The sequence below is a fragment of the Crinia signifera genome, chromosome 3, assembly GCF_055691185.1.
Source record: "Crinia signifera chromosome 3, ASM5569118v1, whole genome shotgun sequence".
Classification (NCBI taxonomy): Eukaryota; Metazoa; Chordata; class Amphibia; order Anura; family Myobatrachidae; genus Crinia; species Crinia signifera.
This window is the reverse complement of record NC_139219.1, coordinates 272,345,945-272,418,033: the sequence shown is the minus strand read 5'-3', so window position 1 is coordinate 272,418,033 and position 72,089 is coordinate 272,345,945. Positions and strand designations below refer to the sequence as shown.

At 43.7% G+C, this 72,089-nt stretch overlaps 1 protein-coding gene across 2 annotated transcripts; it reads right to left on the bottom strand.

Annotated features, from left to right (window-relative positions):
* Positions 1 to 26,501: 26,501 nt before the first annotated feature.
* On the bottom strand, positions 26,502 to 66,123 carry LOC146064510 (putative serine protease K12H4.7). 2 transcript variants are annotated; one of them, XM_083178061.1, is made up of 9 exons: positions 65,909 to 66,123; positions 59,068 to 59,249; positions 56,874 to 57,106; positions 55,164 to 55,299; positions 51,944 to 52,058; positions 37,090 to 37,291; positions 31,955 to 32,045; positions 28,004 to 28,212; positions 26,502 to 26,866 (listed from the first exon to the last, which is right to left on the bottom strand). In XM_083178061.1, exons 1-9 carry the CDS (start codon positions 66,092 to 66,094, stop codon positions 26,757 to 26,759), a joined length of 1,464 nt encoding a protein of 487 aa, XP_083034187.1. In that variant the 5' UTR covers positions 66,095 to 66,123; the 3' UTR covers positions 26,502 to 26,756. The 2 variants fall into 2 exon arrangements, with proteins under 2 accessions (XP_083034187.1, XP_083034189.1); XM_083178063.1 differs by lacking the exon at positions 65,909 to 66,123 and adding an exon at positions 65,723 to 65,869.
* Between the last annotated feature and the right edge of the window lie 5,966 nt (positions 66,124 to 72,089).

Genomic DNA, 72,089 nt, shown 5'->3' with positions numbered 1-72,089 from the left:
AAAGTAATGAGCCATAGTAATGGCTCATGACAGGTTAGACGATGGAAGGTACAATTCCACCATATAAACCTGTTAAAACCTTGGAAGGAAACTGACAATCAGCCTCTTTGGTCTAAAAAAGATTCCAGAATGGCAGGAAACCATTGAAGTCAAACTTAGTCCTGTACAGAAACAGGAAGCGGTGAATTTGGTGGCGCGGTCCCAAGATGTGTTTTCTATTTCTGGCAAGACACAGATCATCCAGCATGATGTTATGACTTCACCTGGGGTTGTCATTAAACAAAGACTTTATCACATCTCCAAGGCAAAGTGGGCCGCGTAAAAGCAAGAGATGGACGAGATACTCCTCTATGACTAGAGGGTCATAGAAGAGTCAACCAGCGATTGGAATAATCCCATTGTCTTAGTACCATTGCCTTAGTACTTTGGGTGCTTTAAGAATCTGCAATGACTTCCATAAATTAAATCAAGTTTCCCACTTTGATTCATAACTTATACCCTGTTGATTAGTTACAAAATTGTGACAATAGTTACACAAAAGCGCTAGTAACAGATGCACTACAATGTATTAATAGTCAGAACAATGTATCACAATGTATAACTCTAAGTAATAGTATGCAGCACAGTCATTAACGATCGGGCACTGCTGCAGCCCCTAATTAGAGGATGTGTGCCTCTGGGAGACAAATTGGAGGATTTTGCAGTCTATATGGCTGATAGCCACATAAACTACTCAGAGGCGCAGCTGTGCTCAATCATGCAAATACCAAATGGGGTATATGAATATATGAAAATTTATTAAAACATAATAATAGACAAAAAATTAATATTCTCAAAGTGCACTTTGTATTAACACACAGACAAACAAGACTCACAACATGTAACAATTAAAAGTCACTGGCTTCAATGGCTATGGCTATGAGGCTAAGAATGGCTCATATTTCTACACCTTATAGTTACCAGTCCCACTCTAGATGGATACTCCTTGGCACTATTTATAATCCTTAGATGGAAAAGGTATTTGCCAGGTTTGCAGTTTCCCTGCCTTTACCAGAGTTGCGCTCCGGATAGTTGTAATATTGGAGGTACTCCTGCACCAATCAGAGTCCAGCAAGCCATTGTAATAGCGGTATTCTGGGCACAAATACAGTTCAAAACGCGTTTCTTCGCCTATGTAGAACACATCAGCAGCTTCCTCAGTTGAACTGTATAATAGTGTGTTAGCGGGTTTTATAGCCGCAGCTTTCCCGCAGCTCGTCAATGCCGCACTTCCGGGTATGCGCTCCAAGCCTCATTCTGAGTTACCCATATTTATAGCCTTTCGTGGCCATCTTGAATATGCGTTCCACGCCTCGTTTTGAGATCGGAAGCATTTCCTTATATGTTTATACTCCGGCCGGCGGACATTTTTAACCAGCATTCCATGCCTTTCATATAGGAGTTACTTATGCCTTTCAAGCCTCATTTTGAATAGCGTCCATTGCCCAATCAACATTAGTCCTAGGAGCCATGCCTTTCATATGAGGATTACTTATGCCTTTCAAGCCTCATTTTAAATATCGTATCACTCTTGATTTGACAAAAGGGTATTGACAGAAGTTGCTAAGGCAAAAACAGCCTTCTCTACCACAGAGGGCTTATAAAGTCGCTATAGATTGTAAGCTTGCGAGCAGGGCCCTCCTACCTCCATGTCAGTTTGTATCTACCAAGTTTATTTAATCACTATTGTTTCTAATTGTAAAGTTCAACAGAATATGCTGCACTATGTAAGAAACTGTAAATAAATAAGTGTTGCCATTTGGTTTACATGGTGCCCCAGCCACCTTCCAGAGAGCTATGAATAAGTTGCTGTGGCCCCACAGGGAATATTTTGACGACATTGTTATTTTCAACTCTGATTGGGAGTCACACCTACCCCAGGTAGAGGCTGTATTAAAGTCTGTACATGCATATGGGTTTCCCGCCAAACCTGAATAATGTGCCATTGGTATGGTGGAAGCCAAGTATTTGGGGTACATTGTCGGTAGAGGACAGGATAAACCTCAGCCTAGTAAGATAGAAGCAGTCCTCACTTGGTGCAAACCCAAATGTAAGACACGACTTAGGACATTTCTCCGGTTGGTGGGGTATTATCTTAGCTTCATTTGAGATTTTGCCACTAGAGCGGCTCCACTATCCAAATGTCTTAAAAAACAGCCCCCAGATAGTGTGGTCTAGTCCAGTTCAAACTTCTTGGCAAGATTTATGAGAAGCACAGAGCCTGTCTTGCAAGCTCCTGTTTGTGTTACAGACAGTTACATATCATGTCCTCAGTAGTGCCAGTTACATATCATGTCCTCAGTAGTGCCAGTTACATATCATGTCCTCAGTAGTGCTGTTACAGATGTCCCCAGTAATGCCAGTTACAGATGTCCTCAGTAATGCCAGTTACAGATGTCCCCAGTAGTGCCAGTTACATACAGGGCCGTTTCTAGAGGCGGACAAGCCGTACAGCCGCCCGGGGCGCCGCACGGCTTGTCCGCCTCTGTTGAACAGCCGGGGCGCCCGCCAGCTGCCCCCACGCCGCCGCCCCAGCAACACATGATCTCCGTTTTGACTTGGAGAGGGGAGAGGAGCGCATACGTCTCTAGTCTCCTTCCCCTCGCTGTGTCACTGGCCTGTTAGCCAATCAGAGCTCGCGGGCCGGCAGCCAATAAGGAGCCAGCCCGCGAGATATGATTGGCTGACAGCCCAGTCACAGTGAAGGGGAAGGAGAGACGTGCTATGCGCTCCCCTCCCCTGGGAAACAGCAGCAGGCTAGCAGCGGCGGCAGCGAGGGACTCGGAGACCCAGACTCTGCTCTCCCCAGCAGCAGCAACGGTGAGTTGTGATGCTGCTGGGATATTATCCTCTGGCACTGTGGGGGCATGTAGTTCTGGCACTGAGGGGGGCATATGTGTGGCACTGTGGGGGCATATATGTGGCACTGTGGGGGCATATGCGTGGCACTGTGGGGGCATATGTGTGGCACTGTGGGGGCATATGTGTGGCACTGTGGGGGCATATGTGGCACTGTGGGGCATATATATGGCACTGTGGGGGCATATGTGTGGCACTGTGGGGGCATATGTGTGGCACTGTGGGGGCATGTGTGGCACTGTGGGGGGCATATATGTGGCACCGTGGGGGCATATTTGGCACTGTGGGGGCATATGTGTGTCACTGTAGGGGCATATGTGTGGCACTGTAGAGGCATATCTGTCACTGTGGGGGCATATCTGTGGCACTGTGGGGGCATATATGTGTGGCACTGTGGGGGCATAGCTGTCACTGTGGGGGCATATATGTGTGGCACTGTGGGGGCATATGTGTGGCACTGTGGGGGCATATGTGTGGCACTGTGGGGGCATATATGTATGGCACTTTGGTGGAATATCTGGCACTGTGGAGGCATATTAGTAAACGGCATCAGTTGTGCGGCAGCGGCGCGTTGGGCATAATGTGTAATAGGCATTACGTTGTGGGGAGTATTGTGTACTTGCCATCATGGTGTGCGGCGTAATATGTAATTGTCATCACAGTGTGCGAAATAATGTGTAATTGTCATCATGGTGTGCGGCGTAATATGTAATTGTCATCACAGTGTGCGGCGTAATGTGTAATTGGCATCACAGGTAAAAAGTGTATAATGATTTAAGTAGCCTGTCATTGTTTGGCCTTGATCTGTGAGGCATACTAGGTAACTGTGTGGGCCTTTATATTTTTATGTCACTGTGTGGCCTTCAGCCCGCCAACTTAAGTGTGGGAGGACAATGACAATTCCTGCGGTAACCAATGTCTGGTCATGCAGGTTGCAAAAGTGTGATGTAATGCAATTGTTTTGCTGCTAGACCACACCCTTATTTTAAGCCACCCCCCTTTTAAAATAAACCACACCCCCAATTTCTTATATTTCATGTTATGTATTGGGGGGGGGGGGGGGGGGGGGGGGGCATTTTTATTTCTTTGCCCTGGGAGCTAAATTGTCTAGAAACGGCCCTGGTAACATATCATGTCCGCATTAGTGCTGTTACAGATGTCCCCAGTAGTGCTTTTAACAAAAAAAAAATTCACTCTGGAATGTATGGTTTTTGGATAAATTTGGATAACGGATATTTGGATAAGGGATACTCAACCTGTACACACATAGGGGGTTATTCTGATTCACTCGCAAAGCCACAATCACTCTCTAATGGACAAAACCATACGCACTGCAGGTGGGGCTGATGCAACATGTGCAGAGAAAGTTAGATTTGGGTGGGGTTTGTATTTCAAACTAATATCTATATTGCAGTGTAAAGCTAAAGCAGACAGTATTTACCCTGCACAGAAACAATAAAACACCCAAATCTAACTATCTCTGCATGTTACATCTTCCCCAACCCCCCCCCCCCCCCTCGCAGTGTTCCATTAGAGAGTGATTGTGCCTTTGTGAGTGAACTAGAATAAACCCCCATATGCTGTTATTCTGGTTCACTCGCAAAGGCAAATTCCTTCTCAAATGGACAAAACCATGTGTACTGCAGGGGGGCAGATGTAACATGTGCAGAGAGAGTTAGACTTGGGTGGGGTTTTACTTCAAAGTGAGATCTATATTGCAGTGTAAAAATAAAGCAGTCAGTATTTTCCCTGCACAGAAGCAAAATAACTCACCCAAATCTAAATCTCTCTGCACAAGTTACATCTGCACCCTCGTGCAGTGCACATGGTTTTGTCCATTTGAGAAGGAATTTGCCTTTGAGAGTGAACCAGAATAAGGGCCATATTCCACAGCGCTTTACATACAATATTTGAACATTCACATCTTATGCCTACAACACATGTATCTGCATGCAGAATGTCACTCGTATTTCTGATATGATCACAGCAAAATATCCTAAGCAAACAACAATGAAGGCTATAAACAAGGAACAATGGGATCATTGTGGACTTAGCATTGTGACGCAGCAGTGTCTGGAAAGAAAGGAGAGACAGAGAGCAGTCAGTAAGTCAAACCCATAGGGAACGATTCTTACCTAGTGCTGCCTGGGCGTGACTCAGCACTGTCCAATGTTCTGTCTGCCTTTCCTCCCCTCCAGCTGTTTAATGTCACATTTTTTATACCAAATAAATGTTGCTACATAGTTTGGAATTCAATCATTTGATTTATTTGTTAAAAGCGAAACATCACAGAGCAATCTTACGTAGTGAGTGACCACCTGCTGCTCCAATGACTGTAGCCAGGCTTCATCTTGCAGGGATTTTATACCCTGCTGGGGCTATTTATGTGTAATGGACAAATGATAAGCAGAATTAGCTTGCACTGCAATTACAATGGTGTATTATTAGAAGAAAAACAGTATGTACATAGAAAACAAAAGGGCAGTGTTGAGTCTATTTCTTACACACTGCCGACATTTGGAAAGACATCAGAACAGATAAAAACACATCTGTTCTCTTGGGAACCAAGGTTAAGCTGCTCCACGACCCTTGTCTATGTTACTTTTCCGTTTGTTTGTACTCATATTCTTTTACCCTTATTAGAGAGAGAGAACAATAGATTGTAAATTAGATACAATACAGGTTAGCTCTTTTCATGTAATTAACAACTATATAGCATTCGTGCCTACTCTTCTGGAACTGCCATGAGGCTACGGATACTTGGTGGCATTCCTGGCCTCCTGGAAGTGTCTCCCGAAGCCTTCCCAGAACTGCCCACTTCCTGTGTAAAGTTGGCAGTCTAGGCAGCAGATTACGTTATTTGTGATAAATAGCCACACCCACACTTTACAATCTTGGGAGTGGCCACAATGATACCATCTCTCCATTGCACCACCCACCTTCACCATAGGACTAAAGGTGTGTTACAGACCTCAAGTAACATGGTACAAAAGATTTAGTATTACAGCAAGTAGAATGGCACAAAATAGAGGAACACCTAGAGAATAGGTATAATACTGGGTTGGAGCAATCACTTTGGTGATAAATTCCATGTTATATATTCCACCCATGAAATGTACCAGGCCATGCAGTTATCTTGGGCAGTCTACGTAGGATTACCCTGAATGGAAAAGGTCACACCTAGAAGATAACGCTATGTAGGGTGATTACCGCGGCCTATTGCTAGGATATTTATTATTTATTTATTTACAGTTTCTTATATAGCGCAGCAGATTCCGTTGCGCTTTACAATAGTAGACAGTGATAAAACAAACTGGGTAACAACAGACAGACTTGTAGGTAGGAGGGCCCTGCTGGAAGCTTACAATCTATAGGGATATAGGAGGGAAACACAAGGACAGGCACCAGTAATAGCATAGCAGCCCCACCAAGTTACAAGTCCAGAAGGGAAGCTATATAATACATAAGTGCCTCAGAGGGTTATGTGTGTAGAACTTAAATATGATAGGCTTGTCTGAAGAGGTGAGTTTTCAGGGAACGCTTGAAAGTTTGGAGGCTAGTGGAGAGTCTTATTGTGCGTGGAAGGACATTCCATAGTGTGGGAGCAGCCTGATGAAAGTCCTGTAATAGTGAATGGGAGCTAGTGATCCGTTCAGAAGAGAGACGCAAATCTTGTGCAGAGCGGAGTGGCCGAGATGGGAGATATTTTGTGATAAGTGGAGAGATATATGCTGGTGCAGTATGGTTAGTAGCTTTATAAGCAAGTAGAAGTGTTTTATATTGAATACGGTAAGATACAGGTAACCAATGGAGGGACTGGCAGAGCGGATCAGCAGACGATGAGCGTCTTGCAAGGAAGATCAGCCTAGCAGCAGCAGTTAAAATGGATTGTAGGATATCCATGTATTCTTCATTCCATCCATGAGAGTACCAGGTCAGGTAGCCATTTTAGGTGCACTACAAATGTTACAATTTGTGAGAGTCATACAAGAACTCAGTGCATACATGGAAGCCACTGACATGTGTGGCATATGATATACCATGTATGAATATTACAGATCCATGTCTAGTACGTCCAGCCCATGGAGGATCTGTCCGCAGCAGCCATCTGGGGATCCACTGCGCAGGTTGCTGCTGGCAATATAACTGAAGCCACAGACTGGTTGGTAAAGCAAGCTAGAGTCAGAGGAAGTTGCAAAAAAATGACTAATACAGTGTTCTTTTATCATAAAGAGGTTCCTTGTATTACAGCTGGGACAGAGGAGTCTGGTTATACAAGTTCCAGTCAAGAGCCTTAAAATATACAAGTGAGAAAAGTCCCAGATTAATGACAGAGCAGCAATAGGTGGTCACCTAGGGGCTCACACATGAGGGGGCCTCCAATCATAGCTATATCACAAGCATAGAACCACAGTGGCAGGATATCAATTAGGGTTTTTGTTAAACACATTTGTGCCAATACATATATATATCACAATGACTATTTTATTATTAAGGATCCCCACAACTTAGTTACCCTAGGACCCCAATAAACCTAAAGCTGGCCATACACTTATACGATATGGGACTTTTCACCTGATTCCAACGGATCGGGATGAGAAATCGGGTGAAAAGTACCCAAATCGTATGTTACTAACCTCAGATTCTGATCCGATGCACGGTCCTGTGCACATTGGATCCGGAGACCGCAAGTGCTGTACATAACATTTGTCAGATCCTGGCCCCTGAGCTGAGCACATTTGCCGACAAATTAATTTTCTATAGGAACATGTGCAAGCTGTTAACCCTAGAGGTGGAGGGAATTGGGCCACCCCCATTTATTTTCCCTCAGGGCATCTGGCATGAATTTATGCTCCTTATAAAAATCCATCCTGGAACACTGAATTTACCACTGAAAGTGAACCAGGTTGGTGTGCTAAATCGCATTGCAGATCGCATCGTATGCAAATTGTATACAGGTTGAACACCGATTATCCGGCATCATCGGTTCCAGCACTGTGCCGGATTACCGAAATTGCCGGATTATCAGTGATAATATTTTAAAGCACCATAACCCCGCAGCGCGATCCCCGCAGCCTGGCTCTCACCTCCGCCACACCACCCGAAGCTTGTCTCCGGCTCACATGGCATTCCACCTCCCGCAGCGCTTATTGGAGCCCGCAGCATGACCCCCCACACGCAACTTGATCCCCCCCTGAACCCCAATAACCTCCCACTCCCTCTCTAAACCTTCCCACTGCCCTCGCAACTACTTCTAAGCCCTCCCACAGTACCCACTATGTCTAAAAAGCAAACAATACTTACTTCCGGCAGGCACCCGATGTGTCCGGATTAAAGAAGTTTCCGGATCAACGGTTGCCGGAAAATCGGGGTTGTACCTGTATTTGCATACGATTCGATCTGCGATCATGGGCGCCGTGATAATACACAAGTACCCAATTTAATTGGTCTTGGGAGCATCACAATTTCATTAGTAGGGACCACAGAGACCACAGCCAATCAGCTCCTACCTCTTATTTTTCAAACACAGCCTGTGACATGGCATGTAGGAGCTGATTGGCTGGTGGTTTATCTCTCTCTATTTTATCACTTTTCAAGGTTAGTACGTCTGTGCATCTGAACCCTAATCCTTCCCATAGCACTCTACAGGAAATGTACTTACAAAGCCCAGTCCCAGCAACTGTTCTCACACAGTATAGAATAAATAATTAGAGATGTCAACAAACAACAGCAACTACAAGACGTCTCATCCAAACATGTGGCTTGAATAGAAATGTAAACATGATTTTATTTCCCAATCTCTCTTCCACAAGTAACATTTTGTGGATATTCAAATATGTCTGAGTGTGCCTGCAGCACTATTCACAACCCACCACAACGTACAAATGACGCATTACCTCAGAACTAATGACCTTCCTAATGTGGAAAAGTGTTTTTAGAAGTAAATTAGAAGCAGCACATGCAGCCCACCCTATACCACTGCTGTACACATACGTGTAACAGTACAGTCTTGTACAAGTGCTTCCATTCAGTGTCCAAAGTTCTGTTCTATTAAGGGAGTAATACTAATATAAATGATTGCACTTAACTCTGGGCCAGATTCGTCCTTCGGGATTTGTACTGTGACACACCACTGTAGGCGTCTCAGATCCTCCACATGCGGTGCTATTTTTCTGCAGGAACTCATGGCCTTATTCTAGTTCACTCTTTCTGGCAAAATCCTTCTTAGATGGACAAAACCATGCGCACTGCAGGGGGGCAGATGTAACTTGTGCAGAGAGAATTAGATTTGGGTGAGTTATTTTGTTTCTGTGCAGGGTAAATTCTGGCTGCTTTATATTTATATGTACACTGCAGTATAGATCTCACTTTGAAGAAAAACCCCACCCAAATCTAATTTTCTCTGCCCATGTTACATCTGCCCCACCTGCAGTGCACATGTTTTGTCCATCTAAGAAGGATTTTGTGAACTAGAACGAAAATAAGGCCCTCAGTTCCTGAACCTCTTATTAAGTACAGGTTGAATATGCCTTGTCCAAAATGCTTGGGACCAGAAGAATTTTGCATAACAGATTATTCCGTATTTTGGAATATTTTTATATTTCAATGAGGTATTTTGAGGTATCTTAACTTATGTTGTTTAAACACATCAAACACATACAAATATATTTTATTTGTGCATGAAACTATGGGCCAAATGTAATAGGGTGAGAGTTTCAGAAAGTGAGAGATTTTGGGAGAGTTTTCCCGTTTTTTAAAGCAGCAATCAATTACACTGCAAAACCAGGTTGATTTTGCCATGTAATTGATTGCTGCTTTAAAAAACAGGGGAAAACTCTCCCAAAAACTCTCACTTTCTGAAACTCTCAGACTATTACATTTGACCCAAGGTTTCATAACATGAAACAGTTTGAGTCCTATCTTAGGCACTGAATTTGAATGCCAATTAATCATTTTCTGACACATAGTTAGTGCCAGTTCCATATCATGTCTCCAGTAGTGCCAGTTACAGATGTTCCAGTAGTGTTTTTATCCAAAAAAAAAGAGAAACATTTAATTCTGGAAACTATGGATAAGTGATATATTGGATAAGAGATACCTGTATCACATTATAACCAGAACCAAAATGTCGTTTCAGAAGAATTTCATTCTAAAGTGCCTTTTTTCCTAAATAAGATATAGGGCCTTATTCAGATCTGCGTGCATTCGCACGCAGTTCCGATGTTGCCCATCTGCGCATGCGCAGACGGGTATCTGCGCATGTGCAGGCATATGGTACGTGCACCCACAGCGACCTTTCGGGTCGCCGGGTGCACGCACCCATGCCGGCGTGGGGGGGAGCGGAGATGGGCGGGGGGCGCCGGGCTGCCCCATTACCATATGGGAACGCCCAGCGTTCCATGGGCGTTCCCATGAGAACGCTGGGCGTTCTCATGGAAATGAGGCAGTGACGCGGGTGTGGGGGGCGGGTGGCTGACATCACCGGATGTCAGCTGCCCGGCCGTATCCACGCCAGTGTGCACGCATATATACGCAACTGAAAAGTCACTTATATATGCGTGCACGCTAAACATCATTCGATGGTCGGTGAAGCCGCACTTTGAGGGGGCGGCAGGGGGGCGCCCAAAATGTAGCTACGCCACTGGTAGTAGTAGTTGTAGTAATAATCTATTATTAACCTATAGCGTATTAACCTATTCACTGACAAGAGTTTTCTCAACCCTGTGCTGCGGCCATTCCAACATCAAGATCACTGTATTTTTTAAGCAGTCGCCACATAATACCCCTTTCACACCAGAAAATGCAGGGACCCAGCTGGGAATACGGCGCAGGGATCATGCCGGGTTGGCCCCTTTCACACCAGAAAAGTCCCTGCATTTTCTGGTGTGGGAAGGAGGCAGGCAGGAGGCGGGATGGCGGCGGAGGCGGGCAGGAGATGGGTTGCTCACCCCGGGTTGCCGGTCCTCAGTGCAGGCCGGGGATCCACACAGGTGGCGGGTGCAGAAGACCGGTCATCCGCTGCCTGTATGGATCCCCGGCCTGACTGCACGCGCAAAGGACCGGCAACGCGGGTGAGTAATCATATCACACTGACCAGGACCCCGGGTTGAACCCAGGAACAACCATGCACAATAGCAGGGTTGAAATTGGCCCAGGAACCTTACAAACCAGCGCTTTGGCCTGGGAATTTTGGCTGGTGGGAAAGGGGTATAAATGATCCCTTTAAATCCTTGTGGAGGAGAGGCATGATAAAATTGGTCCCAGATAAAGCTTATGCTATGGTGCCATCAATTCAATTGAAAATAACAAACATGTATTTTTCATAGTACAGCCTAAAATTAACTAGTGATTATAGGTAATTGACAGGCAATAGCCAGTAAGGGTGTCCCCATGGTTTTTAGGTGTCACTAAGGGGCTTATCAGACAAAAGTTCTATGGAACTGCCACAAGTATGAAAGGATCCCCCCTTTATCATTTGTTATTATTAATGGATTCCAGGAGATATCTTTCCACATCCCTGGACATTTTTCTACAATGTAGGGCTTATTACCTGCTGAACAAACGGATACCCAACTAGAGGAGATGTACTAAGCCTTGGAGAGAGATAAAACGCAAAGAGAGGTAAAGGGGCAGATTTACTAAGCCTGTGGAGTGATAATAAAGATGACGATCTGCCCAGTATGATAGTGGATTCTAATATATTTATTGGACACAGTGCCTGGATATAGTATCACTAAAGAGTTAATAAAGGGGGTGGGTAATTCGAAAGCATGGATGAGTCACTGAGGCTGTGGGGGTGGTGGTGGTGATGGGGCTTAGGTCCAAATAAAAAGCACCATGTATGGGCACCTTTAGGAGCTGATTAACTGGTACTCATCTCGCTCCACATCACCACTCTCCAAGGCTTAGTACATCAGCCTCTCTATCATCTGTAGTGGACACTTAGGGAAATATTTAACAAAGCTTGGTGGGAGATAAAGTGGAGCGACTAATTGTCATAATTCAAGCACAGCCTGTGAAGTGATAAAGGCAGATTGTTTGGTACTTCATCTCTCTCCAAACTTTGATGAATCTCCCCTCTAGTATAAAAGAGAGGACTACGCTGAGTTCCTGCACTCCCCATTGGTTGTCAGCACCGCTGGTGAGGAGGAAAAACGCTTATATTTTCTTCTGGCTGTGTAGAATAAGTGGGGCTTGTAACAGTAAGGGCCAGTGCCAGGCACCAGAGCGCCCCAGGCAGCGGGGGGTCCCTGCAGTCAATAAGAAATAACGAGCTCTATCCGCCGGGCTATGCGGAAGCGCTTCTGTTTTGGAAACACTGGCCGCACTGCGCACGCTGATTGGCTGAATCTCAGCGCCAGGAAATAGAAGACCTATTGCCTGTTTTTGGCAAAAGATACAAATTGTTTGATTCAAACACATGAATGGTCAATTTGCTTCTTTGTCATTTACAAACTCGTTGCTCAAGCCCTGCTTCCTGAAAATACCAATATCTTCACATTATGAGTTTTGATCATTCTCAGCTCCCTACCAGTAAGTTTAGAATTCTCTCTCAATTTGAATGCCTTTGTACATACTCTGTCGGTCAAAAAGGTGACATTTCTGTTAAATACCACTCTATACTGGCCCCAACTCCTCCTAGCAAGGAACCCCATGATCTAGCATGGAAAGCAGACCTTTCAACCCATACTTATGATGGGGGATGGTACACCATTAGGTCAACAATTGCTACATTAGCGTGGCCTTTAGAGAGACATCCTAAAAAAGGTCTATACAAGATGGTACTTGGTACCGGCTAAACTTCACTCAATTTTTCCAGCTTCCTCGTGCTTCTGTTGGAGAAACTGTGATGAAGTGGGTACATTTCTCCACACTTGGTGGTCTTGCCCACTTATAAAAAAAATCTGTAACCAAGTGTGGGCACTGTTGTCAAAGATATTAGGCCTTCTTCTGCCGGGTGAAATCTCGGTTGCACTCCTGAATGCTCCCGTTCAATCTGTTATCAAGCACCAAGATAAATTTATAGTCCATGTATATAATGCCAACAAATCACTGATCGCCAAAAATTGGAAATGCTTAGAAGCATCTCCATTGAATGCCCTCCATGCCCGTGTCTGTTTTGTCGCTTCATTGGAATACATTACAAGTCTGCAAAATAATACTGTGAGTACGTCACAAGGTATGGTCCTCGTGGTACTGCTTTCAAGTTTTTTTTTTCTTTTTGTTTTTCTTTTTTGACTGAGATAGTCCAGTCGGCCCTTTGCTGCCTGTGTTGTTATGGAACTTTTGGCTGGGCCATGTGTTTGTAATTTCTGTCTTTACATTTTTCATATGGTACTTTGGGCCTTATTCTGGTTGGTTTGGATGGCTCCGAATGCGTACGGACGGCCGATGGTTGGTGTTTGCGCATGTGCAAAGGCGTATCTGCACATGTGTGAACGCCACGCATGTCCGAAAATATGGCGTGAATTCTGTACAATCCGAACAGGGGGTGTAGAGGGGCGTGAAGGGCTGTTTGGGCTCATTACCATATGCGTACGCCCTGTGTTTTATGGGCGTTTTCATGAAACCGCTGGGCGTACTTATGGTAATGCGGCCGTGACGCACGTGTGGGGGTCGGACATATGACATATCCGGATGCCAGCTGCCCGCCCATATCCCTGCTTTTGCACGGAGAAATGCCCGAGTGGTCTGGAGCACTCGGTGCTGCCTGATCACTCGGTCCAGCATTTTGAGGTTCTCACAGATGGAGTAGATGTTCACATGGAAAATCCACCTGCGGTCCGTTCGGTCGGCGTCTTACCGCATTCGAACGGTGTGAGCGATCCTTTTGGAAGGCAGTGCTAAGAACACTTGGTTCCAGTCCGCAAATACGCATCCGTCCAAACCAACCAGAATAAGGCCCTTTGTTTGCACCATATATGCCCCTTTTCCAAATTATTCATAATAAAATAAATATTTTTTTTTTTTAATAAATGGAAGTAAAGTATTGCTATTTCCATAAAAAAAAAATAAACGCTATACATAGCAAATGATGTTGAGCTTATATAACAAATAATGATCTAGTTGAATTAATTAAACAGTTGGACTTCTCATGTTTCTGTTACAGCATTAGAATCAACTGCATGTTCAGTTCCAGACCTGCCAATTGTGCTGTGAAAACCTATAATTAAGAGTGACAGCCTAATTCATCTGCATTGCAAGGTTCTAGTCTGTGACAGTTATCTCCTTCAGTGCTAGCCATTTTCTGTCTTTAACATGAATCTAATTTGGTAAATGAACTGTCAGCTTTTCCAATTAAATAACAATTGCTGTTCCCACACGCTGAGAAAGGTGGGCTGTAAGTGCTGAATGACAAACTGGCTATCACATACTGTAAATAAGTATTTCACTTTAAAGCTAGGCACACACTATAAAATCTTGTATGCAATACAGTACATCTTTCCGTGGCAAATTGGCACGAACTCCCACTTTGAAGTATTTACCGGCCATTTATTGCATTTTTTCTCATCCTAACCCTCTGTTCTCATATCACCATATGCCCCATATGTGTTACCCCGGTCTGTGTGCCCCTCCCCTTTACAAAATAAAGAGCCCTCTTTCATCATGTGCCTTTCATTTTCTAACTTAAACCATCTTCTACTCCATGGGTCTTCAATCTGTGGCCCTCCAGATGTTGTGAAACTACATGTTCCAACATGCATTGCCACATTTTTTCCTGGAGGGCCACAGGTTAAAGACATGTGTTCTACTCCATACTCCCTTCCACGGCACCAATTCCCTCAGTTTTCTGCCACTCTGATACTAACTTCAGTGGGGTCTGCTGATGCAGCTATGTTATATATCCTGTAGTTGTCCTCCATTGTGTTCAACTGTAAGTCGCTATTTCCTGTTTTGATTATTTTGTTTATGTACTCTGTACTCGGTTGTTGTTGATCCTTTGTTATGCCATATAAACAGTGACGCAAGTAGATTTTTTTTCTTAGTGGTACTGATAGCGCGCACCAAAAATGGGCAAGGTTGTGTCATGAGTAGGCGTGGCCACACAAATCTTGGGGAGTGGCTACATGACAATATGTGCGTGGCCACATTATGTCATACACTGTAATACCACTTACACATTATGCCACACACACAGCGATGCCTATTACATACAGTATTATGTCAAGGACACAATTTTATGTCCCATACACAAAAATTATGCACCACAGTAAAGGTCTATACACAATGGGCGATTTTCAGTGCAAAAGTGGTAAAAATGGTAGTTTTGAGCAATTTTGCTCTGAAAATCGCCTAGTGTGAATGCCTCAAGAATGGACTACTAGCGATGATGCGCGCTCCTGCATCATTATTAGTGAGGTAGGCCCTCTGCTGGTTTTACCAGCACATCTAGCGATGATGGCTGGTTTTTCAGCCATCTTCGCTAGGTGTGTACGCCTGCTGGGCTGAAAGATGACAGACAATTAGCCTGGCTGACCGCCCACTCCCTCCTCCTGCTCCCGACCCTGCTCCACAGGAAGCATACTCACCATCATGCTGACTGCACCACCCCACCGGGCCACACAACATGCAAGAACGCCCTGCTCCCTCCTTTTGCACGGAGCCCACTGCGCAGCAATACTACACTGCCCACCAATGATTATATATTAACCAGTAATATACTGTATACATTGCTGGCACAGGCATTTTTTTTAGAGTAGGAGACAGCAATGTAAACAATACTAGCACCACCGCCCACCAATGATTATATTTTTATTAAGCAGTAATATATATACACAATACATTGATTATGTAATACAAAAATTGTAAAAAGGACTGTTGAAAGATGTCCTTAAATCCATCAATATTTATACAGTCAGTCAATCTAGAATATACAAGTACTACCAGTCAACAGGCAAGTTAATATTGCATTAGTTCTACTAATAAATGTCAGTTCATGTCCCCAATATATCCATTTGATATTCTTCTTTCCTGATCACCTAGGGCAGTTTCCCCCAAACAAATTCCTTTAACTACCAGTCAAATCAGAAAAGATTTTCTAGACTTAACAATCTTTATAGAAAACTTAAAAAGTCAAGTATATCTGCAGTACCCAAATCTATTCATTCCTCATCAGTTACATCCTGTTACATTACTCTTGTAAAGCAAATCACAATCAGAATGTAGCTCTTAGCAGTTCTCAGCCCATTAATAGATAACAAGATAAAATAAAAAAAAAGTTGTCTTTTTCGGTACTTGTGTATTTGCAGGGCGCCCGCTAAGCTATTTGCTTAGTGGGCTATTCTGAGCAGTGAAATCGCATCACATGGCACGTTTTCATGCCATGCGATCTCAATCGTTTATTTATTCACTGCACCCTGACCGCATCGGATTTTGCGTGCAATGCGATTTAGCACAACACCCCCAGTGTACATGTCTATGTGATGCAATGGGATTTAGCACACCCCCACTATCCACGTCACCCCGAAGCGTGGCGACCGCACGCATTACGCGTCCTCCCGACCGTTTCATACTCCCAATATCGACGTCGGCGTGGAGTTAATTCAATAAAGTGTGGAGAGCGCAGCGAGCCGCCGAGTCCCACGAGGGGACACGGACATGTAAAGTAATCTGCGTCCTCTCTCTGCGCTCGCCACACTTTATAAAATCAACTTCGTGCCGACGTGGATAGTGGGGGTATGAAAAGGTTTGGAGGAAGCGTAACGTGCATAAATAATACCCTCAAAAGCATTTTCAGCATCCACAGTCTTTCGCCAGATAAATTCCTGTAAGTAGGAGTTGAGATTATGGCGCGCGGTGCCTCTTTGACGCTGGTTGCGCCGTTTACAGGATCCCCCAAGGCGCTCAATGTTTTGTGCGTGAACACCAGTCTCTGGATTGACTAAATTAAACCTGTAGTTCACCCGAGCATGGTGGTAACCTGCCTGCTCCAGCTGCTCGGTGTTATAGGCACGCCAGCAATCAGAGTAGATAGTCGTTCCCGGTTCATTGAATTGATTGATGGCGGCCATCAGGGTACTGGCATCACGTCTTTGTACAGGTGTAACAAAGCACTCACCGGTGTCTCTTGAAATGCCTCCAAATAATATGTTGGAGGCAGCATCCGTCCCACATGACTTTTCCTCTGTACAAGAGGCTCTCGTCGACTTCCACGATTTTCCCTGGACCGCCAATACGGCGTTGGGGCTGTGCCATTAGGTCCATGGTGCAGGCCTCCCGCATCAGGTTGTTGTATAGCACCATTGTTTTATTTGACAACTTAAATTCTCGCTCACAGAAACTGATACCTGTGACCTCCTCCGCCCATGAATAAATGAACCGTATCAGTGTCAGGAAAGGTAAACGGAACCAATGTGCTGTACGGAGGCTCACCTTCTTTTGACATGTTTTAATATGGCAGCGCCACTTGCACTCCTTCATACTTAAGCGCATTGGGTGTCCATTAACACAAGTTTGTGTCCCTGGCAGTAAATGGTACTGCTGGAAGAAAACCACTGCCTCCTCCTCTGTCTGTGGCAAGGTGAACATTGTGACACGTTCTGCAGCCATTAAGCAGCCCATACACGCTGCTATGAGGGCGTGCTTTCCGTGCTGTACTAGCACGGATCACATTGTATTGCATTGCCTGTGCATGCAATGCAATGCAATGTGATGAAACCTAAGTACAAAAAGTATGTGCAAGCACATACTTTTTGTACTTAGGTTTCATCACATTGCATTGCATTGCATGCACAACGCATGCACAGGAAATGCAATACAATGTGATCCGTGCTAGTACAGCACGGAAAGCACGCCCTCATAGCAGTGTGTATGGGCTGCTTAACAGTCACTTCTCCTTCACCTCTGACTGAATCTGACAGGGAGCGGGAACACTAAGCTACTTCTGACTGACTACGCTATCAACACAGCACTACGCTGATTCTGACAGTGCCGCTACACTAACTGCGTAACGTGCGCCATGCTAATATACAAGTACCATATTAACTAGTGAGATTGCATTGCATGGCACGAAAACGTGCCATGCGATGCAATTTCACTACGCCTGCGTATGTATATTAATTGGGCGCCCTGCAAATAGACAAGTACCGATTTTTCTTTGCAACTAGTAACCGGCCATTCAAAATGATGGAACTTTAATTGATCTGTTGGGTGCCACCTAGTGGCTACCAGCACACAAACACCCTCATATAGATGAGGAGCAGCGTTGGCCTCTTATTTTATACAGTAGATGACAAAGCAATACCCACAAATCAGATAATTAAATTCATTCTTAACTTAAATTTTTCCTTCTTTAAATAAAACTATGAAATTCTTAAATTATAATTAAAAAGGGGCAGATGCAGTATTGAATGTATTACTGTTTATAGAAGGTATTTTGTAGGACACTGCACATGCTAAGATAGTGGGCAAACACCAGAAAAGGGCTGTATAACTTCCACTTGAGGGGCTAGAAAGTGGGTATAGGTTGCAACGTGGAGTTGGGGGTAGTAGATTGAAGTTTTGCATAGATCAGGCATGGCCAAACTATGGCCTTCCAGCTGTTGTGAAACTACGAGTCCCAACATGCTTTGCCGGAGTTTTGTTATTAGGGAATGCTAAATCTATGGTAAAGCATGCTGGGATGTGTAGTTTCACAACAGATGGAGGGCCACAGTTTGGCCATGGCTGGCATAGATGCAGGTGTGGTATATGGTCCCGACAGTCAGGATCCCGACAGTCATTAGCCCGACGTCAGGATCCCGATTGGCCGGACTCAGACAGCGGGGCAAGTGCAACAAAGCGGATCCCGATGGTCGGGAAAGTGTCCGGCGGCCATAGATGCTAGTGCACACTGGTAACTAATAGCCTAACACAGGCATGTCCAAACTATGGCCCTCCAGCTGTTGTGAAACTACACATCCCAGTATGCCTGTACATAGTTTTATCATTCCTGAATAGCAAAACTATGGCAAGGCATGATGGGACTTGTAGTTTCACAACAGCTGGAGGGCCATAGTTTGGACATGCCTGGCCTAACATATGGTTGTGCTACATACAGTACGTAGGTACAGGGGCATCTCAAGAGGTGCACAGCTCTGCATATAATTTGAATACATTATATGCATTTTTCCATGCATGCTTCCGTTTTTCAATCTATGTCTATCAAAAAAGCCTTAATATTGTGACAAAAAATTACTTATATTCATGTGCTGAATATTGTTGTATGTATTATACATAATTCATAGAAAACATCTAGATCATCTGAAAGCATCAGGAACATTAAATCCAAACAGTGTATGCTGCCCGTGTGTACAGCCGAAAGACTATGCATAATTAACCTATATGCCTTATGCACTCCGTTATCATCATCATCATTATCAATGTGTACTTGCACTTGTCCTGTAGCAGGTACACAAGATATGCCTGCTAATAGGAATGCTGGTTTTTGAAGGATCTTACACAACCTCTTTCCTCCAGCGTTCTGCCTCTAGTAGAAAGCAGACACAAGAGGCATGTATGTTCAAGTCTTCATTGCCACATACTGTATATGCATGTTGTCTTTCTGTGTATGAGTAGTGCAATTTATTTAAGCTGGATTGGTGTAAATTCAGCTCAATAGGGAAGATGTATTAAGCCTTTAAAAATATATAAACGCCAGGGTGATAGAGATGGTCGCAGATGAAAATGACACACTGCCGGGAGAAGAGGCAGGGGAAGTCTCTGGGGAGTGATAAGCATCCAGCCAGTTAGCCCCTTATCACCTTCCCATTTATCTCGTTTTAAGGCTGAATACATCTGCCCCAGTATGTCTTAAGGGGTGATTACACTGGGTGTAGCTGGGTGATATTAGCTAAGCAATTATGCTTAGTGAAAATCACCCAGTCGCTGCCAGAGATAAGCTGGCAGCCATCCCCAGCAGCACCCTGCATGTACAGCCGAATAGACACAGCAGGTTTAGTCAAAATATTCTTGCCTGCAGTGTCTATCTGGCCAGGCGAGTGATGCTGTGGGGCCACGCATCGTCGCTGTGTACACACGGGACAATTCAGGGAAACATTCATAGAGATTTTGACAATGTAGTCAAAATTGCTTAGAACAAAATCGCCCCGTGTGTCCACAGCTTTAACTGCTCTTCAGAGAACCTACAGGATTTGTAGAATCCAACATGTGCAGAAAAACTGGAGGAGGAGATTACAGTATCTGGCTTCAAGATACAGATTAGATGCCACACTGATTTGTTATTTCAGAACATTGGCACCAGCAGGCCTGCATTTTGGATTTGATTTACACTTATTTCTTATATTTGTGAATAAACTTCTTTTGAAACAATTGAAGATCAGTATTCTTTAAATTAATTTTTTTCAGGCTTTCTTCAGTACTTAAAAGCAAGTTTAAATCAGACTATAGGGGTGTACACACGCTTCGATTTTGACAGGTTTTCGATTCGATTTTGCTTATAGAAGTTGAATGGTTTTTAAGATGCTTTCTATCTGCATTCGATTTGATGCGCGCTCCCATTTTCTCTAGATCGAAAAGAAAAATAGACTGTGCAGGCAAGGAAATATTGAATTCGATCCTGTAAATTAAATGTGTACAATGTGCCTTGAATGCAAATCGAAATTCGAATGCAGATTGAATCTGAAATCGAATGGAAAGCAAAGGCCAAAATCGATAGGGGATGAAATTGGGGAAATCGAATCAAAAGTAAAATCGATGCGTGTGTTTCATTAGTTTGATATTTATACTTTGTTATCTAGGAAACCAGGAACTTTTTCTAACTTTAGGAAATGTATTTCATTTTATGAAAGAAGTCTACAAAACAGTTTACATAAACAATTACCGTATATACTCAAGTATAAGTCGACCAGAATATAAGCCGAGGCACCCAATTTTACAACAAAAAAACTGGGAAAACTTATTGACTCAAGTGGGACCCTCACTCGAGTATAAGCTGGGGGGGGGGCTTTTTCAGCATAAAAAATGTTCTGAAAAAGTAGGCTTATACTCGAGGAGAGATGGACAGAATTTAACAAAGAAATTAAAAAAAAAAAAAATCAAATAAAAAAACAGATATAGCTAAAGGACTGGATGATGATGATGATGATGATGATGATGATGATAATGATGATGATGTTGCTGAGTATTTAAAAATCCAGCCACGTTATGTCTTCTCTGGATTTAAGAAATAACCTTGGAGATAGGTGGAGGGGCTCATTTGTTTACAATAGTGAGCCAAACGGCTCTGGCAGCAATACGAACACAACCAGTTTCATATATGCAGTGTGATCGAAGTTAGAGGATAGTGGAGAAAAAGCTACAGAAAGAACAAAAATGTCTGTGACACTGTATTCAAATCCATTACATACATATTCTAAATAAGCTAAGCTGGAACACTTGATTATTCATAAAAAAAAAAAAAGGTTGATTAGACTTTAGTTACATCAAAAATGAAAAAGCGGTTACAGGTCGAGTATCCCGTATCCGAGTATCCGTTATCCGAATTATTCCGAAATACGGACATTCCAGAAAGTGAAAATAACATTTTTTTTTGCTAAAAACTCACTGGGGACATTTGTAACAGCATCACTGGGGACATGATATGTAACTGGCACTATATATGTGAAAGACAATGATTGCTTGGCATTCAAATTCAGTGCTGAGATAGTACACACATTTTGTTTCACGTTTTGAAACCTTGTTTTTTGAACAATTAAAATATATTTGTGTGTATTTTATGTGGTAATAAAATATATTTGTGTGTATATTGTGTTTATACAGCATACATGCAAAATACTTCAAAATACATCATTGAAATATTAAAATATTCCGAAATACGGAATAATCCGTTATCCAAAATTCTCCTGGTCCCAAGCATTTTGGATACGGGATACTCAACCTGTATTTATTTCATATATATAGTAGGGTCCTGGAGTAAAACACTCCTTTGTAGAGATAATATTACATACAGATAAAGATGATATGCAGTGTTGTGTTCTGGAGTTAAAAGCCTATTAGCCGACATACTATATCAATAATTCATTAAAGCAGCGGTTCTCAAACTGTGGGTCCTGACCCCAAAGTGGGTCCCGACCTTCTCAGCATGAGGTCGCGACTCCATTTTGCTGACCATCAGGCTAATGACTTTTATAATCTCAGTCAGTGATTGAAGGAGTCTGAAATATCTGTTGAATTGTCTCTTACTTCAGGCTCCTCCCATCAATTTGTGCCTCCACAATGCTGCCATGTATGTGCTGTCTGCGGACTACACATGTGATGTGATGACCTTCTGCAGTAACTTGCTGGGGTCCCGCAATTATTTTTATGGTCTGATGGGGTCCCCGAGCAAAATAGTTTGAGGACCCCTGCACTAAAGTATAAAATCTCAGAGCTTGAAGATAAAAGTTGAGTATCCCTTATCCAAAATGCTTGTGACCGGAAGAATTTTAGATAATAGATTATTCTGTATTTTGGAATATTTTTATATTTCAATGAGGTATCTTGCATTTTTGTTGTATAAAACACAAACACATGAAATACCAACAAATATATTTTATTTGTGCATGAAACAAGGTTTAAAAAAAAATGAGAGTAGGATAATCTATAGATATTTTTGAAAAGGTTTTAAAGTCCTGCATATGGATTACAGTTCATCTAAAAGGTTTGGGTGTTACCCATAGTAACAGCAATTTGAGAACTGGATTAGGTCTCCCATACAACATTTGAGTGCCAAGTGAATTTGTGAAAATTGCAAAGAAAACTTGTTTATTCATCATGAGCTGTAACATTTACCTTATACAGGGTGAGTATACCTTATCCCAGGGCTGGGCAACACCGGCCCTCCAGATGTTGATGAACTACACATCCCAGGATGCCTTGCTTCAGTTTCAGCATGGCCACATAGCAAAACTAATGCAAAGCATCCTGGGATGTGTAGTTCACTAACATCTGGAGGGCCGGTGTTGCCCAGCCCTGCCTTATCCATATATCCAAAAACTGGTATTTCAGAATATATCCGTTTTTTTTTTTTTTGTCCTCCGTCCTCCCCCCACCCCACCCCCTTATTTTCATACTTACCATATCTCCCGGCGGGCTTCAGGATCGTCTTCAGTGGCATCTCCAGTCCCAGTGGTGCACCCCTGGGACCGCTGAAGAGGGCCGCTGGGGGACCATTGGGGCACAACCAGGGGACCAGGTAAGTATGTTAAAAAAAAAAAAAAAAATATTCCAAAAAACGGAAAAATCTCTCATCCAAAATGCTTGTGATCCCAAGGTTTTCGGATAAGGGATACTCAACCTGTATAGGAAATACATTTTTTTTTTTTTTTTTTTTTTTACACATTTCTTAATTTGAATTCATATAACAAATGTGAGCGATTCTGGCATCTTTAGTGGATATCTTGTGCATCTCTGAAATGTTGGCATTCAAAGGGTTAATGAGGACTGTAGAAAAAGCCTGCAGACTTAAATGAACAAAATTATTCCCCATCACTTGAATTCAACATACTGTACTGCAAACCATCATCCATGTTTAATTCCCTAAAAGACTAGTTAAAACATTTGTGCTGCAGTGTATCTTTCAAAAAGGGGCCTTGCTGCAAGATTTTCATATAAAAAAAAAAAAAAATATTTATGGTTTTTGCATGCATTACGAATACTGGCTGCTTTTGCATGTAGCCTATTCTCTGCACAAAAGTAGAATCAGAGATGCCCCAATGTTAATAACATTTAATGAGACCTTCACTAGACAATGTATTGGATCTATATAAAGCAGCACAGAAACAAAACAAGACTGAAAATAAACTAGTAATATTCATACTTGAATGTATGTATTACGCTTATGTAAATATAGTAATACCACCATAACTGCTTCAGTAATTTACTGCAGATATACCTGTAGGACCTGGCTGTAAGATAAACGTTTCATCTTGCTATGGCCTCTAAAGGGTGTAAAAAAGAAAAAAGCCAGATCTTGTGTGTCTTGTGTGGACTATAAAAGGCAGAATACTTGTTCGTGGACATGGAGGTGTGCTGTGCTAATGGGATTTGAAGTCCTGTAGTATAGATGTGGTACCACCTCCATGTGCTTTAGAAGAAGGGAGCTTCGTACTGAAGCTTCTCTAACATTGAGTAGGACCAAGAAAATGATGTCACAGATGACTGCAATGCTCATTTATTTCATGCAGATATATAATGAAACCTGGAGCTAGACATTTATGCACTAAACAAGACACATAGCGGTAGTGAAATTTATAGCAGCCATAAAGGTGTCTAATTAGCCCAGGTGGGTATATGGATTTGAGGCTTTCAGCTTTACATCATCAGTTCATAAATTCACTTCACACAATGCCAGTGACAATACTCAGGGCAAGAGACACAGCTGGTTCTGTACCGGCAGTAGCACTGCACACCGATAATTTCTTACCCAAGATTTATTGGAACATGTCACCTTTTTAATTTTTTTTATTATTTAAATCTGACTGGAGCCCATAAATAAACGTAGTGTTAATCTATTTAAGAAAAAGGAGATGTGGAGAGTTATCCAAGAAGCCAGAATAGGGTAGAATGAATGCAAGAAGTTTATTCTTTAATCGAAGTCCATAACATAATTGCCTGCAAGTTGCCGGAACCATTGCCATTCTGCCATTTTAGCGCATACAGGGCCTGAGTCAAAGATGATCACTATTGTGCAAATTTGCAATCCGATTAAATCAAATGACTTTGCATGCAGATGGATCATCGCACTCATGAACGAGCCAAAACAACTCATCGCAATCCCCATGCAATTTGAGGAAGTAAGCGTTTTGGGGCAGACACCTGCCGTTTTTCCAGGAGTGTCAGAAAATAAGGCAGGTGTGCCGGCATTGATCAGCCGGTCTCGGACGCAGAGTTGTGGAAGGGTCAGACTTACATTTGCACAGATTGGGAAAATCTGTTGACGGTTATTAAATTGTGTATGGTAGACAGGATACTGGATTGCTAAATATTGTCAATTCACTTGTAGATTTACACAGGGCGGGTTTTCTCTATGTCTGGGCGGCAGCTAACATCTCACAGTCATCTGCAACATTGCAGATCAGTTTACAAAGTTTTCTGTGTATGTAGTGTTACAGATTACTGGCCACACCTTCTCATTGAAGTAGAGAACACTGCCAGCATTCCTGCACGGTTGACATCTCCGCAATAAGAAAACTGCAGGCATCCCCACACAGCTGGCACTGCTGACACCATCGGCACATCCGCGCCGGCACTACTAACCCAGCTGGCTGCCCTACAAAGCCAAGACACCCACACCGAGGACACCACCAGTACAACCTTTCAAAGTGTACTTTCAGTGTATCCAACCTGCACAGTGCAAACCAATCTGAACCACTGTCTCTTGCACTGTATCCAACCCACACTGCATCTGACCAGCACTGTATCCAACCAAAACGTATGTTGTATTGAATGTACCTGCAAGTTGGTCTGGTTATTGCTAATGCATTAATCATTTGCAGAAACTGCCATTGCTTACTTTAGCTTTTGGCCTTTGTTTGTGAAAGATATTGGGGGGGTATTCAAATCTGGGATCACAGCTGTCGATCCCCGCCGACAGCCGTGGTCCTGGCCCGTTTGCAGTCAGATCGAACGCAAAACGACAGACGGGATCAATCTCCCGCCTGCCGATGGGCGCAAAGGGGGCGTGGCCGCAAAAACAGCTATGGATTGTCGATCTGCGGCCGGGATGACGAAAATCCACGGCCGTTATTGGCAGAACGGGCCAGACAGCTTCTGAAGTCTGCCGTGATCCCGCATCAATGCTGTCGTTAATGACAGCATTGAATAGGGAGCTGCCGCTATTTCCCACATCTGAAATAGCAGCAGAAGATTGCATACCCCCCATTGTGAGCAGTGAGGATGGCAAAATTGACTGGAAAGGAACATTACCGAGGTTATAAATACCAGGAAAAAAAAAAAAAGTGAACCCAAAACACTGTTTGGCAAATCCAAATCCAAATGACAATTCAGAGCCAAATCCAGCAAAAATGGTCTGGCACATTTGTTGATTTTACTTCATGTTGGATTGGATCCCAGTTCTCCTGATGGCTGCAAATTAAAGTCTTCCAACGTATTGTCAAAATTGATTGTCAAAAAGGAGTATACAAGATTGAGTGTAATATTATTCTCAGGTGTACTCTTTTTCCACTGGATGCCACACTTCTGCTGAGGGTGAACAAAAACTGGAATCCTTTGCTGGTCTCATATGCGCCTTCTACTACTTTCCTCTGCTATGCCAAATCATTCCTCCAATCTGTGTTAAGGGCTTCTATTCCCTAAATCTCTTGCTCCTCCATGCCACTAGCTGATTCTCCTCAGCACAAGATTGTGCGCTCATCTCCCCAGCTCCTCCTCCTCCTCTTGCCTAGAGCCTTCTGAGCAATGTAGTCATCCACTGCACCTCCCAGTGAGCAAAATTGTCAGTGATAAAAAGGATAGCCTGCTTTAGCGGGGTACCAAATACATGACAATGCCGGGTTTTATTTTTAAAGGAGGTGGGCAAAGGGCTATGGTCACACCCCAACATAAAGTAGTATGGAGATCTATACGGGACTCCAAAATAGAATATAAAATACAAAAAACAAGTCTTCCTGCAAAAAGTATACCAATTTATTTATGTCATAATCAAACAAAATGTCAGACAAGATATGAGAAGCTTAAATCAAACTGCAAAATACAGTCACATTGTCACTGCAATTTGCATGGTCTACAGAATGTTCCAGATGTTTTTATTGTCGTAAGATTTTTTTATCAACACATTTTATTGACAAAATCTGATTTCACATGCAAGATATGAAAAGCTGTAAGTTCGCCATTCAGAATACATTATGTTTCCAGCTTGTTCACAATTGCAACCATTTTGTTAGCTGCTCAAATATCTGCCTTCTTACTTGCGGTAACACCGGAGGCTCTTCAGGGCGGGCTGGATACATATCTGCACAGTGAGCAGCATCTGTAATGGTGATACAAACTTTAGTCTGAAAGTCACACACATAACCACTGGAAGTAGCCATTTTATGGATTAAAATCCATGTTTACTAGAATGCACCCCTATTAAATTTACAGGTAAAACAGATTAGAGTTGAAGTTACCATCAGAGTTATAACTAGACTTTGGTGCTCTGGCCATAAAAGAGCGCTGAAGCTCCATCGAAGATGGGATGTCGCTAGGGACAGCCAATAAGATTCTTAGGTGCTAGATAAATAAGTAGATTTTGGCTGTTGCTATGGGTAACTTCCTCCTTTAATAGAACTCCCATCTTGTAAATAAGCCCCTATGTGGATGGTGACGCATCTGTACTTGCATCCAGCACCTTAGTGCAGGGGCGGATCCAAGGGGTGGGAGGGCTTTATTCTGAGAGTAGGACCAGGAAGTACAACTATGCCTGAAGCAAACCTTAATTTTAATTTAGATAAAGGTTTGATAAAAAAAAAAGAAAAAAAAAAATTACAGTAGGGACTTAACTCTAATACTGAACTATTTAGTGGAGTTTCCTTCGCTTTTTCTAGCTTGCTGCAACTAACCCCAGCACATGCTACTCCTACAGGGTGAGAGGTTTGAAGGCAAGTAATGTACATTAAAAGTGCAAATAAACTGTAACCAGAACACATATATACAGCTCATAAGCTCAACTTTTCCTGCACAAGTCTTAAACGAGAAGTAATGAGACTATGTTTTCTGTCCCATAGGTATATACAGTAATGTTATGTTTGTTACCGTGAAGCTTATACATTGATGCATCCCAATGCTAGATGCAAGAGACGCAACTGAAAAGACGTCCCATCAGCATATAAGTGAATTGGAATACTGTAGGTAGTAATGCCCGGCTACACACCCACAACACTGTTCTTACACAGACTTTACACCCAGAAGTACCCATTTTATGAACCATAGAAACGAGAGAGAAATGAGAGGAGTCCTACCCAGAATCGCAGAGATAAAACGCATGTTTTCAGCACATTTGTACAAGCTTTATATGTGAATATTTTTTATACACCATTTAAAAGCTGAATAATAATAATAATAATAATAATAATAATAATATTATTATAAAATAAATTAAAAAAAAAAGGGTCAGAAAAGAAATTACCCTCCATTGGAAAGGCCAAAAGGTCACTGCTAAGGTTTGCCATAATGCCCAGAGCATGCCATGGATCAATCAAGCCATTTGGAAAAATGATTCGGCTGGCTTGGACTTTAAGCCCTCCATAATTTTCATTTGTTTGCTGAACTGCATCAGTAACCATTGTTAAATTAAAGTCTGGACCATAGATATCTGTACATTGCTGGATGTGATAACTGCCGGGGAAAAAAAAGGAACAAGTTAAAATGCTTTACCTAAAAACATGTTTTACATTGTGAGATAAAAACTACCCATTAGTGGTAATACATTATACTGGTCTGTGGTAAAATCTGTGGGTTTTTTATATTTAGTGCATGCGTTCTCCTTGCCGATATCGCCACAGTTTTCAGAAAAGTAATATAAATGCGAGCTGCAAAAAATGAAAACTCATCCTTTATCATTCGAGTGATGGAAGATAGGTACCAGGGCTCCTGGGAAGTGATTATGCTTGTGGGCTATTACTGGTGCCTCAAGAGATGGTCTAGGTGTGAAACATATATCTGAATGAATCCCCCTGAGATTGGGACAAAACTGAAAATTGTGGTTTTACTTATGTAGGTGGGTTATATTTTTCAGTACTTGTGTATTTGCAGGGCACCCACTAAGCGATTTGCTTAGTGGGCTATTCTGCGTAGTGAAATCGCATTGCATGGCATGCAATTTTGGAGGTGCTATACAATGAGATTTTCCTTCGTTAATTATTAGTGCACCCTTGCCTGCGGATCGCATGCCATTTGTGGTGCAATGCGATTTTTCATTGTATAAGCACCCATGCGATGAGATGTGATGGTACTTCATTTTAAAAGCACCCATGCACACCCTCATTATCCACGTCACACCGAAGCGTGGCGAGCGGACCTGGTTTCGCATCCTCCCGACCTTTTTATACCCCCACTATCCACATCGGCGTGGAGTTAATTTTATAAAGTGTGGTGTGCGCTCACCACACTTTATAAAATCAACTCCACACCGACGTAGATAGTGGGGGTATGAAAAGGTCGGGAGGATGCGAAACCAGGTCCGCTCGCCACGCTTCGGGGTGACGTGGATAGTGAGGGTGTGCATGGGTGCTTTTAAAATGAAGTACCATCACATCTCATCGCATGGGTGCTTATACAATGAAAAATCGCATTGCACCACAAATGGCATGCGATCCGATCCGCAGGCAGGGGTGCACTTAAAATTAACTAAGGTAAAATCGCATCACATAGCACCGCAAAATTGCATGTCATGTGATGCGATTTTCCTACGGTACCTTACGTATGTAAATTGGGCGCCCTGCAAATACACAAGTACCTATTTTTCTGTGCAGGGTAAATACTGGCTGCTTTTGTATGCAGCCCACAAATGTTAGGCAGGTGTTTTTTAAGCTGCATTGCACCATGGTTTGGCCACTTTCTTGCTTTACTTACAAATGTAAATCAGGCCCCATGTCCACAGGTATACCCAGAGTTTGAGTTAATTTTTACAGAGCCCAATCAGCATCATGATGGGCTGAAGAGAACATTTGCTTGTATGGTCACTCGATTTGATGGTGTAAATGTGCTGCATGTCCCTGAGGTGCCGACACTACAGTATTTAGATCTACTTTTGTCATCTAAAATAATATAGTCATTACAGATGTTCTAGAACAGTGTTTTTCAACCACTGTGCCGTGGCACACTAATGTGCCACCTTGAGCGGTTCTCAAGTGCGCGCCAGCTCTAGAGATGACCAAACCAGTTTACAGCCACCACCAGTTTAACTGTTATTTACTGGTCTCTTTTCATATAAAAGGGCCCATGTATTTTATGTTCGTTACCTGTGGGGACCAGTGTGATTTTTTTTTATATGGGGGCCAATAGGTTTGTTTTTCTTTCCTGTGGGGCCAATGCCCTGTGGGAATTTCATGGTGTGAATTGGCAGTTTTAAAATCTTATTTAGTGTGCCACAAGGTAAAGATGTTGCAAATCACTGTTCCAGAAGCATCTTGGATAAAATAAACTCCATAAACAACCTGGTAATGCAGAACTTCTCGGAGGGGAATCGTTCTGCTCATGAGAAAGCACTAACATTCACTTCCTGTTCTCTTGGCAACCATTTACTTTTAAAGTGGAGATCTGTGCGTTTCTAGATTCCACTGTGCGATGTTCTCACAATACAACCTACTACACTGCCTATGGGAGGTTACCAGAGGCTAATCGGCACTTACAGCATCAGACAGAAGGAGGGAAATCATTCAGCAATGTTCAGCGACCACTAAATGAAAGCGTTCAAGTTGGCTTAAATAAAATATAAAAGAGTAATAAATATGTCCAAAAAAAAAAAAAAAAAGGAATTTATCGGTAGTAACCATGCTGGAGATAGAAGTGTGGGGTCAGCTTACCTCACAACTGTCCTGATTTACACAGGGCAGGTCCTCTTAGAGTGCTCTGCCCTGATGCCCTAATTGAGACAGCTTTAATTTCACTTGATGGACTGCCCTGATTACTGCTACCTCTGGTGTGCTTAGCATTCAAAGGGTGTCTGTCCTTAAGGAAGAGAATGGGGCGTCCCAGAAGCAGTAGGCAAGCACCAAGAGGAGATACACCCTCTTCTGTAGACTATTCTCTAATTTGAGACTATGGAGGTACGGATATATATTCTCCTACATGCAGCACAATGCTAGAGAAATTACTGAGATAAAACAGTACAGAGATATTTAGAGATAGTTGGTATTATGGTCTCCAATGCAGGGGCTCTCTCAATAGTGGTTGTGGATGCAATGCTAATCTCAGCCTTCCCTTGGAGTGCTAAGACCAGTAACATGGAGGGTGGAGGGAATGAAGGCCAGTTACCCAGATGAACGAACCCTCCCTTCTCTTCAGCCCAGCAAACAATACTGTTTGCTGGGATGCAGCCGTACCATGGAGGCTGTTGCCACTGGGCAGCCGCAGTGTTTTCTGCCTGTGAGTGGCAATCACACTGATTGCTCACTTATAGCTTAAAGGGGCGACACAGCCAAGCTCCGAAGTACAGTTTTGTGGACCACAAAGCACCCGGGAGGCCCAGACATGCTCTTTAATGCGACAATTTACCATAGCCAAGGTCTACTTTAACTACTTACCTCAAATCCAACTTAACATGGCCTGTGAAACAGTGGATTTGCGATTGGAAACGTGATCCACCCATAACACAGGCCTTTTTTGCATTCCTTTTAGAACACATCCCAGTCTTCACACTGGACTATCCAGGGACTGCAAACTCCTTCTCAAGTGTCAGTAATGACGTGGGTAAACGTGGGTTCACACATGTCTAGCAGCAAATAAGCACTGCGTCAGTGTTACATGGATCACTAGTGAATTGGAAGGATGACGATCATGGCTACTACACTGTATATACAGCACAGGTACACTTGGAAATGTATTTTATATTAATATCTATCAGTCCGTCAAAGTAGCGGCACTCAGACTTAATGGATTCCAAAAATTATTTTATCCAATCATAAAAAGTGTGTAATGGGGTACATATCACCCCATGGTCAAGGTGCAGAAAAGTATCACACCCGTCTTCCATTCACATGTTGGGAGTATGAATGAGCGGGGTCACAGCTGTAAGAGGAGGGGCCCTAGACTGCACACCCTGAACATGCGACATGCTACCTGCTGAGACTTGTAGTGCAGCAAGGTGCACCAAAATACAAATGCTAAACCTATTAATAATTTTGCTTTATTGCATTTCAGAGGTTCTTTGCATAATGGCCATTATTACGGTAACCTCTATCCAACAAGTCCCTAACATTACTATTGGACAAGTCCAGGGCACGGGACCCCCCCAAGCCAGTCCAGCAGAACCACCCCATGGCATCACATTGGTGTAAAATTAAAGTGATAGTAAAGGGATACAGGGAACATTATGTGATAAGTCTTACATAAGAGGTAATGATAAAATGTACATTACCTTAAAGGAAAACCTGAGAATGGCTGAGCACTTGAATCTGTAGACTGAAAATATCCAAATTCGGTGCACGTCTGGTACAGCCATTGCCGACCTTAAGTAAAAGAGGAAGAAAGGGAGAAGAAAAAAAAAAAAAAAAAAAAGATTAACACTTTTATTACCTTTTGGATGTCTGTATATTCAGTGTTTAGTCTTCATCATTCATAAGACAGTATTGTATGGTTTGAGATATACAGCAATAAAACAAACAGATGCCTGAGAAGGTCAGTATAGTATATTTCTGGCACATAATGCTTCCTTTTGCTGCAACTGTAATAACATTGTTAATGACAAGCACATGTTTAGTTCACATGTAGTCAGATTTATACTGTTTTACGGAGGTGGTAGCACACAGCTGAGAACTAGAGTCACAGAGGGAGAGAACTTCCAAACGGAGTTCTCACGAACAAAATAAACATTATGGTACATGATCCATTAAAGGAGCAAAGTGAGTCATGAAATCCAAAACAAGTGCGCATTGTGGTGGTTCTACAGAGGAAACACAAATACACACCAATAAGCTATAGATTTTATTAAGAACTAGCTGGAGTACCCATCGTTCTCCAGGATTTTAAGAATGTTTCTTTACAAAAATCAATTTAACTACTATACACACACACAGTACAAACATTTGTTACTCATTAATTTACGATGGAGCACAGCACATTAAGCATCTCCTGATATACTCTGCGCTGCTGGGGAACCCTGCTACTGCCACCAACAACACTTTGTGTGGATTCATGCCATCTCCATTCCCCTCCTCACATCATGTTACTGTCCCCGTCACATGCAACCCTGTCAATGACATATCAAGCATATCTTGATATAGTCTGTGCTGCTTGTTCACAGATTGTAATTGATGTGTATCAAGTGGAGTGTAAATTTCTCCAGAGTTATGCTGTCTGCTGAAATACTCTGTGCTGATGCCTCAGCCTTAGGGTTGTGTTACCCTCACAGAGTTTGTTCACAGATTGTAAGTAATGTGTGTACCAAGTTTGGTGTAAATTGCTGCAGTCATTCCTGAGTTATGCTGGACATACATATGAGCGCACAACAAGAATTGTGGTTTATAAATAATTGAACCGTAATCAATTTTTTTTTTGCTTTGGCCGTGTAAAATTTCACGATGTGAACTGTGGATTTGTATAGAAAGACAGAAGGACAGACACATTTTCAGTTTATTTGTTGGAGGGAGAGAGACCACCCTGAATTTTGCACAGTTCAGAGATTATCGACAATCAGTGCACCGGCGTGAGTCGCACCGAGCATATGTGGTGATGGGCTTGTATCAGTGGGTGTAGTCAGAGGACTTTGTAATTGGAATGAGCGTTAAACAAAACTAGTGGTTTTATTTAAAAATGAACAGTAATTAATTTAGATTTTAAATTTGTATTAGTGTTTTTTTTTTGCACTTGTATGTACAATTTTGCCAAGGTCTGAGCATCATAGGTTAAATACAGCACCGTAATGGAGTTTATGAACTGTGCAGTTTGACAGCTAATTATATTTTAATTAAGAATTAACATAAATTTGTAATCTCCTACCTGCTGATCCTGATAAACATCTGATCAGATGCTTATGATGCTAATAAGGATGGCAGATCATGGACTCAGGCCATTGTGTAGACCTTATATATACACACACCTAAGCAATCTACCTCTTCTGTTACTTGACCTGCACCAAGTTAATACCCTTAATGAGAATCTGCCTGGTTACATGGGCTTCCTTTGAAGTCATAAAAAAAAAAAAAATTCATGCTTAAATAAAAAAAAAAAAATTATACTTTCACTAAAAAACGACAGATTACCTTTATTTACTGGGGCATATAGCAACTGGAAAGGGCCATGCTACATCCCCATTATTGTGTACCATTGCATTGGAACACCGGGGAGGTGGTCACACCTTACCTCTCAGCAGTTCTGGGCTGGCACTGCGATATAGATATATAGTAGAGGTAGAAATAAATCCAAACGACAGCACTTTGAGGTGATTTCAAATATATTGTGCAAAAGCAATAAACCAATGTTGTTTCGGGGCTGGCATTCCCCCTTTGTCGAGGTACAAAGGATTGTGCCACTCAGCTGCATGGGATGCTAAACCACTATTGACCTTGTAGTGCACCTCACTGTAGAAATTCACAAACTACGTTGTAAAGTTCTTGGAGAAGTAAACAGCTTGAATGAAAAACAGATCAACTGAAAGCAAACAATTAATCCAAGCAACCTTTTCGGTAATTCCAGTAATATGGATACAAGTCTCCTGCACTTCAGGTACAGTGTGGCAATGTCATTAATTGTAAAGCAATGGATTTATCGAATCACCAAAAGCTTCATACAGAAGCCAAAAGAGAAACAAAAAAAAAAAAAAAAAAGGAAAGGTACTTGATTCCTAGCACGGCGCCCGTCGGGTCCCATCGCATACCTTAACTTAAGGTATGCGATGGGACCCGACCGACCCGATTTTCGGGCTTTAAAGAAGTTAACGCACTTTGAAAAATCGGTGGCATCGCATGCCATTATAATGCGACCGACCTGATTTTTACAATGTAAAAATTCCCCCCAGACCCGATTTTTAATTGTAAACCCACCCTGATGGTCAATTGTGTCAAATCCCCCCCCCCCCCATTGTTAACGCAACGCCACGATCAACATCAACCCGAAGCGTGGCGAGCGCAGCGAGCCCGCGAGGGGCGGCGGTACGCTTCCTCTGACCTTTTCATACACCCACTATCCACGTCGGCGTGGAGTTGAGTTTATATAGTGTGGCGAGCGCAGCAAGCCACCGAGCCCAAAGCGTGGCGAGCGCAGCTAGTCCACGCAGGAAATGGACTGAGCGGTGGAACGCAAACATTTCCCGGACCACGAATAGGTGGCGGGGAATCAATATTCAGACGGACCGATGTGCTATGACATCATTTCCGGCGCTTCTGGTCTCCGGAGTTAGCGTCCGCAAATGGACGATCAAGGAGACGGGGGCTAGATCGGCAAATAAGAGGTATGCACGCGACCCCCCTCTGATATTCTACTAAGGTTTTAAAGGATTATCAAAATCCAATAGATGTTTATTCACTGTGGAACATAAGTAATGTTTCACTTCCGGGACACGAGTCTTAACGTAACGTCACTTCCTATAAATGATAGGCTGTGTGTACGAACATAAAAGGTTCCTTATAAAGATCTACAGTGTACATTATTCTTTGCTTATTAAATTTTATTAAGGACAATATGCTGTAATGGTTTTTGTGGGTTTTCTGGAAATCCCTTTGAAATGTTATGATGTAAATAATCCGGAAATGACCCGGAAGTATAATCTCGTAACTAAGTTACAATTTATAATACAGTCCATCTAAATGCTTTAAAGTGGTTTATCATGCTATTTTTAATTCGATATCATATGTGAATTGTATAATATATTTAGTTCTGTCTCCGAGCATCTCTTTGATTTTATTATTTTTGAAATTACAAGTGAATCAATTTTGTATGGTAATTATCCACCAGGAAGTATGGGTATAAATACCCCTAAGGCACACTCATATAGACACCTTGATAAAGCTGACAGGGGTCAGCGAAACGCGTTGGTGCCTAGTGGATTCTCACCCAATACCTGCCTGCTAAACTTTCTGGACCAGAGTTCGTACTACCAGGGAGAACGTACCACCACCATTCGGGATTTACAAAAATTTCACCGCATCCATCGTTGAGGTCTTACCTTCCGTGGGTATTACCTGCCCTAATTTAAAGAAGGACTTCATCCAAATAACCTCCAGCGGCCATTCCCTCAATTGTGGTTCACATATGGACTTCTCCACACGGGACTCTGAATCATCCAGTGCAGGTTATATGATATTACCTAAATCCACTCTTATCAAGTTTTGCATTTTTAGAATTATTTTTTTTATGATATAGTTTTATATCCGGATAAATTGTGATTTATGTGTCATTAAATTTGTTATAACTTTTTATTAATTGATTCACTTGTCATTGATTGTTGAAATACCCCAGCGCTGCTAGTTTGTTTTTTCTTCTGTGTATAGTCCCGCGTAATACGTCTGAAGTAATGCGCGTGGGCTCGCCACACTATATAAAATCAACTCCACGCCGACGTGGATAGTGTGGGTATGAAAAGATCGGAGGATGCGTACAGCTGCGCTCGCCACGCTTCGGGTTGACGTTGATCGTGGAGGTAACAATGGGGGGGGGGGCATACAATGAAAAATGGGGTCTATTTAACATTGGTTCCAATGTAAAAATTGGGTCGGTCGGGTCGATCACATCGCATGCAATTTGGTTGCATGCGATGAACCCGATTTTTTGCGACCCGATTTCATACAATTAAAAATCGGTGGCGCTGTGCTAGGAAACAAGTACCAAAAAAAAAAAAAAAAAAGCACCACAACTGAGGGGTTACCTAGAACACATGCACTCGTCTTTTTTTTTTGGGGGGGGGGGGGGGGGGGGGGAGGTCTCAGTTTCCATCTTTTGTACTTCGTGAATACACTATTCAGTCATATGCCCTAGGAGGAGGCCAAGAAACCAGATCCTATAATTTTTTTACACACCACCCTCTATTTACACAGAATTCATTTTGCATGGATTTCAAGGTTAACAAACAAACAGACCAAAATGTTCAGTGAATCCTGTGCGTTTCCATCCGCTGCAGCCCTGTAAAAATGTTGCGACGTTCATGGATAAGTGGCAACCCAACAGCTACAGACATCTATCCTCCATGCGTATATAGACCATGTGAGCTCTGTGTGACTCTGAAGCACTGTGAATCTTTTTTTCTGTTTTTTTTTTCTGCTAAATTGCATATTATTTGCAAAACAGAGTGAATATAATACACAAGCAGCTTCCCATCATTAAAATGATATGTAGCATGTCTATATTCTGTATGTGACTGCTGCTGTATCTGCATAGGGGTATGAAACATTAGTGGTTTCCTGGACCACAGTGTAATTTAGCATGGCGCAGCAAGAATTTACCACACTTCACTGATACATATAAACTATTGTCATAGCTAATGTTAATAAAGTTCTGTGAATTCAAAAGAATGGAAAGACCTATTTAAGTGCTTCCCCGGCAGCCGGTATGCCTCCCTACCTCTAGATGAAGAAGGACCTCCCCAGCTGCAGTCACTCATATCTTGGATATATTTCTGGTAGCTTGCATCAATGCACTTTTCTGTTTTGGCTTTCATAATGGTTTGGATAACTTCAGCGTATCTCTCATATGGGGAGCCCAGTGACTCACTCGCCATAATATCACAAACAACCTGGATCGTGACATTGGTGCCCTTGATGCCCTTTTTAAATAAAAAAAATATATACATCACAAAAATAGTTAAAAAGTCAGTTATTTTCAGCAAGGTTTGCACATCAATTCATACGTATATATATTGCCAGTCAACACAATAGAGAATTTATTCAGGAGCTGATCCAGAGAACCACGTTTTGTATCATTTACTATCTCAGAGACATTCAGACCAGGAGTTCATTATTGTGTTGGCAGAGCAACTAATGAGTAGAATGAAAAAGACATTTCAGTAATAACTGCAGTGGACCCATTTTTGCAGCACTTCTAAGAAGAACTACTAAGGTTTGACGAAGAAAAACTACAAAGTAGGGGTTCTCATCCATTCTGTGTTCCACGATAGCTTTTTTATTTCCAGATATTGCCAATACCATAAGCCAGTGGTTCCCAAACTCTTTAGAATCACAGCACCTTGGAGTAGCAAAATTAATTTCATGGCACCCCTAGGATAACAAATTTCTTATTTAATATTTTTTACATTTCTCAATTAGGTAAATGGTGTTTCCTTAGGGTTAATTATGTACGGAGGATCAGGATTCACTTCTGTTTGTACAAATATTTTATGATCGACAGATACTAGCAATGGTTTTGCTTATTTCAAGGACCATAAATAATCTGCATTGGTTCTGGACCACCAACCTGAGGCATCCCTGCAAGTGTCCCGAGGTATCCCAGGGTGCCATGGCACAGTTAGGAAACCTCTGCCATAAGCTATTACACACTTAATCCTTTGAGTGCCAACATTAATGAGACATGTTCAAAATATCCGCAAAAAATGCCAGCATCGCTCACATTTGAGCGATGGTTACTTTTATATAGAATTTTTTTTTTTTTTATATGCAAATTTATTTATTACAGATTATGATGAATAAAAATGTTTGCTTGGCAATTTCCACACCTATTTTGACAAATTCAAAATGGCACTCAAAAGCTTAAAATATACATGCAAACAATGTTGTCACACCACCTGAAAAGATTTAAAAGTTGCGCAATACAAGTGGATTTAAATAAATAAATAATTCCTTACCATCTGAGACATATATGTTACAATTATTGGCCTGCTACAGTTTCAGAACAATTCTTATTAAAAGTGCTAGTGGTATCACAAAGTCAAGATCATCCCTGGAGCTACAATTTTGTTCCTGGCCTATTACGTTCCATGCTTGGCAGATCTTTTATTCAGGAAGTTATCCAAAAAAAAGTTAGAGTAGGGATTAGTAGAGGTTGTGGGAAAAGAGGCAGATCTAAGAAACCAAAACAATTAAAAACAGCTGGCCTTACTGTACACGAACCTCTTCAAGGTCGTTAAACGTGGATCAAGACAATTAGCACTAAAAAGAGCCGCTCATCCTCAATATCCCGGCAGCAACGAACAGTTTAAACATGATCAGTTTAGGTCAAGACCAGTTTGATCCTCAGTCCAAACATGGAAGTATTTATGAAACATAAAAATCTTACTAAAACATGACTACAGTTTCCAAGGTCCAGCTGATCTAACTATTGATAGTCCAAATACATATTTTATTTTCTATTTAAAAAAAAGGATATGCATTTCCCTAACACAGTTTGATGGTTAAAAGCAGATCAGATTATAACATGCTTAACACTTCAATCTTTCACCCATACAGACTGTAAAAAGCGTCACAACGTTGTACACACTCTTCATTCCAAAACAAACAGGAACAGTCCAAATTTGGCATCTTCCTCCCTCTTACATGGGAAAAACGATTTCATATTATGCTGGGATACACATTTGGAAGGAAAAAGAAAACCGCAATGTTCAGTCTGGAAAGGAGAGTTAAAAGCCAACATCAAACATCTGACCAATTTAAATGTCAAAAGGAGGAAGTTGGTGATCTGTCCAAGGGCTTGGGAAATATCACGCTCCTCAAATGTTGCAACAACAGGATCAATTTGCAGTAAAAGTAAAAAAATAAAATCCAATTAAGAATTTGGCACACTGATGTCACTTTATCAAATGCAAATGGACCCTCAATATTCTAGATTATCTAGAGATTTCACAATTATAAAATAGTATTAGTGCTTCTTTATCACACTATGATGCCTGGTTCTGGCAGTCCCCGGTTACAATATAACAATTTCCACAATATTACAGATGGGTCTGACATGTAATAGTATGTGGGACCGAACATTTGCTTGGTTAGAATGACTTGGAAACGATCATACAACCCTTTGTTCACAACTGGATCCCCCCTTTGCCTTTAGGCATAAATATGGATGTTCATAGAAGATAAAGAATATTTACACATGTGCCTTTCATTCTTTTCAGTTTTATAAAATGAAAAATTACACACACCTGAAGTTCGTACATAAAATCCAAGCACAGTGAGGGATTTCATATAAGGGAAAAACAATAAGACATATTGTATAATATCATACTTGCCTACTTTCAAATTTACCTCTCCGGGAGAAGCCCGGAGGGGCAACACGTCAGGGGGGCGGCAGCAAGGCTGACATTACTTGGCCCCGCCCCCATGCAGGAAAACTCTGATTTGTGGGCAGCACTTAAATTACGCGAAATGTCATGATTGCGTCATTTTAGCCCCGCCCCCTCTCTGTGGGGGCAATTACAAGAACGCGGGAGACTTGCCCACCTTCCCGGGGGGGCGGGGAGGCGGACCCGATTTCCGGGAGGCTCCCGGCCATTCCGGGAGGGTAGGCAAGCCTCTATAATATTACAGAAGCTATGCGGATGGGAAAAAGCTACAAGCTAGTCATTGCAGAGTTACCAAGAAATCCAGTCAAGTCTGGCACGAGCCTGCAGGCCTTTCCAGAAATGTTGGATACCGATGCTCTTCGCAATTTATATATTAGTCATTCGGGATGCAAAAAAATAAAAATAAATAAAAAATCCTGACAGGGGCTGGGTAAGAATATTTAAAGCTTCTTATATTGCGCAGCAAATTCCGTTGTGCTTTACAGTAGGAAACAGTGATAAAACAAACTGGGTAGTAACAAACCGACAGAGGTAGGAGAGCCCTGCTCACAAGCTTACAATCTATACTTAATATTCCCTTCTATAAGCAAAAGCGAATAGAAAAATAGTGCATATCTCTGGCTACCAGTCTTAATTATGGTGCAGGAATTTTGGCCACCAACACCCAATCGCTGGCATGCGAAAGGCATCCTCTGCTATTCAGAAAATCCAGCACTCTCTCATCCTAACGTTCTGTTTATGCTCACGAATACCCCTTTCCGGGTCACCCCTGTGTCTTCCCCCTCCTATTTAGGAGGAAAGCACTCACAAGCAGGATCCTCTCCCCTCATGGCCAGTTTCCTCTCACTCCTTTCAATGGCACCTAACCCTAGGTCTCTGCCACCCTAATAATTACTTGTGTCCTGTCCCCTGATGCAATCGTCTTTATTTACCATGTACAGAGTAAGCAAAAAATAAAGTTACCCACTTCAGAGGGCTCCAAAGTGTGTTCTACTGCTCCGAATGAGGCGACACTGATAAATTAAAATGATGCGCTAGTCAGATGTTAAAAGTTTATTTCATAAAATCCACTTAAAGGAAGCACTATGAATTTCTAATAGTATATATATATATATATATATATATATATATATATATATATATATATATATATATATATATATAGTTATAGTAATGTCCAATAACCTTCACATACATGTTTTATTTAACAAAATGACTAGCGCATTATTTGAATTATCTGTACTTTCAATTTGGTCTTATTCAGGAGCAGTAGAACACACTCCAGAGCCCTCTGATTGAAGTGGGTAACCCACTAACCTTGCACTTGTTCTAAATGGTCTTATACTTTGTCGCCGTTTTCCAAATGTATTATTTCTATTAGGTGCTGCGGAACCAGTGTGATGCAATAATAATAATAATAATAATAATAATAATAATAATAAAAAAAAAATGATCATGCTACTTGGGGAAATCCATCTTTTTGGAGGAACCAGGGAATTACAGCAATCAGATGTACAGTATGGACCTCTAACAGTGTAACAACAGATTAATGACAGGGTAGTTACAGCGAGAAAAATTGGTGGTTGTAAGTTTTGTTTGATGCAATCCCAGTTATGAGCTGCCAGTCCCACCCATAACGTTTGGGGGGGGGGGGGGGGTTGTCTGAAAAACTGTGAATTTTTTTATATGCAAAATTTCCCAAATTTGATTGCGAATTGGGGATATACATTGCAAATGTATAGCTCACTATAGTTATGCAAAGTAGGTTTTTGGGATGTTTTTTAATTTCTTTTATACTTACTGAAGCGACACAGTTTGCTTGAAAAGTATAATTTAGGAGGACACAGTCAATATGAGCATAATTCCGTTGGGAGGTGTTCCCAAAGCAGAAGAAGTTATATTGCACCTTTAATATTCATCTTTAGACAACAGTAAAAGCAACTGCTCTCACAAATGCAAGTCTTCGTATTCACTTGGCTGCATCCTGTTATTTAAGGTCACTTTAGATGCAAGCCATATATTCCCTATTGCTCGGCTGATGTGTTCTTTTAAAAACACTGAGGGCTAAGCACAAAGAAAACATTTCTTTGGCAAACACATCTCCATTCAGAGCCGTTCCAAAGACTCAGTGCGTAATTAGACTTCCTAAAGAGAATAAATCCAGGACCAAGCAGTCAACAGGATTAAGTTATCGGAATGAAGCTGGTTGGAATTATGTTCTGGCCTTTTCTGTGATACTACACCCTAGAAAAGCAGCAGTTCTAGAATACATCCTAGCCTTCTCATTCTCCCTAGTATATGCTCTGCCTGTGTACAAAACAGAATGTATAGTGTAGAGGTGTACAGTGTAGTGTGCCAATATTCCCAGCACCACCCGCGGCAGATAGGAAATCCAGGTTTATGAGCCTATAAATTCTAGGGGGTAAATATACAAAGATGGGAGTTCTATTGAAGATATAATCTGATTGGTTGCTATGGGCAACCAATCAGATTATATCTTGTATCTTCTAGATCAGGGGTCAGGAACCTTTTTGACTAAGAGAGCCATGAAAGCAAAATATTTGGAAATTTATTTCAGTGAGAGCCATATAATATATTTTAAAAGTGAATTCAAGTAAATGTCAGTATAAAACGCCTCTGAATTTATTCTTTTAAATAATGTTGTTATAATACTCACCATTAATGCGAGCAGTATAACACACATAATGCCCCCAGCAGTATACCCCACATAATGCCCCCAGCAGTATACCACACATAATGCCCCCAGCAGTATAACACACACATAATGCCCCCAGCAGTATAATAGAAGTGCACAGAATGCCCCCAGCAGTATACCACACATAATGCCCCCAGCAGTATACCACACATAATGCCCCCAGCAGTATAACACACATAATGCCTCCAGCAGTATAACACACATAATGCCTCCAGCAGTATAACACACATAATGCCCCCAGCAGTATACCACACATAATGCCCCCAGCAGTATACCACACATAATGCCCCCAGCAGGAACACAGATAATGCCCCCAGCAGGAACACAGATAATGCCCCCAGCAGTATAACACACATAATGCCCCCAGCAGTATAACACACATAATGCCCCCAGCAGTATAACACACATAATGCCCCCAGCAGTATAACACACATAATGCCCCCAGCAGTATAACACACATAATGCCCCCAGCAGTATACCCCACATAATGCCCCCAGCAGTATAACACACACATAATGCCCCCAGCAGTATACCACAGATAATGCCCCCAGCAGTATAACACACACATAATGCCCCCAGCAGTATAATAGAAGTGCACAGAATGCCCCCAGCAATATACCACACATAATGCCCCCAGCAGTATACCACACATGATGCCCCCAGCAGTATACCACACATAATGCCCCCAGCAGTATACCACACATAATGCCCCCAGCAGTATACCACACATAATGCCCCCAGCAGTATAATAGAAGTGCACAGAATGCCCCAGCACAAACTTACTGCTGTAAGTTACACTCACCGTCAGTGTCCAAAAGCCTCCAGCACCCGTGTGGCGCGCAGTGATTCCCCACGTGTCAGCAGAGGTGGGGAGCCTATCAGCGCGGCGGGCAGCCTGTCAGCACGGCGGGTGTGGGATGTAGCTGGAAGAGCCTACAGTACACACTGCGGCGTATCAGCTCTTCCACCCACATCCCCCCCCGCCGCCGCGCTGACGGCTCAATCCATTCCCCCGATGTCAGCCGCGTATCCTCATAGAAAGGGGATAAAAAATCAGGCAGTCTGCGAGCCATATGCAATCATCAAAAGAGCCACACCTGGCTCGCGAGCCATTGGTTCCCGACCCCTGTTCTAGATGGTGCTAAATAAGTAAAATCTGATTGGTTGCTATGGGTTGCTAACATCCCATCTTCAATAGAACTCCTATCTTAGTATATTTACCCCTATGAGTCTTTTTCTTCAAGCAAACTGCATTAATAAACACCTTTATGCTTGTGAAGAGTGGCAGGATGCATCACAAGCAAAAGGCAATGCTTGATGCATCCTGTCCTGGAACTTTAGTTTCCAGGCCCACAGGGCTGCATACAAAGATAGATGAGTCCAGGCTGAGTATTGGCCAGGAATCTGGTGAATTCCACTGCCATTGCTGAGGTTTCCAAGGTAACTCATGCCCCTCGCTCCTAACTGAATTAAATTTTTTTTTTTTTTTCTACCAACCTCCAAGGAGAGAATAAGTGTTCTTTCCCATTTATACAAATAAAGCATTTACAAAAAAAAAATAGGATTTTAATACCTACCGGTAAATCCTTTTCTCAAAGTTCTTATGGGATACAGGGAGTCGTTCATAACGATGAGGAAAAGAGCTTATCCGAAGGAGACAGGCACATATAAAAATTTATACAGGGTGTACTGGCTCCTCCCCTCTGCTCCCCTCCCTCTAGCTTCAGTTAAGTGAACTGTGCCGAAGGAGAAGAACAATATGAGAGGAATACGTGTATATTTACCGTGGTGAGATTCATCCAGCACACCCAACATTCAACATAACAGACCACATTAGCAACCCCATAACCTGGGAAGTCTAAGGGCCTAAGAACATGTCAACATGACAACTATTTTAAACTGTGTTCCAACTGGAACAATGTATAGAATTATCACCTAAGTGACAATTTACACTCGTGGACCTTTAAGGTACACTATGTAAGTTTAAGTTACCTAGGTAACCTACACCCTTATGTCCGCCAGGAACAAAAAGGGTATCAGAAGGACCCAGTATTGGTCCATATCTCACAAAGTGAGCAAGGCAAACCTCCGCACAGAGGCGGGCGCCCTGTATCCCATAAGAACTTCGAGAAAAGGATTTACCGGTAGGTATTAAAATCCTATTTTCTCTATCATTCTTATGGGATACAGGGAGTCGTTCATAACGATGGGGATATACCAAAGATATCAGAACGGGCGGGATTGTGCGGAACCTATTGCCGCAGCACCGCTTGCCCAAACTGAGTATCCTCAGTGGCCAGAGCATCAAACTTATAAAATTTGACAAAAGTGTGTTGGCCAGACCATGTGGCTGCTCTACACAATTGTAAGGCCGAAACTCCTCGGGCAGCCGCCCAGGATGTCCCCACAGAACGAGTAGAGTGAGCTTTCACCCCAACAGGCATAGGCAGCTTTGCTACCACATAAGCCTGTTTAATGGTTGCACATATCCATCGTGCAATAGACTGCTTGGAAGCAGGACGTCCAATCTTTTGGGCGTCATAGAGGACGAAAAGTCCATCAGTTTTGCGAATCCTTGCTGTTCTCCTGATGTAGACACGGAGAATCCTTACTACGTCCAAGGACGTTGGCACCTCAGAATGAGGCCCACCAGCAGGAACCACAATTGGTTGGTTCACATGGAACGCAGACACCACTTTGGGTAGAAAACGCGGGTTAGTGCGTAATTCTGCCCTGTCCTCAAAGAATATCAAATAAGGACTCTTGCAAGTCAATGCCCCTAGTTCCGAGACCCTCCTAGCCGAAGCTAGGGCTAGTAAGACCACTGTCTTCCAAGTTAAATATTTCAGGTCAATTTCCTCCAAGGGCTCAAACCAGGAGGATTTAAGGAACTTCAGCACAACATCCAAGTCCCACGGTGGAGTAGGGGCCACAAAAGGAGGCTGTATATGCAATACTCCTTGCAGAAATGTCTGCACTTCAGGAATATTAGCCAGTTTCCTCTGGAAGAAAACAGATAATGCAGATACCTGCACTTTCAAAGAGCCTAGGCGTAGGCCTAGATCCAGACCAGCTTGAAGAAAGCTAAGAAACCTTTCCAGTTTGAACTCTGAAGGAGTAAACTTTTCCTGTTCACACCAACCCACATATCTTTTCCAGATATGGTGGTAATGTGCAGCTGTTACCGGTTTCCTTGCACTTGTCATAGTTCTGATGACTGAAGTGTGAAACCCCTTCTGAGTCAGGATCTGCCGTTCAACTTCCAGGCCGTCAAACGCAGCTGTTCCAAGGCCTGGAAGACGCACGGTCCTTGCATGAGTAGATCTCTTTGCAGGGGTAGGCGCCACGAGTCCCTTTGTAGACTTAGAAGCTCCGGGTACCACGTTCTTCGTGGCCAGTCTGGGGCCACCAGAATCACCTCGGTTCCGTCTCTTCTTATCTTCCTTAGCACCCGAGCCACTAGGGGGATCGGTGGGAAGACATACACCAGGCTGTTGAACGTCCACGGTATGGAGAGGGCGTCCACTCCTTCTGCCTGAGGGTCTCTTGCCCTCGAGAAGTACCTGGATACTTTCCAGTTGCTTCTTGATGCCATCAAGTCTACCAGTGGGGTCCCCCACCGAGCCACCAGAGAACTGAATACCTGGTGGTGTAGACTCCATTCCCCGGGGTGGAGCTCGTGGCGACTGAGGAAGTCTGCTTCCCAGTTGTCCACCCTGGGTATGAATATGGCCGAGAGCGCCTGGCAGTGACTCTCTGCCCAGGACAGGATCTTCGATGCTTCCCTCATACAGGGCCTGCTCTTGGTCCCGCCCTGTCCAGGAATGCCACAGTGGTGGCGTTGTCTGATTGGATACGGACCGCCTGACCGCTGAGGAGAGGGGCCGCCTTCAGAAGTGCGTAATACACAGCACGTAACTCCAGGTTGTTGATATGGAGGCGTGTTTCCCATAGGGTCCACTTGCCCTGAAAGGACTGACCCATGGTCACTGCCCCCCATCCTGTGAGGCTTGCATCCGTGGTGACTAAGACCCAATTCTGGATGCCAATCCGACGCCCTGCCAGCAGGTTGGGCGTGTGGAGCCACCACTGTAGTGACAGTCTGGTCCGAGATGACAACACAATACGCCGGTGCATCTGGCGGTGTGAACCGGACCACTTCCCTAGGAGATCGAGCTGGAAAATCCTGCTGTGAAACCTCCCGAATTGGAGAGCCTCGAAAGAGGCGACCATCTTTCCCAATAGGACAATGCACTGGTGCACCGTCACCTGGGGGGTCCTCAGCAAGTCTGTGACCAGCTGCTGGATGTCCAACACCTTGTCCTGTGGCAGGGACACTCTCATGAGAGCTGTGTCCATCACCATGCCCAGGAACTGGAGTCTCTGTGAAGGGATCAGAGAGGACCTTGCCAGATTCAGGAGCCAACCATGGCCCGACAGGGTCTGTATGGTAACTTGTAAGGCTGTCTGTAGTTCCTGTGGCGACCGCGCCTTTACTAGCAGGTCGTCCAAGTATGGTATCACACAGATACCCTTTTTCCTTAAAACCACCATCATCTCCGCCATCACCTTGGTGAATATGCGCGGGGCTGAGGACAAGCCGAATGGCAGTGCGCGAAACTGATAGTGCTCGTTTAGCAGCGCAAACCTCAGGTATTTCTGATGAGGGGGCCATATAGGGATGTGAAGGTAGGCGTCCTTCACATCTAAGGACGCCAAGAACTCCCCCTCCTCCAGTGCCGCTATCACGGCCCGCAAGGACTCCATCTTGAATTTGGTTACTTTCAAGAAGGGATTCAGGGATTTTAAGTTCAAAATTGGGCGTACTGACCCGTCTGGTTTTGGAACTACAAATAGGTTCGAGTAATAACCCTGCCCCCTCTCTAGGGGAGGGACCCGGGTTATAACCTTGGCCTGTACCAGCTTTTGGATTGCTTGCTGCAACACCACTTGGTCCTCTGGGGACGCTGGGAGGCCTGATTTGAAGAACCTCTGAGGTGGCTGAACTGCAAACTCCAGCTTGTAGCCGTGCGTAATAAGAGCCTGCACCCAAGAATTGAGGCACGAGGCTTCCCAAACCTGGCCGAAGAACGCCAGTCTGGCTCCCACCTCTGCCGGAGCTAATGGTGGAGCCCCACCGTCATGCTGCTGGTTTCCCTGCAGCTGCCCCGGATGGCCGCTCTGCGGTGGCCGAAGCGGAAGGCTTCCTGAATTTACCACGGGAGCCTCTTGCAGCGTTTGAACCACCCCTGGCTTTAGGGCGGAATTTACTTGCCCGAAAGGACTGCTGGGAGTGAGCCTGAAAAGAACGCTTCGGCGCCTGTGGAGTGGATGGTAGGAAAGTGGACTTTCCCGCCGTGGCTTTAGAGATTAATTCGTCTAAATCACTCCCAAATAACCTGCCACCTGTGAAGGGGAGGTTTTCTACACTCCTTTTGGAGTCAGCGTCAGCTACCCACTGCCGGAGCCAGAGGGATCTGCGCCCTGACACTGCCATGGCTGAGTTACGGCCGTTAATGGCTCCTAACTCCTTCTGCGCTTCACACAGAACTTTAGCAGTGTCCTGAATATGGTGTAATTTCTCAGACACCTGTGCTACTGTCATGTCGCCCAGAAGACCTTCCTGGATCTGGGAGGCCCACGTGTATATGGACTTGGCCATATAGCAACTAGCTAATACAGGACGCTGACACGCGCCACTAGCAGTAAAAATGGACTTCAAAGTGTTTTCAACCTTTCTGTCCGTGGTGTCTTTTAGTAAAGACGACCCTGGTACTGGGAGTACCATTTTTTTGGCTAAGCGAGACACAGAAGAATCAACCTCTGGCGGCTCCTCCCACACCTTACGTCCCTCAGGATCAAAGGGAAACGTGGACTTAAACTTTTTAGCCACTTTAAACCTCATTTCTGGGTTATTCCACGCTGACTTTAATGTACTTTCCAGGTCAGCCTGCTCAGGGAAAACCACCTGTTGCTTTTTCTGAGTAGCAAAGAAGGCATCCCCTGCTGTGGATTCAGCTAAGGGAAGGTCCAACACCTCCCTGATTGCCATAATCAATGGCTCTGTGCCCCGCAGTAGTGACTGTGAAGCATCAGGCTCGTCATCACCTGCGTCTGCATCATCCACATCATCATCATCATCCCCATCGTCAGCCCCGGAATCAGGGGTTTGAGAGGGGGCCTTTCTCTTACGAGTATCCCCAGGGGTGGGAGTAATTACATCCACTCTGGCAGAGAGGATAGCCAGCTCCCTTTGTACTCTCTGGGTCTGTGCTGCAGTAGCAGTTAACTGTGTAGTCACAGTTTCAAGCATGGTTTTTATACCTGTAGCCCAGGCTGGCTCCTGTGAGCTGTCCTGTGTGCTACTTTGCTGCCCAGTTAGTTGTGGGGGGACCCCAGTACTTTGTGGGGACATGCATGGCTCACAAGTAACCTGTGATGAAGATGCTGGCACAAACTTATCACTGCACACCATACATGTAAGTTTCCTCACCATTGTGACAAACAAACAGTCTCCCCTCACACAGCGCGCACACACAGTGGATATGCAGTGTGAAATTAACCAGATAAATACTATGTGTAGCCTTATCTGATCTTGTACAGCTTAACAAGCCAGTGGGGTGGTGTACAGAGGATAATGGAGGAGACCAATACACCTGATAACCTTAGCTCTCCGATTAGAAGAGCTGGTAATACAGTACAGTAATTAATAACAGTACTTTACAGTGTAAGCAGGCAAGTGCACAAGTACACAAGCGCTGAAAACCTGAAGCTGTCTCTGCAAGCAGATTCCCTCTGATCCACACCGCTGAGGAGTGTCTGGAGCAGTACAATGGCGTTTCCAGCAGCCAGGGAAGAAGCAGGAAGCAGGTTTTGGCGCCCTCACAGAGCTGGTCTCACTCTGGGTAAGCTCCGCCCAGCGTAATGGCGCCGGAGCTTACCTGCGTTTTATACTGAGACTGACATTGGGGAATGTCCAAACCTCTTTGGTAGCTGCCCTGGACAAAACAGGAACTGTACCCTAGCTCTCCGATTAGAAGAGCTGGTAATACAGTACAGTAATTAATAACAGTACTTTACAGTGTAAGCAGGCAAGTGCACAAGTACACAAGTACACAAGCGCTGAAAACCTGAAGCTGTCTCTGCAAGCAGATTCCCTCTGATCCACACCGCTGAGGAGTGTCTGGAGCAGTACAATGGCGTTTCCAGCAGCCAGGGAAGAAGCAGGAAGCAGGTTTTGGCGCCCTCACAGAGCTGGTCTCACTCTGGGTAAGCTCCGCCCAGCGTAATGGCGCCGGAGCTTACCTGCGTTTTATACTGAGACTGACATTGGGTAATGTCCAAACCTCTTTGGTAGCTGCCCTGGACAAAACAGGAACTGTACCCTGTCTCAGTGTAGGCAGGGGGTTACGCGGTCCCTATGCAGGGCACCGCCATACCGCCGCCATCTTGCCGCACAATAACCCGGGGACCCCACGGCGGGGGACCCCGGAGTAATACTCACCACTGACGTCTTCAGACTGGACTAGGGGTGTGCGGCGTGCCAGGGGTGTGCGCGCTGCAGCGCAATGCCCGCGGTAACATCACCCACTCAGGACGGTGGTCCTGTGGCAGGGACAGCTCGGTACCTTGAAGTGGCCAGCAGCTGAACCCTTCCCCTAGTCTCCCACGACGCAGGACTGCTGTTAAGTCCAAACAGCAGCCCCAAAATAATAAAGAAAATAAAACAGAAGATAAAACTCTCTGGAGCTCTTCCTGATCTGTGCTTCTCCTGAGGCACAGTTCTCAAACTGAGGCTAGAGGGAGGGGAGCAGAGGGGAGGAGCCAGTACACCCTGTATAAATTTTTATATGTGCCTGTCTCCTTCGGATAAGCTCTTTTCCTCATGGTTATGAACGACTCCCTGTATCCCATAAGAATGATAGAGAAAAAAAAAAAAGCGATCATTTCGTTGCAAAGGTGTCTTCAAACATCTTTAGTCACATAGCTGTAGTCACACCAAACAGCCCGTTGCATGAGAATCTTCTAACCGCACGTATCTTTTTTGCAATGCAATTAGACTACGACGCACTGGGGGACAGCCGATAAATTTGATATATGACACTGTGTGCGACGTAGTCTCCTAGTCACACTGCATAGTGATCAAGATTCATTTTTAGTAAAAAAAAAAAAAAAACACACTGCATCACCAAAACAACCATCTCAAACCAAAGTGTGACCTCAGATGATTCTATCTGCCAGCCAGACTTGCCCAGCTCATCTAGTATAACTGTCCTACATCAGAAAAAGACTGGAATGCGGGGGAAAAAAAACACACACACACACACACACACACACACATCCCTTCTTTTGTTTTCTCAACGGTTTACCCAAAGTCAGTTTTCACAAACTGGACACCAGAACTTTCTACATTCTCTCATACCATTGGCTTTTTAATAATTCGGATTTCCCTTTGAGCCACTTCTATTCACTGTGTGATGTGTGTTCAAACTGATAGCTATATTGCGGTGTAAAAATAAAGCAGCCAGTATTTGCGCTGCACAGAAACAAAATAACACCCAACTCTGCATGTTACAGTGGTCTCTCCTGCAGTGTACATAATTTTGTCCATTAGAGAAGAAATGTGCTCTATTAGAGAAGAAATGTGCGCTATTAGAGAAGAAATGTGCGCTATGGGGTCAGATGCACTAAGGTTCAAAAGTGATAAACAACCTAACTTCCATGTCACAGACAGGGTTTAAAAAATGTCAGGCAGGAGCTGATTGTTATGTTGTTTATCGCTCTCCATTTTATCACTTTTGAAGCTTAATGCATCTGGCCCTAAAGGCCTATACACACTAGAAGATTATCTTTCCAATCTGGGTGGTTGGAATGAAAATCTGGACATTTCTGGGAACAAATTACAATCCACCGTCTGCTCCCCCCCCCCCCCCCTCACCTCACCCCAGTCTGCCAATATTGATCATGCAGTTTGCACCCATCATTCGTTGTGGATACGCAATATATTTCATAAATCAGCTCAAGGGAAATTGTTCACCAATATCCTTCATCTTTCATATCTTCTAGTGTGTATAGGTCTTAAATTGACCAATTTGCCTGTAGGGCCAATTTGGGTGTTTTCCATGTTTAGGAGTAAATGGTCAATTGTCATTTGCTACCAAAAAATTCTAGATTTTCATTGCAGCCAGCCAGATTGGAAAGATAATCTTCTAGAGTGTATGGGTCTTTAGTCAGCTACTGATGGACAGCAGAGTCTATTGTATAGGTCTAATCTGACCGGTGACAATGTTGGAGTTCTACTGAAGGATAAAAATCAGATGGTTAGTAAATACTGTATTTTGAGCAGCAAACACTATTCTTAGTAAAGGGGGAAATGTATCAAAACTTTTTTTTAGAGTGAAGTGCACAAGTTGCCCATAGCAGTCAATTATAGAAGCCAGTCTCAGCAAGCAATAACAATAAAATGTTACCTCAAAATCTCTGTTGTCATTGTTATACTGAACTACATCCATGACATATTCAGCAATCGTATCAAGGAAGTAGGCGAAGTCCATTTTTGAGCTTATAGTCAAAGGCTTACATAAACTAAAAGGGGAAGAAAAAAGAAAAACAGAAAAAACTGTAATAGCTAAACATGCATTAAAGTTGTGGTTTCCACGTAAAACAGAGAGGCAGGGAGTTATATTCTCATTACCTGTTCCGAATGCTAAATAGTATTCCAGCCAATCATGTGGCTTAAGCATCATTTTATATTAGTTAACATGAGAGAACATAGGCGTGCATGCGGGTGGTGTCCTAATGACTGCACCCCCCGCACTCATTTAGCTGCACACAAATATTTGGGCAACAGGGAGGAGGGACTGCCGGCACCACACCATCTAGCCTCAACACAGGGTCCTAAAGCCAGCCAGAGCCCCCCTACACTGAAAGCCGGATCCAGCGCTGCTACTACAGTACTGAGCAGCAACAGGTCAGGCAGTGACTGGCTCTTTTTGGTTTAAGTCTCCATCACTGCTTTCCTGGCTGCCTGCTGCTGCTTTGAACATGCAGCGGTGGTGGGTTAATGACCATGTGCTGTATTATTTATTTGTATTTTTTGTGGGGGTTGGTGGGTTATATGCCGTATTATATGTGGGGGGAGGGGACCTATGTGCTGTATTATCTGGGGAGGGGGGTATTTTCTGTATTATTATAGGGGTGGGGGACTTAGGTACTGTATTATCTGGGGGGTCTATTTGCTGTATTACTATCTGTGGGGGGGGGGGGGGGACCTATGTGCTGTATCAGTGTAGGTGCACTGATCATGCATTAAAAGTAAAACATTATCTCCCCCCCCCCCCCCCCCCCCCCCCCCAGTTAACCAGCTTTAAGTGCAGCGCTGGTTAATACATCTGTCCCAATAATTGTAAGCTGCATTGGGGCAGGGACTGATGTGAAATGTTCTCTGTAGTCACTGCAGAATGTGTGCGCTATATATGTGCGAGCTTTATAAATAGCTGTAAATAAATAGTCAAGCCATTGAGTTGTATTAAACATTTTATCATCCTATATAACGGAAATAAAATTTAACATAGTGACACAGGTTGTACATACAGTATATAGCATTCTACATCTGCATATATAGAGACACACACACACACACTTCAGCAGCACTACTGCTTTTAGCTTTGTAGACTAAACTAGGCGGTAGGGGAAAACTTACTAAAACTGAAGTGGGCAGCAGAATCACCTGTTTGAGAACAGCTCAGATATACCCCTTTCTTTCTTGTGACAGATCACATTCTTAATCATATGAATGGATATATGAATAATGGTTAATGAAACAATGTACAAGAAACAGATGCCAGTCTAATTTTCTAACCTGCAATACACAAGTGGAAGCTACAATCTATTTGCAAACTATGGAAAATGCCACTATTTACCTGTGCACAACAACAGGTCCCGAACATGTGTAGGTTTACTACAGGGGTGGGGAACCTCAGGCACGAGGGCCGTATGCGGACCCCCGTAGCCGGTCTGAGTGGCCCTCCCACTTGCCCGGCAGTCAAGTACAGGGGAATTCTCGCAAGAGGTCGGTAGTTCTCGCAAGATTCCTCTTAATCAACAGCAGCCGGAGGCTGTCAGTCCTATTCAGCGCAGCCGCCGGAGCGTGAGACGGCTGCAGCAGGACAATTTGTAAGAGAAATTTTTACTTATGGCCCCTGAAGGATTTTTTCTCAATACAAATGGCCCTTGGCACAAAAAAGGTTCCCCACCCCTGGTTTACTAGACTGTGCTTGTAGTAACAGAACACGGATTAACAAGGTGGTGATTATTAATAGTGCTGAAACATTTTACTCTCCAATGTTACTCTAGTATGGAAACTTTACCAATGCTGCAGAGCACTCTTAATCATAAACCAGTTGTGTGTGTTGTGCCGGCGCTACCAGCCAAGTGAGACACTTACCTGGGTGCGACAGGATGAAAATATATTACACATCCAAGAGCAGATTATAGTCTTGTGTAAATACAACAGATTACATGATTTTATTTACTGGCAATATAAACCAGCCTCAGACATTTCCAGAAACCACAGGTCAGCTATGTAACAACGGTAAGCATTTCCCTTATTACAGTTCAGAACGGTGCTAAAATAGGTTTTACAGAAATAAATAGTGCCAGTGTTTACATTGGATTAACTCCATATTTTCTGCACAGAAACTAAGGGGGGTAATTCAATCTTCTGCAACGTATCATTGCATGCCAAACGTTAACAGGTTTGGCCGTGAAATCTCCATTTTTTGGAGTTGGAATAGAATAATATTCACATGATTTTCATCCATTCTATTCCCTAAGGTTGACATGGGGTTTTTCCTCATATTTTGAGCCGGCAGTATTTCATGCCCTACCATCCACTAGGCCGTGGTGGGAGAATATAATAGTGCGCAGCGAGCCATGCGAGGGATTATGATGCTAGGGGTCAGTGGAAATGTCGACTCTGTAGAAATTCGTGAAAAAAAAAAAAAAAAAAAAAAAAAAAAAAAAGGGAAAAACCACATGTCGACCTTCCCCATGTCAACCTAATGACCCTGTCAACTTTCCTGCAAGTCGACCCAATGATACAAACCCCATCATTCACATTAATAAACAGAATACACCGAGAGGAGATATGAAGCAACCAGTGATAAGAACCCCCTTTAGTTGAATGTGTTTGCAGCACAAATGCAGATTGGTAGGGTCTACGTCAACCACATCTAGTTAGACACCTAACTATAGTAGACAGTCTAGATCAACAGTAACGAAAGTTAAGACACGAGCATTAGGTCGACAAGAACATGATCGACAGACAAGGTAGACCAACTTGGCTCATACTTACCATCCAAGTGGGCATAGCGTTAGATTATAATAGTGTACTTAGCCGCGAGCCATGCGAGGGGGATACTGTACTTATTTGGAGTCCATGTTGACATAGCCACCAAAATAAAAAATACGTGAAAAACTCACGTTGAGCTTGTGATGGTCGATCCTGCTCCCGTCGTCCTAACACTTGCATCTAATTTTCGTTACGCCGTCGACTATCTTTAGGCGTCTAACTAGATGGGTTTGACTAGGCATGGTCGGCCGCTGTACCATAAACCATAGTCCACACTCACAAATAAACAGTACTCCTTTTCACACCTACCAACAATGAATTATAAAACATCAACTTACTTGAAATCCTTTGTAATTTTCTCATAATTCTCTTTATAAACCAGCAGTTCTATCAAAGTGTCTGAAGCCAATTTAATAGTCCTGGGGCAATCTGAGCAATTCTGAGCCAAAGAGGCCTGCACAACTTCTAGGTACTCTACAAAAGGAAGAGTGGACAGCAGTGTGAGGCTACAATACTAGAATGCATTCCACTTCATGGGAGAATAGAAGAAGAACTCATTCATGTTGCTACAATACACTGTGCTGGTACTTTACTTCTATGCAAATAAGATCCAGTCAAGGTTCCAAACCACTATTAAATTCTATGTAGCTCCATTAACGTTATGAAGCAGACTTCTGTATTTTGTAATAATTGATGTTATACATATTAAGAAGGTATTTTATAACCTTAAAATACAATTAAGAGAGCACACTGATGATTAAACTTTCAATGCAATTGTAAAAATATAACGTAGTATAATAAACATAAATATCACAATTCATATGGTTAAAACAGATGAGATTCTATCGATCTTTTAATATTTTATAGAATCTTGCTTTTTAGACAGCATTAAATGCTTCAGCAAGTACTATAAAATCAGATGTTTACTGGCCTGTTGCGCCCTCTGGGCTGGCCTTGTTCTCAGTATACGGTGAAGGAATTACAATTAATGGCCAACTCAGATATATAATAATAGGGCCTAGAGATAATGGGTGAGACAAAGGAGGTAATGTTATTTCTTGCAAATAAAGTATCTAGAAAGTAGTGGAAGCAACTCTGCCTTGTATATAATCGTAATATGTCTGGTCTGTGTGGGGCGAACATCCTTCAGGATGTAACCGATTATTATCTGGTGGACTCTTGATGAGACAGTTGACTATGGTAAAGCACAAAAGACCGTACTGGCAGTGATTATGGGGTTTGGCAAATAAAGGGTCATCTGGACTCTTCTGTCAAAAAAAACATCAATTAAAATTCTGTGCAGGTCAGAGCTTAGTTTTTAGGAGCAGCAGTGACTAACAAGTGCTCAACTGTAATGGGTCTCTGTGCTATCCTGACTGAACAATGACTTGGTTCAGCTGCACAGGAAGTGCTGCCCGCATTTCATTTGGCACACTGGCAAATAAAACCTACGACTGGAACGAATGGTGAAATTAGGTTTCCAAAATTAAAGTTGCAAAGAAGAAACAAAAACACATGACAAGTCATCATGCCAAGACTGAAATTAAATCGATTTCCTAAGGACTCGTTACATAAGAGGCTGATGGTTTGTACAGTCATGATACCATCTTGAATGAGAGTACAACAAGCTGCACGCAAGCACTTAAGAAAACTACCCCCTCCCCCCCCCCCCCCCCCCCCCACACACACACAGGTTTGTCAGGGCTCTACAGGTTGATGGATCTATTAAACAAAGACGTGCACATTCATCAGTGCCTATATCCTAAAGTAGGGTTGGCCAAACAGGTCCCGAAATCTACCAACAGTCCATGTTTTCCAAATCACTTAGCTCGTGCACAACGGTAGTCATTACTAAAGCATAATTGCTTAGCACAAATCTCTGCGTGTGTATGTGCTCTCCATGGGAGATCTTGACGCTTAGCAAAATTGCTTAGCACAGATCTCTATATGAGTATGCCCCTTTAGTTTCTTCTTTATCGCTCTACACGGTGGTTGGGTATTGGTAGGTTACTACAGTTGCTCAGGTCATGGATGCATGTTGCACTTACCTGGAAAATTGATTACAGCTTTAACCGGCGCACTGCTAGCTACTGCTGCATGGGCCAGATGAGGGTACTTTATTCTGTACCATGCTGCAAGACACCCAGGATAGGATCCTCCAAACACAATCCACTTCCGTGTGCTTAAGCCCAGTTTCTCAGTCATCACAGTCTGGAAGTGGGCAAGGTCTGCCAAGGCTTGCTGGCTGCTCAGGTAACGTAGATTTTGCAAGCTCATATCTCTATAGGGAAGAACAAAAGTATATGACTAATGCCGTAACTATTAGATAGATGCTATTTAATGCCCACTGTACACAAATAACAGAACAAGACACCAACTCGAGAAAAAAAAACCCACAGGAAATGCAGGTGTACACTCTTGAGCTGGCCATACGGATTAGCCTAAAGATTTATTGTCCAATCTGGTTGGAGCAAAAATCTGGTAATATAAGGTTTCTGCATTTGCACCCATATGTCACCAGTGGTCATCCCAATTTAGGTTGACATGTATTGGTTCGACCACTGTAGGTCGACAGGGCTTAGGGCAACACCTGAAATAACAAAATGGCCAAGATCGTCAGGGTTGGAAAGACGCCGCAAGCATTAGGTCAACAATGGCAAGGTCGATAGGTTTTTCACATTTTTTGTCCTTAATATTGACAGAGCCGACACTGTGAACGTGTACTTGCCATGTTTCGGGCACACTATTACATTCTCCCACCACGCCGTAGTGGATGGTAGGGCATGAAATACCAAAAAACACATGAAAAACTCATGACGACCTTTTGATGTCAACCTTGCCATTGTCGACCTTCCAACCCTGTTGACCTTTGCCTTGTCAGCCTAAGCCCTGCCGGCCTTCAATGGTCAAACCAATGCACATAGACCTAAACAGGGTAGACCTAATGACAGTGTCCCTTTACCAGATTTTTGCTGCAACCATCCAGAATGGACAAAAAAACTTTAGTTGAATGGTCAGCTTAACAACACTGACATTGAGAGAAATTATAATAGTCTATCTAGAATAGATAATATATGGGCCAGCTTATCACAGGTAAGTGACCTCATCAGGTGGGTTCCCTACATTGCCATGAATGAAGCCCCATATAGTCTATTTTATGTACACTTGAGGCGGAGGACCAAAACCGCTATGTACTAATGTAACACACCAATTACTTCTCCCCTATGTACGGAGCTGCTACTTCTTATGAATGTAACACCTGTTAAACAAGTAAATATCTAGTTGTTACTAGTGTGATGCCTTGGGTTGGTTGGGTTGCATGCTGGGCCGGCATTGGAAGGGACAAGGTGGGTGCAATACTTTGGACTTGAACCATAGTAATGTTAGGGACCCAAAACAATGAAGTTACCATGGTAGGTGGGAACATATTATCTGGACCAAAAATGATGCTAAGAACCTCAATTTTACTCCACGTTAACTGCAGTGTTTATGGTAAAGTGTTTTAGTATGACTCTACAGTGTACAAGTCTTAGTATGGTAGCACCTTGTAGGTTTAGAATTAGGGTGTGAAGTCCAGCCCACCAATAATATACTGTAAAACAGAAGATCTCTACCCATCTTTGTTGGATACTAGACAGGTGGAGCCATTCTGAATTATTGCCAGAAGTACATTACAGATCCCAGCTTAATGCAACAGGAGGGCACACAGAGAAATACTCCCACTTTGCAATTGCAACACAACTAGACACATCCACTAGGCATAAAAGCATACAAATGTAGAAAACTGTCCAATTCCCCGAATCAGATCAGCGATCTTTCAAATCCGACCCAAAGATTTTCCACTTAGATATGTCGAGTATAGGTTTTCCAATATGTTGGATATCCCGAACCCCTGATGCAGGCATGCCAGGATGGGGAATGGCTGACGTACCTGCCTATTGGATGAACCCTTCCCGCCACCCCCCACCCCCATCATTAAGGTCCTAGAACCAATTTCCAAACAGCATCGGTTTTTTTACTGCTATTAGATATTTATCAGGAGTGTATGGCCAAGATGACTGAGAAACACATACCAGGGTAAAGAGCCAAAATAATGAGATTTGACATTTAGAAATAATAGGTATGTGGTATAGCAAATGATAAATCAGCAGTACAAACGCACATAATAGGAAGTATAAAATATGCAGAAAACATAAAAGTTACTATCCTACTTTTTTTCTTATGCCCCATCTTTATTCTTACTTGGTTGGTTGACTTTTGCCATAAAACCTATGTTCCAGTAGCAGACAGAGGGCCCCCATCTTCTCTGCATAAGTTATCCATGTACCAGCTGTCATCCAACCCGGATTGGCAGCACCTTCCCCTCCAATCATCAGGAATACAGGGCCGCTACTCTGTGTGAAGGTGTCGTTCACAAAATATCGCTGCAGAACAAAATGCAACCTTGTTTAATAATGTATACAAAACAATTAACCACCATTGTATTATGTAACCACATTTCTTTCCATTTTTGAATTGAATATGACAAATAAAAAAACAAAAATTATGGGTAAAAAAAAGTCTGAAAAAAAAAGTGTGTGTGTGTTGGGTCTGGATTGGAGAACAAGAACTTTTAACTTTAGAGGAGTTCATTGTTATATCAGATAAAGAAAAAAGTGCAGATAGTACAAAGCTGTTCAAGCAACAGCAGAGAATCTATGAAAGGTTAAAAATATAAAATCTCGGAACATACAGATAGCATAAGAGCAGTTGCCATAGGTGTGCACAGGAGCAGAGACAATGGGTGACGCATAAGGAGACTGTGCCGACTCATTTGGTGTGTGCGTGACTAAGCCTGTACGCTAAGCACACTGCATTGTAGCACTCTGTATACAGCTAGCAGAGTCTCACCGGACCTGACTGCTGCAATGATGTAAATCCTCACTGCATCCTCTGTCGCTAATTGCCATGCATATAGAGTCCAAACTAATCTCTGTTGCGCAAACAAGTACATTACGACTGCTTCTGAATCAAGAACAGTTCCTTTTCTCCCATGTCACTATAAAAAAAAAAAAGAAAAAAAAAAAATTGCTGGGCTAAAAAATGCCCAGTGTGCATGCACACCAAGGGCCTTATTTTGGTTCATTCTTTCTGACAAAATCCTTCTTAGATGGGCAAAACCACGTGCACTGCAGGTGGGGCAGATGTAACATGTGCAGAGAGAATTAGATTTGGGTGGGGTTTTACTTCAAAGTGAGATCTATATCGCAGTGTAAAAATAAAGCAGTCAGTATTTTCCCTGCACAGAAACAAAATTACTCACCCAAATCTAATTCTCTCTGCACATGTTACATCTGCCCCCCTGCAGTGCACATGGTTTTGTCCATCTAAGAAGGATTTTGTCAGAAAGAATGAACCAAAATAAGGCCCAAAGTGTGTGCATCGCAGGATGCAATGGAAAGAGTCCACTTTATCACTCATCTAGTGGCAATACCAGTGCACATCAGCACTCACCACCACCACCACCGCGCCACACACACACACACACACACACACACACACACACACACAGCGGCTTTTGAGCGGAAAGCAGCTCAAATGGCAAAACGAAGCTGCTTTCAGCTCAAGATCAGCCAGTGTGTATGGGCCTTTCTGACCATCACACTACACATTATGAGCCTACAAACAGCTGTGGGAAAATTGTTGTGAGTCTCTGGATCATTTACCAAATTGGTAGTGTAGATAACTCCATTTAAAAGCCTATATTCTATACCTTGTGCTCCAAATCATCAGACCTGAAAACAACTGGCGGTTATACATAACTCATATAGCAGTGATGGCGAACCTTGACGCTCTGCCTGTTGTTGAACTACACAGGAACAAGCCACCCTCGCAATCTAACCCCCTCACCGACCACTCACAGTATTCTGTTCCAGGGAAATTCTCGCCCTCCGAGAAGTCCGCTGCATATAGTGGCAAACCTCGCCATTTCTACCTCGCTAAAAAGTACCCCCCTACCTGTAACTTGCTTTACAAAACCCTCTGTGTATAAGCCATCACTAATCCACTACAGCTTTGGCAGGAGTAGCAAAACATTGCTCCACCGCATCCGCAATCAACATTGTGGGAACTAAATCAGGCCCATTTATTCTTATACATTTCTTAAATTCTTCTTCTATACATCGTAAAAACAGAGGAAACAAAACAGAAATACATATTAAAAGAAACTTTACAAAAAAAAAAAATGGAGCGATGTAGCTTAAAATTAGTTTAGCTACAATTTGACTTTGCAGGACCTCTAGTGGTCATCAAAAAGTAAAGGAGCTTCTGTTTGATAACCATTTAGCCAGAATATAATATTCTGAAAAGTTTGCTAACCCCTGTACACCAGCCGCGCCACATTAGTACTTTAGTATGCCTGGGAAATAACATAATAATGCTGCTTTCAGACCGCAAAACTGGCTTTTACCAAATATTTTAAAACTTTTCTAAAAACAGGTCTGCCAGCTAAAAACTCCTTTCACACCGCATGTCTTTAAATGGTATTTCAATGCAGTTTTTGTTCCTTCACAACACTGAACCGGTTTTAACCCATAGAAAACCGTGGATGAAAAAAAAAAAACGGTCTGAAACGGGTAGGACCCTGCTTTATTACCGTTTAGAAATACCAGTTCAATAGAACCGGTAAATTCACTGTGCACCTTTCAGACTGCACAAATTACCATTTTAAAACTGTAAAAAACTGCAAAATAACGGGTAAAAAGTGCGGTCTGAAAGGGGCATAAGTTACCAAAGAGCATTTGCAGCTTTCTTTAAATCATTTTGATTTTAGCGTCAAACACGAACTGTTAGTAGCTCTCGAGGACTGGAGTCAGCTATCACCTGGTATACATATATTATAAAATGATATATATTTTTTTTGCGTCAACTGTGCAACACAGCTGATGCCCAATATATCTGAAGATATATTGGAGCATCGTGCTGTATGTATGGGTTGTACAGCCGCGCCGGGAGCCACTAGTGAATGACATAGCAGCAATATCCCAATTCCCCCGTCTATGTAGAAATCATGGTTGCTACTGGTAGCTTGCTGCAGCGATCCAGGTAGCACAGCGCTGCAGAGTTATCTGGAAGTACCCAGCGTTGATTCCATGTAACCCCCTGGCAGCGAGCATTAACCCATGGAAACAAGCAGGTAAAGCCTTACTGCAGGACACAGTCAATTTTTAGTAGCTCTTCAGGTTTATTTTGTCTCGAGTAGCTCATGCCCAATTGAGATTGAAGACCACTGCTCTAGACCAGTGGTTCTCAACCTCGGTCCTCAAAACCCATATGTAACCCCGTGTCCCGTGTGATAACTGTACTGTCTCTGCTATCTCTGTGCTGTCTTTGCTCATACCGTTACCTACCTGGCTGCTGCAGCGACCAGTGGTGCCGCTGATGGCTGCCAAGCGCTGTGCAGCACGGCGGGTATGTGTTCCCTGTGTGATAACTATACTGTTCCTGCTTATACTGTTACCTACCTGGCTGCTGCAGCGACCAGTGGAGCCGCTGATGGCTGCCTAGGCGCTGTGTAGCTCGGCGGGTACATGTTCCCTGTGTGATAATTGTACTGTCCCTGCTTATATTGTTACCTCCCTGGCTGCTGCAGCGACCAGTGGCGCCTCTGATGGCAGCCTAGGCATTGCCCAGCTTGGCGGGTATGTGTTTCCCAGCTGTGTAATGTCTCAATTTAATGTATAAAATGCCTCTCCCCCCCCCCCCCCCCCCTCCCTTCATCCCTGCTGATGCTGCACTGTAAATCCACAAGAAATTCCTAGTGTGCGCAAGCACACATGGCCAAGAAAGTTGATTCTATTCTATTCTTCCCCTGCGGAATGCAATGTACTGTATGTAGTTGACAATGCATGCTTCTGTGCACTATCAGTGACATCCTCAGATGTCTGTACATACAGTATGGCAGATGAAATGGCAAGTGCTCCCCCTCTGGGTCCAGTCTGCCGATTACACTCACTCAAAGCCCTTAACCATTCTTCTCCCATTTACTGTACATATAGCTCCCTTTACACTCCCACTACCCTATTTGCACCACAAAACCATGCTACCTCTCCTGTCAACTCATTACTTCAACCCACTCCAATATTTTGCCGTGGTGCTTCCTACCCCCGGAATTCTCTACCTCTCCCTATCAGACTCACCACAAAAACTTTAAAATGGGCTCTCAAGGCCCACTACTTCAAACCAAGGCATCTCTCAACCTAACTTGCTGTTCCGTGACCACTGTCTACCACATCTGTGTCAGTCTGTCTGCCCCCTATAAGCTCTCATCAGCAGGGTTCTCTCCCCTCATGTGCTTTTTCCTGCTCTTACTTAAGCAATTTAAGCCTCATTGATATGCGAACTGAGATTGCTTAGAAATGAAGCACTGATCACTCAATGTGTACACCTAATAGCGATGAGTGGTCCCACACAACTGTCTATCCTGCTCAGAGCGAAGCGTTTTGCCTACAAGCATAGGCAAAACAGTGCTCAGCACACATCACAGGTGGATTACGTGTGCGCAGCTATGTGCGCTGAGCGGTCCGTGCTTAGATTTTATGGTTTTATTACACCATGATTGCAGGAATATTCTGTCCATTTGTATTATGGTTTATTGGCAGGTATATTAAATCTTCTAAGCTGTACTGCATTGATATGTTTAGAAGATGTATGCATTGATACTCATACCACTTGTCAGCCCATTCTGACAGTATTGGGATAATGGACATTTATTGTATAGGTGTGCATGCAGTGCAGATACAGGAGCATTAAGCTGGCCATACATCAGATTGACCTGACGCAGGAGGACGATGGGTCGTATGATGCATTTTGTGTGCGCGCGTGTTTTGAGTGCACATCATGAGGTGTTGGTACAATGTATGGCCCATGACATTTATCCTCAGATCACGTAAGATCTGAAGATGCTGCTAATGACTTGCTTATGATAGATCTTGTGTGAAATTACACACAAGATCTATCATGTATCCTGGAGGATTCCAGAGAAGTCGTTTAACAACTCCGGTTGTCCTGATGTTTGGCCAGCTGTAGGATAAATGCCTTATAAAGCTTCTGCAATGGTCGTGATTAGGTGTTCGCACCCTTATGTACAGTTTAGTAGTTGTTGGACTTTGATAGACCTCCCAACCAATAACTAATATTCACAATTCATGTCAGTATTGTATTGTGTACAGCTGTCAACAGCAAGTCAAGCCAGCCGATTGGGGGCATTAACCTAATCAACAAGGGGACTGGATAGATATGTGGCCAGCTTAATTCACAGATCTCAAATAGGCACTGTTTATTGTACTGATAAATAGCTCCAGACAGTTACCAAGAACAAGCAGAGGCAGGTTAAAGGAACATTTGTGTTTTTTTCACAGACCATTCACCCCACACAAAATATTAAAATAAAGATACATTAACAGCCGTTAATGTAAGCTTCTACACAGGCCATTGTAGCCCTATTTCTAAGCAATCGTACTATATCACTTAGAAATGAAGCATGGATGGCTTTGCATCTAGGCCCCACAGCGACGGCAATGCATAGTCCCCATCAGCGGGCTAGATTAATACCGCACGCAGTATAAATATAGTCATTGTTTTCTCACGAGAGAACACTGACCATGCCAGATCGCGCAGCACATGTCGCTGGTGTAGTGCATGAGTGATCAATCTTAAGGTATATAAACACTGGGCAATTATGCCCAGTGTGTATGGTGCACGATGATGGGGAAAATAGCTGGGCTGATACAGGTGTACTCATTACTCACCAACACATGTTAAGAGATTCAAATGTGGAGCCAATTATTTCACTTGTGATTTTGTGTGGAGACCTGGAAAAACCATGTACTGTTGTGGGTACTTGGCGACCAAGGTTGGGAACCACTGATCTACAGTGTCTAGTGCAGGGATGGAGAATCTTTGGCCCTCCAGCTGTTGTTGATCTACACATCCCAGTATGCCTTGCAACAGTTTTGCCATTTGCAATCCTGAAACTGTTGCAGGACATGTTGGTATGTGAAATTCAACAACAGCTGGAGGGCCGAAGGATCCCCATCCCTGGTCTAGTGAGACAGTCAGTAGTAGGGATGACCATTGGTGGCAAAAGCACAATTGGCCATTGATAGTGTAGTGTTCATTCTAGCACCCGCTATCTTTGAAAACCCATGTGGTTCCTCTTCCCTGCCTGGGGTGTCGCTGTCTCCTGTGGTGTTTCTAGCACAGGTCTGGCTTGCATATCAGTGCTGATATACAGACCACACTGTGCTAGAAGCACTACAGCAGACAGAGACACCCCAGGCAGGGAAGAGGCACTTAATGGGTTTTCAAAGATAGCGGGCGCTAGAATGAACACTACAGTGTATTAATATGCAATGGACCATCAATGTTTTAACAGATCAACAGTCATCTATTTTGACATGCAGGGCTTCACCGGTTTCCTGGGTAGAGCTATGCTCCATGTCCCGGCCCCTTGGGGAAACAAGCAAAATTAAACTATTTGTTTAAGCTTGACATTGATGGTGGAAACCACCTGGTTCCGTCATAGGCACCCCACCAGACAAGACACTAAAAGATCCGGAATGCAGTGTGAGGTCTAGTCCAGGTCCGGTTTTTACTTAGTCCCATAAAAAGATACAAGAATACCATACCTCCCAACATGACCCTCTCCAGGAGGGACACAATGCTCTGCTCCTGGACTTCCCTCTTAATTTATGATTACATCACCTGTGGTGAACAGGTTCATTGATAAGAAAGGGGTTTCAACACAGATGTCAGCAATCATACATTACCAGGAAGGCCCAGAAGCAGAGCATTGCGTGCCTCCTGGAGGGGGGAGTCATGTTGGGAGGTATGGCATACAGATTTATCATATACTTACAGAGCATAAGCCAAAGCACAGGTCACATAGTTACACTGCGGCCAATAGAAAGCTGGTATGGCCGAATACACCATCTTCCATGACACCAGTGTATATGATCGACACGGAACATCTCCAGTCGAGCTGCTGCAACAGTAACTAGGAGGGTCACACACATGTACACCAATCCCTCTCCCCATCACTCGCCTGCTTCCACACCCGGCTGTCAGCCCCGGAGAAGTGATCCAGCCTCTGCAGAAACCAGCGGTCCTGCACGCTCACTACCCCGGGGCCCGGGCTTTCGGTATATAGCCTCCGCTGTGTGAGGCCATTGCACCAGCAAAATAGCCAGGAGACCCCTAGAAGCAGCGGCAGCAGCGCTGTGTGAGCCATGTCACATGATCTCCGTGCCTCGCTGTCACGTGAGTATTTATCAGCTGACCGCCCCTCCCCCTCAGGCTCAGCTTGTGTGTGCATGCAGTGAGTGCACTATGTAATTGCATGGCAGCTGGCAGACTCTGTGTTCTGCTGTCGCTGTCTGCTAGGTCAGGGAACAGGTGTGTACTGCCTGAGTAACGTAGGCTTATGGCCGCTGATGTGTTCACATGATCGGTGTCAAACCTCCCCTTCACGCAGGCCGGCGCAGACGCAGAGTTTATACGCGAGTGGTGGGGGGTGAGGCATACAGTGGTTGGGACATTTAGCACTTGCATGGGGGTATGGGTAAAATCCGGAATCGGATAAGACACCGGAATGCCGGACTGGACATCAAACTCTGCATTCCGGAGCTTGTAGTATCCGGTCCGGGGGTGTCCTGTCCGGGGGTGCTCCATCTGATGAGGCTGCTCTCGCACCTGTCACCTGGGAGAGGAGAGGGGGGAGAATACAGGGGTATGGGTAAAATCCGGAATCGGATAAGACACCGGAATGCCGGACTGGACATAAAACTCTGCATTCCGGAGCTTGTAGTATCCGGTCCGGGGGTGTCCTGTCCGGGGGTGCTCCATCTGATGGGGCTGCTCTCGCACCTGTCACCTGGGAGAGGAGAGGGGGGAGAATACAGCCTCACCGCATGGTCCGGGGGTGTAATAAAAACTGGAACGGTCCAGACCACACGGGGAGGCTGTAATCTCCCCTTCCCCATGTCCCTGGTGTGAGCAATCACAGGCATCCCCCCGGACAAGACACCCCCGCATGGGACACCCCTCGGACCAGACACTATAAGCTCCGGAATGCAGAGTTTGATGTCTGGTCCGGCGTTCCGGTGTCTTATCCGGGTCCGGTTTTTACTTAGTCCCATTGCCAGGCTATAACACAATTAAATGTATGTCAAATTGAAGTGCGCAGTGTGGAACCTGATCCACTGAGGAGGAGATGGGGCCCCTAGACATTGGGGCCCCCGGGGTAAGCAGTTCCCCCTGTATCTCTGTGAGCTAGTCCTACCCTTTACTAGGGTGCACTAAACTGGGGTTAGGGGATCCTATTTGAAAAAAGAATCTCATTTCACCAACTGAGGAGCAAGGTCTAAACATGGCAGCCCAAATAGACCATCACAGGTTCGTTCGCCACGCTTGGGGCACAATGGATCCCTTTGCTCACTACCTGGTTACTAAAAACAAAGGGTGGGATGCACTAAAGGAAAAATGCGGTAAAAACCGCGTTATCAGCATTTTGGTATGCAGGAAAACCCGCATGCCGGGTTTCCACTGCGGAGGGGGTATCCCTAGCAAAAGCTGGGGATACCCCATAGAAACCTATGGGCTTCATACCGCATCCCACGCCGCTTCTCCCTCACTTGTGTCCAGGCATCCTCCTGCTGTGCTGCCCGGGCCAGTGACCTTCTCCTCCTCCCTGGGCGGTAAGGGATGGCCCAATAGTTGGTGGCGTGAATAGTGAGAGTGGGAGGTCACACTCCTTGCCCCTCCCACTGGGTGAGAGAAGTTTTTTCTTAACTTACAGTAGATCTAATAGAACTTTTTTTTTCCCCATGTATCTTTCTCCTCTTTCGCTATCTTGGCCAGCATTGCCTAACGGACGATCTGACCTTGATCACCGATCAGGGAACTACAGCACTGTACGATGTGAACACTAATGTTCAGAATAATTGTTCTACTCATTGCATTAAAATAAAAACAACTCGTCCTAAACCCGGTTACCAAACCTCCTCTCAATACCACCCTGTATTTACACATTTCCTTGACCAACCAATGTATTCATACATGCTCCCATTTAAATGTACTTATTTTTTTAAATTAATTTATTTATTTTTTGATAAGAATAGTACAATACATATCACATAATTACAGCTCTGCCCATCAGCGGGCATGAAACCCTAGGTAAGACAAAAATGGGGTGGGTGGGATCTGCTGCCCCACTCCATCTCTGCCGAATGCTGCCTTCCCCATAGTTTCAGCCCTTTAACCACTTCCTGGCCGGACTATCCACTGACTATCCTGACTGTAGTAGCAGCACTGTAACCAGAAAGTCAGACATGTCAGAGTGTGATGTGACAGAAGTCTTAGCCGGAGCAGATGATAAGTCCATGAGGCAGCAGCTATGGCTTATAAGATCTATGGCCACTGCCAGTGTTTAAAAAAAAAAAAAGCATACCTCCCAACTTTACAGTTGGGTAATCGGGACTGTGCAAGCCTCCGAAAAGGGGCGTGGCTTCGGCTGAAGGTGTATGACTACATGGAGATGCTGTGAGCTGCATCCCCATAACCCTTCACTATGGGGAAATGGCCAGGGCTCTGTCCCCTTTGTCTCTCTGATAGAACCTCCCCCCCTCCCATTGCTGCCACAACAAAAAAAAACTAAGGCAGTTGGGAAGTATGAATAAGACAAACTTTTTATTGTTCTAGGCAGCCTGGGTGACCTAGGAAGCTACCTACATTTTGTTAATGACAGCTGTCACTCCCAGGGCTGGTGCTATCTCCATACAAGAGCAAATTTGAATTGTTCCAGTAGTTTTGGACTGCCAGCATCAGCAAGTGCATATACAATATTGGTAAGAATGTTGTCCAGTGTGTACGCACCTTAAGATACAGAAGTGTATACTGTGTCAATTACACAAAAGTACATCTTTATTGGAATGTACAGTATAAGAGAACATACAGGAGGATGTAGTTAGTATAAAAAAGAAAGAGAACATACAGAAGAGTATAGTACAGTAATACCCCTTTCACATCGCAAATGCCGGGATTTGGACACTGATCCGTCCCAGAAGCAACCTGGCATTCACGAGGTGAAGCTCCCCTCAGCAACCCGGCAATAAGCCAGGTCGCTGACATCACACGGGGGTGAAAAATGGTTCTAAATTGCACACCCTCGGTAATGAAAGGTGCCATCTGCTGAGAATAAAATGGTTTACACAGAGAGAGAAGGTGCAAATGCTCTATGCAATCATTACAATTGGCCAATGATATACTAACAACCTCTTATGATATATTATATTGTAATGTAATGATCACGTAGTGCATTTGCACCCTCTCTCTCTGTGTATCACATGGGTGTGGGCAGATCGGTGGTACTTACTCGGGGGTGGTGGAGGCGGCAGCAGCGTTTGGAGCTGACGCAGCCTCCTCCCTATAGTGTAAACAGGATCCAGGTCGCTGGACCTGGGTTACCCATCTACCCTGCCGAGGCCCCGGTCTGACTTGGGTAAAACCATTCTTTTACACGGGTCGGAATGCCGGGTTTTTCCTTTTGGTGCTTTCACACCGCACAGAGATCTCAGGTTATTTATGCGATGTGAAAGGGGTAATAGTATATAATTATTGGAATGTATAAGAGAACATACAGAAGTGTACAGTTAGTCTATTATTGTTGGAATATGTAAGAAAATATACAGAAGTGTACAGTTAGTATATTATTATTATTATAATTTTATTTATAAGGCGCCACATATGTTTTGCAGCGCCGTACAAAGGAACAGTTCCGGGAGACAAACTTAACATTACAGTAAATTAATAACAAAATAGAGTACAGGTATAATGAATGCCACAATTCAATACACATTACAGCTTAAATGTAAGTTGTAAGGATTTAACCAATGTGCGACTAGGGGCTGGTGGCCAAATATGGAGATAAGTATGGATGGTCGCTGAGTGTTTGAATATGGGAGAGCTGTGAGTGATATGTGAAGAGAAGAGGGCTTTGACAACAGGAGGGAAGAGCTCTGAATAGCTTACAATCTAGTAGGAAGGGGAGACAGACAGATTACATGAGGTGCAAGCGAGTGGGAGGTTGTAAGCAGGCAGAGATTGTCAAGGCATGTGTCAGGGGTCGGAGGACAAGCCTCAGAACTAAGTTATGCAGTGGAAGGTTACGCTTTGATGAATAGGTGAGTTTTCAGTGCCCGTTTGAAGCTTTGCAAAGTCGAGGAGAGTCTAATGGAGCGAGGTAGTGCATTCCACTGAAGGGGTGCAGCACAGGCAAAGTCCTGAACTCTGGCATGGGAAGCAGTGATCAGAGTGGAGAAGAGATGACAGTTGTCGGCCGACCATAGAGGGCGAGAGGGTGTATGAATGGAGATGAGGTTGGAGATATATGGAGCAATGGAATTAGAGATGGTCCTTTATGTGAGTATGAGGTGTTTGAAGAGGATTCTGTAGGGCAGGCTTTCCCAACCACGGTCCTAAAGGCACACCAACAGTGCAGGTTTTAGTGATATCCAGGCTTCAGCACAGATGGTTTAATCAGAACCCCTCAGATACTAATTATGTCACTTGTGCTCAAGCCTGGATATCTACACAACCTGCACTGTTGGTGTGCCTTGAGGACTGGGAATGCCTGCTGTAGGGGAATGGGAGCCAGTGTACTTTGTTGAAGGGGAGTTGCAGAAGTAGAGCGGCGGGAGAGGAAGAGGACAGATTGGAGAGGAGCAAGTTGGAAACGAGCAAGGCCAGGCAGGAGAACATTACAGTAGTCGAGCCGTGAGATGACCAGTGAGTGGATAATGAGTTTAGTTGCATTCTGTGAGAGAAAAGGCCCGATGCTGGCAATGTTGAGTAACTGGAACTGACAAGAATGGGCCAGAGCTTGGATGTGGGGTGCAAAGGAGATGGAGGAGTCTAGAGTGACACCCAGGCAGCGGAGTTGGGCAACGGGGGAGATGACAGTGATGTTAACAGTAATAGAGATGTTAGTAGGAGGTGTAACTCTAGGTGGGGGAAATATAATGATGTTGAGCTTCAGAGAGCGCTCAGACATCCAGGAGGAGATAGCAGTTAGAAACCTGAAAGAGATACATTGGAATGTATAAGAGAACATAAGGAAGTGTACAGTCAGTATATAATTATTGAAATGTATAAGAGAACATAGGGAAGTGTACAGTTAGTATATCATTATTGGAATGTATAAGAGAACATAGGGAAGTGTACAGTTAGTATATAATTATTGGAATGTATAAGAGAACATACAGAAGTTCACCACTGTAGTACACCACTATAATATGAACGAGCTGAGATATGTAGTACACCACTCCAAGAAGAACAGGCTAGGTTCTGTAGTACACTATTACAGGTACTGGATTGCGCTTCAGTGTAGTGAATGGCATGCAGTCATTAGTCATCTACAGTGTCTAGGTTGACAGTCAAAAGTTAAACAACTATTGGTTGACAGTCAAGAGGTCGACAGTAATAAATGTCGCCAGGGTCAAAAGGTCAACAGTCAGAATGTCGACATGGTCAAAAGGTCCATATGGATATAAGTTCTACATGAAAAAGGTCAACATGCATTTTTAATTCTTTATTTGAGCTGACATTAGATATACACTGTCTAGACCTAGACAGTGTATATCTAATATACTGTAACCATAGTGAATAGCTCAGATATAATATAATTCATACAGGACACAGCTGGTAAACACAGTGATAAGTTCAGTACACTAGATGCATAGACAATGGGCCTTATTCTGATCGGTGCGGCCCGATCAGAAATATGCGGTCATATCCGTGCAGGCGAATCCCCGCCTTCCATACGGATCGCCACCTCCGTCCGTATGCGGATATGTGGCGGTCCGCATGAAAGTGGACGGGGATACGCCTCCTCCATGTTGGGAGCAGCCCCTGCATTCGATGGTCGCCGAACATCGAATGCAGGGCCGCACGCTCCACCAGGTCCCGCCACCCAAGACCACACGGACACTTGTCCGTGTGAAATCATGTATGGGGGCGGGCAGCTGACATCCGGCGATGTCAGATGCCCGCCCCCTACACCCGCGTCACGGCTTCATTACCATGCATACGCCCCGCGTTTGCATGGGAACGCCCATGAAACGCGGGGCGTATGCATAGGGTAATGAGGCTAAGTAGCCCCTCACGCCCCTCTACGCCCCCTGTGCGGCGTATAAAGAATACGTGCGGCGAAATCGCCTGCACATGCGCAG

Coding starts and splice junctions, on each gene's coding strand:
- LOC146064510 (XM_083178061.1), bottom strand. CDS start 66,094: ATGGCTCACACAGCGCTGCTGCCGCTGCTTCTAGGGGTCTCCTGGCTA. Junction 28,213..31,954: donor TTCTCAGGTTTTCCTTTAAG/GTAATGTACATT, acceptor TTTCCCCGGCAG/TTATCACATCCAGCAATGTA. Junction 26,867..28,003: donor TTTGGCCTTTCCAATGGAGG/GTAATTTCTTTT, acceptor TCACCATTACAG/ATGCTGCTCACTGTGCAGAT.